Consider the following 70993-nt stretch of genomic DNA (forward strand, 5'->3'; position numbering starts at 1 on the left):
CGTGATAAAAGTTTTTTTTTTAAGCACAGACAAATGCATAGGTCTATGAAAGGAAATGTGATCAGCACGTCTGCAAACTCGTAAATACTCATAGGAGACAAACATGCAAACAAACAAACAAGCAATGCGTGTGGTAAAGCAGAAACGAAGTCATATTTGACAGGCGCTGCAGCTGCATCAAAATACAGCAGGACGTCTTGGTCAAAATCAAACCGGTCTTTCTGTGTCAGCCTTGTTTGGTAGCACCTGTGAAGCGAGCAAAACGGAAAAAAAATATTTTTAACTTTCACATGATGCACTACAATGTTATTGCTTATTTGAAGATATACCAAACAAATTAAAAATTGAATAGTGTTCATATTTCAGATAGTTAACTGTTTCATTGTCCTCTAATATTCTGTAACTTGCAGTATGACTGTGTCTCACCACATCACCCAATAATGTATCATTATTCATTAATTTAATAAATGTATATGGAGACCATTACAGAGTAGTGTATTTTAAAAATAGTAGGCCTACCATGTATTCATCCACACATGCAATGATAAGTATTCAAATAATTGTACTGTATAACATTTTTAGAAAAATGTTTACTCTGATGTTTTTTTTTAATTATTATTATTATTATTATTATTATTATTATTATGTAAAAAACATTGTTTACTCAAAAATGTATGAATATTGAATTGAATGAATATTATGTTGAATTTCCCATTGGGGATCAATAAAGTATCTATCTATCTAAATCCCAATGACTTTCCATCTAATGGGTCTCCTCACATGGCCTACCTATTAAACAAAACGACCGTGTCCAGGATGTAGCACTCCTTCTGCAGTCCTGGGTCTACGTGTAGAATACAGAACATTATTAATCCAACACGTGTATAAACACCCATTTTTAATTTCATGAGAAAGTCTCCAGTGGAAAAGACGATACTTACTGTCTCTTGTAATGATGGGGGCATCGTCTAGTGCGGATCTCTGTGCACAGAGAATACAAAGTATGATATGGTATGTGTGAGAGATACCTCAGCTATTACAGATGAGCTCAGAAAATATTACAGGGAAAGTTTTTTGTTTTTTTAAAAAAAAGCTGAAAACAAGGTTATGCGACATGTTGTTCTGATGACTTGCTACTCAGAAGCCAGCTACCACTAATTTCTCTTTGTTTATTTCACTTACTTCGCTGCATCCTGTATCATTACTGCTTCCGGTCAATCACAATATAGCAAGATGGTGTAATAATTATGATTATAAAAGGATTTGCAGGCCCATATGACAGCATTATGCTCTGCACATACAGTACACATGATTGGCCATGCATACACATACATTCAAATCAGTGAGCTTTCACCAAGTCTTAAAGAGACTATTACTAGCTGCATACAGTTTTACTGCGTCAGGACCTTTGATTTGATCAAAAGTATATCAACTGCAGCATAAAAAACAAAAAAACTGTTTGACAAAAAGAATCTGCCTAGTCTTGTTGTCATCATTTAGTCCTTATTTACCAGCGCTTTCCCTCCTGTCCTGTGTCTGACCTGTAGCTGTTTATTTCTCACTTCACGGTCATTATATAAATTATATTAATGTTCTGCATGGATGGAGGTTGTAGAAGACTCTTGGACAACAAACAGTGTTTGGGGGGAAAAGGTGATCTGACTTGGGTGGCGACTGGCGACACTCACTGTTGCAGTAGAGGGACACACCGATGAGGAGGACCAAGAGCAGGCCGCAGCCTCCAGCCAGTGGCGCCCAGATCACAAACTCGCAACTCTTCTCAGGGTCGCTCTTCACCCCTGACAGAGGAAAGACAGAAGGAAGCAAAAACGCTTGTGGATTCTGATGTCACCACCTTACAAAGGAAATGTGTTCATTTGTTTTTACATGTTTGTGAAGTAAACAGAAGAAATAATAATGCCAACCTCTTTGATTTGAGCACACACATGGTGTAGAAGGAAAAGTTGCAGCAGTAGTACAAGGAGTCGTCGTAACCTTCTTTGGTGCTTGTGTGGGGTCTAAGATTGTGTTTAAGTCGGAGAGTCAATGAACGCATAATACCACATCATGTTAAAATTAACTAACTAACTAACTAAATAAATAAATAAATTCACCTGGCACTCCTTCAAGAACTGTAGGTTTCCCAAATGTCAATTCATTGGAATTGTATTTAGCACAGTTGTAGCTGCCACTGTCCGTTTGCTTGTTGAAGGACTTGATTTTTAAGCTGTAGCCATCCAGTGTTTCCATGGATTCAGGCAAAACAACATTCCCCATACGTTTCTTATTTCTGTAAGATCCTAGGAATTCTATCCCATTCTTTTTTGTAACTCGAAGCCACATGAATGTAACACTCGGATCATTCTTCAGTGTACATTGAACTGTATGTGATTCTTTTTCTTTAACTTCTGTCTTCTGTGGGCTACAAACTGGAAAACATTTATTTTAATTGGTATGAAGATACATGGCTATTTGTTTCAAGTGATTCATATTTTAAGACAAGTTATGACATGATATACACTTTATCTTCCTATTCTTGGATGAAGATAATAAACACATTATCTCCTTTCAACACATGTGTTGTCACACTTTCACATATTTTTCACAATTGCATCTGATAGTACATCAGAGAGGATAAGCCAACACTCAATAATTTGATTGCTTTTGGATAGAAACAGCAGGCTGAATCATGCTAAATTCACACTGCTTCATTAATCTGGAGATTTAAACAGCATTAAAGTTTAATATGTTTACGTAAACTAGTGAATTCTATGTGAAATTACTAGTTTTCTCACTTTCAAAACATTTCACATAAATGACAAGTCAAGCATGGCATGGCATTCTTTTTGGTGGATTTAATAAAGAACTGTCTTAAAAAAGTACAAATTTAATTTACCACACAAATGGGATAAAATCTCTCACCATGAAAAATGCACACAAGGAAGAATATTTCAGTCCATTTTAGCTGCATTTTGACACGTCTCATGACAATGAGTTCCCCTCTTGACTGAGCGTCTAATCTTGTGACGCAGTCACAGAGGAAGAGAGTTCCACCCCAAACGCACTCTCTGCACTCCTTTTCTCTTCATCTTCCCTTTTCTACCTTTCTTTTATTACTGCTGTAACTCCAAAATGGAAGACATTTGACTGTCACTTGCGGAAGGAAGTAAAAGCAGTTACATACATTACAGGTTAACCAGAGCAGATACTTTGTTCTGAAATAGTGTCTTGTTTAATTGTGAAAAGATAGAGATTGGGGATACTAAATATGGCACTTAAAAGAAGACTAAATGTGGATGTGTATGCGAATGCATATGTGTGTGTGTGTGTGTGTGTGTGTGTGTGTGTGTGTGTGTGTGTGTGTGTGTGCGTGTGTGTGTCTGTGTTTGTGTGTCTGTGTTTGTGTGTGTGTTGTGTGTGTGTGTGTGTGTGTGCGCGCGCGCGCGCGTGTGTGTGTGTGTGTGTGTGTGTGTGTGTGTGTCTGTGTTTGTGTGTGTGTGTGTGTGTGTGTGTGTGTGCGCGCGCGTGTGTATCAGGTCACTGATCATCTTATTTTTAAAAGTTTGAGAAACAAAGTCACACAGCAGCTCAGAAAAGCAAGAGCAAACTTCTTCCTTGATATTATCAGAGATGACAAATTGCTTGGAAAGGAAACACACAGCTCCAAGTCAATGGTGTAATTAAAAATTATAGCTTTGTTGTTGCAGCACATTTTAATGACTAATTCCTAAAGTCTTTGCAAAAACTGAGTTTGAGTTTTCCAAAAACCCACCTCCCTTCCACACTGGTTAGTGGCGATTCTGCCCTAAATAGACCCAACTCCCTCCAACCTGCTACTGGTGATTCTGCCCTAAATAAAACCCACCTCCCTTCCACAATGGTAAGTGGTGATTCTGTCCTAAATATGACACCTACAAATGAGGCAATGGTTGGAAAAATACTCTCAATCCTGTCTAACAACAAAGCAAAAGATATGGTCTTGCATGTCTGTCTGCATTTTTAAAACAGCATAGACAATTTATTACCTCTCCTTTTTACCTCTCCTTAATAAACAAGTCGATAAATGAGAGCATCTTCCCCAGGGGTCATACAGGAGGTCAGCAACTATCTCTATCAGCATCCTCCCAGCCATCTTGAAAAAGTAGGAAAAATTAATTGCTCAACTGGAATCTAAGGCTTTTCTACATCCTATGCAATTTGGTTTCAGGGGGGTAGCTTTAGATGGGGTGGGATAGGGGGACAATAATGCCTGTAAAAGTGTTTATAACTTTGTGAATATGTACTGTATACTATAAATAAATTGTCTGTTTTTTTATTGCTCCATCTCTCAGCCCCCCATGCCCCATGCTCAGGGACTACAGCGGAAACTAGCAATTTGCTACGACCTGGCACAAGACATCTAAAAATGTTTTTTGAGCACTGTCCCCGCTGAAATAAATAAATTACAATTACAAAAATATGAGGAGTGTACACTGAAGTCTGACATGTACATTGACTGGACATTGCAATGTTGTCACTCAGCTATAAGAAATATTGAAAATGTTTTTTTTTTTTTTGGAAAAACACATTCACTCGCAAATGCCACACGATTTAAGACCATGCATCTATAACAGTGAATACTGTTCTTTTTAAACGGAAGTGATCGCAATACACTCGATATAAAAATGTGCGTTGAGTTCAAGGAGGCCTAAGGTGTTTTCAGGGCATCTTGCAGTGCATGAATGCTTGCAGCAGACAGCTTTTCTTTCTCCGGTGGTCTGCACGAGCCCACCAATCAGCACATCGCAGCACTAACCCCGGGATCGTGCGTCAACCACAGCTCATCCGCGCTACAGCGCCTTTTTGCGCAAGAAAAAGTGAGTGCGGTGTGCGCAGATGCCAGTAAGAAGCTTCAAAGTGAACGCATAAGCCCAGACACCAAATACAACTTATATTCAGAATCCGTATTTGTCAATGAGTTGTTCAGAACTAGCCTATGCATGCGCATGTCCCAATAAGTCTGTGTTACATAATGGTGAAATGGTGAAGTGGATAGGCTCCATTGCTATAACGATATATAGGCAATGTAAGACTCAATCACTCTCACGTTCCGAATAAACAGAACTTCAAAGTATCATTTCAAAAGTAGAACGATGATAATCTATTGATTTTTTTTGCAAACGTCTTTAGATACATGGTTTCATGTGCATGGTTGCTCCATGACCACAATTTTTAAAACAAAGTAAATAGGCTAAAATGATTTTATTACATATTATTAGCATTGCAACTATTGCATGCTGATGTCAGCATACCCCACAATCCTAGCCTAATCCTTATACTACTATCAAGCTGAAGTATATTTCCATTGAGATTGTGGTATATCTTTGCATACATTAGCCTATGATTATGAAAATTAAAAGTTGTGACGGCTCAACATTTTCAGAAAAAGTTTGCTTCATATGCAAATGTGCCAGCGCACGACGCTGTGCTCCTTATCTGCTTTGGCCTATGTAGGCCTATTTATTTGAGGATGTTGCCCCCTACTGGTAAATTAGGTTATCATAATAATAATAGGCCTCAAGGCCGTAGTCAAGGTTGGGGTGGGGACCTATGTGTTATTATATTATTCACGAACACATGGGGTGATATGATTAGGCCTATGTGTTCTCTTTTAATTCAATTCAATTACATTCAAAAAACTTTATTTATCCCCGAGGGGCAATTTTCTCTATGCAGGCATAGTGACACTTTCTGGGTAGGCCCTACGTCTTTGAGTGGCTATATTATCATGGTTCCATATGTCATCATGTAGGCCTATATTCAGAGCAGCCTAAAGAGAAAGGTGGTAGGGGGGGATGATGATGCCAGTTGGGCAGGGATAGAAGGTGGCATGGAAAGGAGCAAAGGAGCAAACCCTGAGTTATCTAGTTAAAAAGAATGACACAGTTATGACAGTTTAGTCTAGGGTGAATTGTTTTGGTTTAAATATTGTTTACATGATGACATAGCCTAGGTTAACAATAGGTTTCTGTAGGCCTAGTTAGTAGCCTAGTTAAGCACTAGCCTAGTTCAACTTCAACTGTTCAAATGCTATAGGAGATAGGGCGGAGAGAGAGTGCAGTGCACAGTTTCTCAGAAATGATATGTAGGCCTACATTCAATTGGTAGCCTATTTTATATGTCCATTGTAGTCAGTGTTTTCTCACCTTTTCCCCTTTCTCTGTCAGATATTTAACCATTTAGCATACCATGTTGTTATTGTTGAGTCATCACAAATAGGCTATAAGGCTACACCAGTAGCGAACAGCAGTGGCCTATATTGGGTAGGCATAGCCCACTGAACAAATAATTAAATGATTAATCAGGTTAACTAAAATAACGTTGCAATTTAGATTGTTTTGTTCGTCAAACTCAAGTTTAGCAATTGGTGAGGTTCAGAAGCACACAATGGAACCACTCGACGTCAGCATCTGTCACATTGATGACTTTTGACAACACAAGTCTTTGAACCCCGTTGGTTCATTTCGGCGGAAATGTGTTGGAAAGAATTTCATAAGGTGTGTGCCTGTGTCTTTACAGGACGCTGTAGTAAATGGGCTGTGGGCGTATGCTTTGGGCTATGAGCTTTATTGTGAAGAAAAAAACAACATCGCACCACTCTGACATAACGACCCTTCCTATGACTCTGCTGTTGCAGGTTGATATTAGGCTACAGCAGAACACACATATTTCGTCACGAACTTAACGCAGATCTATGTGAATGTATGTGAACCATTATTTCGGGAAATAATTGACACCCGTATCCGCAATGTTGGGTGTCAATCACTGAGCCTGTACAAAGACTTCCCTATCTTCTGTAGTCCACTTGTGTACAGAGAAGTTAGGCTACATGTTGCGTCAGTGTTAGTTTTTGAAGTATGTGTTTTTTACCTGCCTGTAATAACAGTGCAAGACAAAGTGGAAAATTGCCAAATAGGCTATAGATAGGCTACAAGCAGACGAGTAGCAGTGAAATATGTGACGTGAACTGCAGCAAAGAATTGTGAATACTGGAAAGCAAAATGTTGGCTAACTGCATGAACGATTTATCTGTTAGAACTTTTACATGATTGCTGTGGTTGTGCAGGCTGAAGAAAAAGAATTCATACACAAAGGTAATTCAATGTGCTTTACATAAACAAAAGCAAGCAGTAGGCCTAATAGCAAATAGCAGAGGAATAGTCAAAGACTATTTAAAAGGTAAAGATCATAATAAAAAAGAAAACATAAAATGCACAAGGTAAAATCAATAACAAAATAAAAGACACAAGGTAGACTAATTTTCAAAGCAGATTCAGAATTTGTAACTCAGTGCAGTTAGCAGAAAACATCTGAGAACAGTTTGGTCTTAAGTCTAGATTTAAAATGGGCTACAGTTGGGGCATTTTTGATGTCATCAGAAAGTTGGTTCCAGAGCCGCTAAAAGCTAAAAGCTGCTTCACCATGTTTAGTTCTAACAACAGGTTTTACTAACAGGTTTTTCTCCTGAGACCTGAGAGGATGAGAAGGTGTGTACCGCTGAAGCATGTCAGGTCCTGCTCCATTTACTGATTTATAAATAAGCAGTAGTGCTTTAAAGTCAATTCTGTGACCTACTGGAAGCCAGTGCAGGGACTTAAGAATTGGAGTAATGTGGTCAGTTCTTTTTGTTTTTGTGAGAACCCTATAGCTGCTGCATTTCGTATCACCTGAAGCTGTTTGATAGTCTTTTTAGGAAGGCCTGTGAAAAGCCCATTGCAGTAGTCAACCCTGCTGGAGATAAGTGCATGAATGAGTTTTTCTAAATCATGTTTTGACATCATCCCCCTAAGTTTGGCAATTTTTTTGAGGTGGTAAAAAGTTGATTTAGTTATCGCTTTCATGTGGCAGTTGAAATTTAGATCACTGTCAATTAATACACAAAGATCTTTAACAGTATCCTGTGCTTTCAACCCTTTCGTATCAAGGAAAGTGGCAACCTCCTTGTCTTTCCTTCTTTTTTTACCAAATATAATTACTTCAGTTTTTTCTTTGAATTTTGAGACATCCAGGTGTTGATTTGTTCCATACACTGAAGAGATTCAAGGGGACCATAGTCGTTTGGTGACAGAGCTACAGTAAGTAAATTTGTGTGTCATCTGCATAGCCATGAATAGACAAATCAAATACTAAGAACACACTCAGGCTAACCGCTTAGAGTCCACATCAACTGGGCCTAAGCATTTGTTAGCCTTAGCATTTGTTAGTAAAGCCTATACTACTGCAACAACTTGCTGCGTTAGCCTCAAAATGTATTATTGTTATTAGGACTGTCAATCGATTAAAAAAATTAATCTAATTAATTACATACTCTGTGATTAATTAATCTAAATTAATCGCATATATGATTTTTACTGTGAAAGTATTTTAGTGACATTAAAGTTCAAAAAATCTTTTATTATTATTTTAATAATGGCCATAATAATCTATGATATGACCTAACATGCTGAGGAAATAAATTCAAAAGTGCTTCGGGAAGAAGTTTTTTTTTTTATCACATACATTGCAGAGGACTTTATTTTAATCAACACTTTATTTTTATCAACACCATCAAGCCGTTTTTGAAAAGTAAATGTTCCAATCAATGATCTAGGCAGCACATTTTCTTCTCTCTCCTTCATTTTACAGACTACAACGGCTCGGGGTCAAAGGTCATACAGAATCGATTAATCTGCGTTATTTTTTTTAATCAGTTATTTTTTCTCAAATTAATTAATCGAAATTAATCAGTTAATTTGACAGCCCTAATTGTTATTAATATTTCCTTCTCTATTATGGTGAAGACAGTGAGGTTCCACAGGGTATGAAACAGGGTAGGCCTATAAACATATCACCTCGTGAGAGTGTGTCCTCATTGTACCTGAAAGAACACATGTGGTCAACAGCTTGCAAGCCATGGCCTACAAACAACTTCAATGGAAGGCTCGGCTGTTATGCAAAGCCACTGATGACCATTGTTTCCACTGTTATATTTGGCCTACTGACTATATTGGCCTACCTACTCTTTGCGCTCAGATCATGCAAGATGCAACACTATACCAAAACACTTTGTTGTTTTTTTGTGGCGTTGTTGTCTCTCACTTTCGTTTTTGTTTTCACTGGTACCTCTCTCCTCATCCAGCTCAGGGGCCTCATTTATAAAAGTGTTGCGTAGAAACCATCCTTCATTTGATCTTAGATCATTTCTGAAATGATCGTACGTGTGATTCAGAGAACACGAACTTACGCACAAAAAAACGTGCGTACGCCACCCTTCCAGGGGCCTCATTTATAAAAGTGTTGCGTAGACACCATCCTTCATTTGATCTTAGATCATTTCTGAAATGATCGTACGTGTGATTCAGAGAACACGAACGTACGCACAAAAAAACGTGCGTACGCCACCCTTCCAGATGTGCCCATTATAAATCACAAATGAACGTCAACTTGTGCGCAGCCGGATGGTTTTAGGTCTCCGCCTTGTAAACACCCCCTCATCAATATCATTAGCATATGTTTTAATGAAATCAATGGCCTAAAAGCTGTAGCCTATGTAACATTATATATTGAAAACATTGTATAGGCCTAGCCTATATGCCATCTGATGTTAACTATATGCGTCAGTTCGAATAGCTTAACTAATTATGTTTTTTCCAGCAAAGCTTTCTGGAAAGAGATCGTATGCATTCATGTCCATTGTCCTCTGCTCGCTTTCATTCCTTTTGCTTGCAGTAATGTGAATAATCAACATTTAGTAGCCTATGTTTAGGCCTACTTTGTAGAAAAAAAATTGGGTAGGCCTACCTTATGAAGGAAAGACCTAGGCCTACAGCATAATCCTGTACGTTATGGTACAGTAGGCTACTGTACGTTTCCAATATGACCCAGGGTAATATGCTGATTTAGTCTACAAAACAGAGGACTAAATTTAGCGTGATATGTCATGTAGGCTTAACGTTTCTTTTAGGATAGGCTATGTTTTTGCTGAAAAAGTAGCCTAGTTCGCCGGTCATTATTCATTCATTCTGCATATCTTTGCTATCGTTTTCTTTCAATAATGTCCAATGGCTTAAACATTGTCCTTTATTGTTTGCTTTAGGCCTACCTTTATATTTTAGCCTACATTATTCAACTCACGTACTGTTATCTGATCTTGGGCACTACCAGTCAAAAAAAGCAAACAGGTGCGCGCTCTGCACCTCTTTACGCAACTCCGACGCAACACTATGAAGATGCCTTGCTTTCAGTAGATAACTTCCGTCCCTTGGTTGTGTAGGCTATATATGATATAGAATATCTATAGCCTACATTGTATTGCTTACATTCAAATATTACCTTTCTGTTAAGAAGCTGGGAATAGGCCTATGAGCGCAAATTAGGATGTAGTGGAGGCTAAACGCGAGTAAGCGCAGTTTATCCACCTCTGAAATTTCAGAAATAGAGTTTAGGCCTAGCCACCTCTTATTAGAGTTTATCCACCTCTCAAAAGAGTTTATTCACTTTTAACATTCAAAACGGTATTATCCAATACTATCCTATATTCCCAATACTGTACAACCTCCACCATTATCAAACATGTTCTGAATGCCTTTAAAAAAACCCGATACCGCATGGCGCAGTCCACCTCACCGAGATTGCAGAATTCATAGTTCACCCACCTCTTATTTTACCACTACATCCCTGGCACAAATGTACTTTTCCTCTCCTAAACGAGGGCAATTGGACATTTTATGGTCAATATTAGATTGGTGAGAACACTAAATATACTAGATCACCTGTAAGAATGTTTCAATCATTAGGTCTTGGTGTTTTTTTTAGATATTATGAAATAAGTAAGCTATACGTTTTTTCACTTTCTTGGCTATAGTTCTCATTAGCAGTTTTATGCTAAACCATGAAACATTAAGCTGCGTCCAAAAACGTCTTTAAAAATCTTCTGATATTGATCATGCATATGGCAAAGAAATACATGAGATCGTTGGTCTTGGAATTTTGATCGCACCTCAGATTACTTGCAGTACCCCGGCATTACCACAAGGAAATGGTCGTACGTCAAGTTTGAACCTGACATGGAGATAAGCTCTTTTCCACGTCAAAGACGGTTTTTATAAATCTGAGCGTTGGCATGGATTTGAGCGTACGCACGGTCTAAGATCAAATCTGTGCGTAAGAACGCTTTATAAATGAGGCCCCAGATGTGCCCATTAGCTATAAATCACAAATGAACGTCAACTTGTGCGCAGCCGGATGGTTTTAGGTCTCCGCCTTGTAAACACCCCCTCATCAATATCATTAGCATATGTTTTAATGAAATCAATGGCCTAAAAGCTGTAGCCTATGTAAAATTATATATTGAAAACATTGTATAGGCCTAGCCTATGCCATCTGATGTTAACTAGCCATAAGCGTCAGTTCGAATAGCTTAACTAATTATGTTTTTTCCAGCAAAGCTTTCTGGAAAGAGATCGTATGCATTCATGTCCATTGTCCTCTGCTCACTTTCATTCCTTTTGCTTGCAGTAATGTGAATAATCAACATTTAGTAGCCTATGTTTAGGCCTACTTTGTAGAAAAAAAATTGGGTAGGCCTACCTTATGAAGGAAAGACCTAGGCCTACAGCATAATCCTGTACGTTATGGTACAGTAGGCTACTGTACGTTTCCAATATGACCCAGGGTAATATGCTGATTTAGTCTACAAAACAGAGGACTAAATTTAGCGTGATATGTCATGTAGGCTTAACGTTTCTTTTAGGATAGGCTATGTTTTTGCTGAAAAAGTAGCCTAGTTCGCCGGTCATTATTCATTCATTCTGCATATCTTTGCTATCGTTTTCTTTCAATAATGTCCAATGGCTTAAACATTGTCCTTTATTGTTTGCTTTAGGCCTACCTTTATATTTTAGCCTACATTATTCAACTCACGTACTGTTATCTGATCTTGGGCACTGCCAGTCAAAAAAAGCAAACAGGTGCGCGCTCTGCACCTCTTTACGCAACTCCGACGCAACACTATGAAGATGCCTTGCTTTCAGTAGATAACTTCCGTCCCTTGGTTGTGTAGGCTATATATTATATAGAAGATCTATAGCCTACATTGTATAGCTTACATTCAAATATTACCTTTCTGTTAAGAAGCTGGGAATAGGCCTATGAGCGCAAATTAGGATGTAGTGGAGGCTAAACGCGAGTAAGCGCAGTTTATCCACCTCTGAAATTTCAGAAATAGAGTTTAGGCCTAGCCACCTCTTATTAGAGTTTATCCACCTCTCAAAAGAGTTTATTCACTTTTAACATTCAAAACGGTATTATGCAATACTATCCTATATTCCCAATACTGTACAACCTCCACCATTATCAAACATGTTCTGAATGCCTTTTTAAAAAATCCGATACCGCGGCGCAGTCCACCTCACCGAGATTGCAGAATTCATAGTTCACCCACCTCTTTTTTACCACTACATCCCTGGCACAAATGTACTTTTCCTCTCCTAAACGAGGGCAATTGGACATTTTATGGTCAATATTAGATTGGTGAGAACACTAAATATACTAGATCACCTGTAAGAATGTTTCAATCATTAGGTCTTGGTGTTTTTTTTAGATATTATGAAATAAGTAAGCTATACGTTTTTTCACTTTCTTAAGTAGGCTATAGTTCTCATTAGCAGTTTTATGCTAAACCATGAAACATTAAGCTGCGTCCAAAAACGTCTTTAAAAATCTTCTGATATTGATCATGCATATGGCAAAGAAATGCATGAGATCGTTGGTCTTGGAATTTTGATCGCACCTCAGATTACTTGCAGTACCCCGGCATTACCACAAGGAAATGGTCGTACGTCAAGTTTGAACCTGACATGGAGATAAGCTCTTTTCCACGTCAAAGACGGTTTTTATAAATCTGAGCGTTGGCATGGATTTGAGCGTACGCACGGTCTAAGATCAAATCTGTGCGTAAGAACGCTTTATAAATGAGGCCCCAGATGTGCCCATTAGCTATAAATCACAAATGAACGTCAACTTGTGCGCAGCCGGATGGTTTTAGGTCTCCGCCTTGTAAACACCCCCTCATCAATATCATTAGCATATGTTTTAATGAAATCAATGGCCTAAAAGCTGTAGCCTATGTAAAATTATATATTGAAAACATTGTATAGGCCTAGCCTATGCCATCTGATGTTAACTAGCCATAAGCGTCAGTTCGAATAGCTTAACTAATTATGTTTTTTCCAGCAAAGCTTTCTGGAAAGAGATCGTATGCATTCATGTCCATTGTCCTCTGCTCACTTTCATTCCTTTTGCTTGCAGTAATGTGAATAATCAACATTTAGTAGCCTATGTTTAGGCCTACTTTGTAGAAAAAAAATTGGGTAGGCCTACCTTATGAAGGAAAGACCTAGGCCTACAGCATAATCCTGTACGTTATGGTACAGTAGGCTACTGTACGTTTCCAATATGACCCAGGGTAATATGCTGATTTAGTCTACAAAACAGAGGACTAAATTTAGCGTGATATGTCATGTAGGCTTAACGTTTCTTTTAGGATAGGCTATGTTTTTGCTGAAAAAGTAGCCTAGTTCGCCGGTCATTATTCATTCATTCTGCATATCTTTGCTATCGTTTTCTTTCAATAATGTCCAATGGCTTAAACATTGTCCTTTATTGTTTGCTTTAGGCCTACCTTTATATTTTAGCCTACATTATTCAACTCACGTACTGTTATCTGATCTTGGGCACTGCCAGTCAAAAAAAGCAAACAGGTGCGCGCTCTGCACCTCTTTACGCAACTCCGACGCAACACTATGAAGATGCCTTGCTTTCAGTAGATAACTTCCGTCCCTTGGTTGTGTAGGCTATATATTATATAGAAGATCTATAGCCTACATTGTATAGCTTACATTCAAATATTACCTTTCTGTTAAGAAGCTGGGAATAGGCCTATGAGCGCAAATTAGGATGTAGTGGAGGCTAAACGCGAGTAAGCGCAGTTTATCCACCTCTGAAATTTCAGAAATAGAGTTTAGGCCTAGCCACCTCTTATTAGAGTTTATCCACCTCTCAAAAGAGTTTATTCACTTTTAACATTCAAAACGGTATTATGCAATACTATCCTATATTCCCAATACTGTACAACCTCCACCATTATCAAACATGTTCTGAATGCCTTTTTAAAAAATCCGATACCGCGGCGCAGTCCACCTCACCGAGATTGCAGAATTCATAGTTCACCCACCTCTTTTTTACCACTACATCCCTGGCACAAATGTACTTTTCCTCTCCTAAACGAGGGCAATTGGACATTTTATGATCAATATTAGATTGGTGAGAACACTAAATATACTAGATCACCTGTAAGAATGTTTCAATCATTAGGTCTTGGTGTTTTTTTTAGATATTATGAAATAAGTAAGCTATACGTTTTTTCACTTTCTTAAGTAGGCTATAGTTCTCATTAGCAGTTTTATGCTAAACCATGAAACATTAAGCTGCGTCCAAAAACGTCTTTAAAAATCTTCTGATATTGATCATGCATATGGCAAAGAAATGCATGAGATCGTTGGTCTTGGAATTTTGATCGCACCTCAGATTACTTGCAGTACCCCGGCATTACCACAAGGAAATGGTCGTACGTCAAGTTTGAACCTGACGTGGCTCTTTTCCACGTCAAAGACGGTTTTTATAAATCTGAGCGTTGGCATGGATTTGAGCGTACGCACGGTCTAAGATCAAATCTGTGCGTAAGAACGCTTTATAAATGAGGCCCCAGATGTCTATTTAGTTTCTCTTCTGTCCACATTGTCAAGGCCAAGGTGGCACAGACTGGACACAGCTGAGAATATGAATGAACTTACTCACCAAATAGCCTACCGCTACACGGAACAAATAATGCAGTATTTCTATTTACCTTGCCATAATTTACTAATTGTCATGATATTTATAGTGGATTACTAATACATTTTGATTTGCATGGCCCATAAAGACTTTAACATAGGTTTACATGCATCTGTGTTGGTAGTGCTACAAAACCATCTTGAGTGTTAACGAGTTGGGCGTCTACATTTTCTGTCTGGGACAATTTCCAACAAACCCTCCATGTATTGAAAGTATTTACCAATGGGGAAAAAATGAAGACTCAAAATATAATGAAGATAATACAAAGGGCAACCCACGTTATGGTGTTCTGCTCATAAACTGGCTTTCCGGTAAGTGTTAGTGTGAGGGTGTGTGTGTGTGTGTGTGTTTTCCTGTGTGAGGGGATTCTGTTGTTCTTGGAGCTATACAGGTGGGGGCAGCGGAAAAGAGACAGTCAGACAGAGACAGGAGTTATGACTGACAGGTCCCCCTCACTTTCCATCCCCTAAGTCTCTCTCTCTCTCTCTCTCTCTCTCTCTCTCTCTCTCGTTCTTTCTCTTTCTCCATCTCTCAATATCTTACCTGGGGACCCCTATCTGAGTCACAAACAACCCTCTCAAGGCTGAGACTTTCAGAGTGAAATCTCACTGTGTGTGTATCGGTCTTTCTATGTATGGGCCTGGGGATGACCTGGGGATACCCATAGTTATGAGGAGCCTACCTGACATTCACCACCACATGAGAGGACCTATGAGAGAGTGACTAAGTGCACATCCTACAGAAGGAGGCAAGGGCATTCCTCTCTCCCACTCATTCTCTTTCTCTCTCTCTCTCCCACCACTGTCTTTCTCTTATGTTTTTCAGTCCAGTGAACACAAGCAGCAAAGCCAATCTAGTCGGACGTGTCCAGAGCCCAGGAGGGACGATATAGAGAGAGAACGGCCGGGTAGAGTGCAGTCGGCCTGGTTGACAGGAAATGGAGGCAAGCTACTTCCTGGAGACAGAAGAAGAGAGAGAGGAAGCTGCAGGTCAACGGCATGTGAGTACCTGTTGTTTCCATTTCATTAATCATTCAGGACTTGTCCAGAATGACAGTGACAGTGATCTAAAGTCCAGGGAGATGTTTCGTTTAGTGAGGGCCTGAAACAATGCCTCCTCTGGAGTTAGCACAATTTATATGAAGAGTGAAGTAATGCAGTCTTTATGACCACTATCACATGCGTGTTAATACAATCTCAGAGAGTAGAATTGACTGTCACCCATACATGGAATACTGCACTGCCGTGCTGAATACTGTGAGCATCTACTCAAATCCCTCATTCAATCTAGGAAGCTGTGGACGCTCACACATACTCAAATGCTGACAAATGGAATAACTGTGGTTAGTTTTACTGATGTGAGAGCAGACATATTAATCCACAAGATTTGTGTTGATTGTCTTATTTTTACAGGCACACACACACACACACACACACACACTCAGGATGATTGAAATAATGCAGAATTAAGTGTTTGAGAACAAACTCTATTTCTTTTTCCCTATTCTATTTTATTTGTTATTGTGTAATTCTATTGATATTACACTAAATCTGATCTGTCATAATGCAATTTACTTGAAAAAAACAACATATCTGTAGTGTCAATTGTGTGTTGCTTTCATCATATAAAAGCAACTAGCCTAGTCACAAAAGTTAGTCCAAAATTATGTCCAAAATTAACCGTCAAATATATCGTCTCTGATGGTCAGAACCCATTTTTATTCCTTTATGTAAGACGGCATAGTGATGAAGCTCTACTATCTCTTTCCCTATATTTATTTGTCAAATGAAGATAGCCTTGAGAATAAAGAGAACACATCTCTGAAGAAATCTTTGAGAAATCTTGAGATTAAATGTTATATTTGTTAGAAATATACAGTATTTGCACATTAAACTTTATTTATTGTATGATGTCATGACATTGGAACTGTGTAGTTTCTAGAGACATTGTTTTGAGCAGTGACAATACCATCAATCACCTAGTTCACCTAGGGCAGTGACTCACTTCATTTTCTTACTTAATATTTTCTGAAAATCAGTGAAAATCAGTTGACCACACATTTGAGTGACCACAGGTTAAGTCATAGATGTTAAAAATACAAGGCGATGTTTCTCTTATGTCCAGAGGCACCAAAAGAACAGCATGTTCCACATAACTACTGTATGCTTAGAAACACACACACACACACACACACACACACACACACACACACACGTTCATGCACACGCATAATCTACTATTTTATCTTGATCTTATTGAATTTCTTATGTTGATTCTCTTTTATCAGTTGTATATTCATATTAATAACCTCAATCTCAAATGAATTAAACAGCCACCCACATATCCTTTCACCTTTGCATAGCATGGAATAGATTTAGTATTACAATGTTTAAAACCTAAATACAGCTGGCCAAGTGTCACATGAATCTGACGATACAAACATTTGTTACAGATAATATCATGTTTTTATATAGTTACTTCAACTAATGAAACACAAACTGAAGCTAGATCCTTAAGGTGATTTATTCAGTAAAACAACTATATGTGGGCATTCAAGACTCAAGTGTATCTAGACAACTATTATTGTAAAATCTGTATAAAGGACAGATAAGCATACATTTCTTCCACTTCTATTGTTGGCATCTGAAATCCTTGAAAAAATTGCAAAAAAAGCTGTAACAGCATTGTGTTGCCAACTTTGTCGCCAAATGAAACTGGTTAGCAAGCTTCATCAGTGAGCACTTCTTCTTTATCCTGTATATCCTGATCGCTTCCTGTTTTTATCAGTGATCACTTCTTATTCTTGTCCTCTGTGTTTGCACACCTTTCAGAGTTAGCTGACTAGCTTTACACCGCCTTACTGCTGCTATCAATTTCTGAACATGTCTGTTTCTATAGTTTTGTATTGTAATGTGTCTCTATCCCCCTCACAGCTAATTGGGTACATACCAGTATAATTGGGTACATACCAGTATACAAGACAATATATATATACAATGGGGAGAATAAGTATTTGAACCCATGCTAAAGTTGACTAAAAAGAAAAATATACAAACATCTGTTAGAAATTGATCTTAATGCCTTAATTAAAACAAATAGTAAAAATCCAACCTTTAAGGACACCAATTTTCTTAGTGAATGAAGAATGTATCATAAATAAATAAATGTTCTTCCTTAAATTACAGGGGCAATAAGTATTTGACCCCTGTTAATTTCCCATAGAGGCAGGCAGATTTTTTATTTTTAAAGGCCACTTATTTCATGGATCCAGAATACTATGCATCCTGATAAAGTTCCCTTGGCCTTTGGAATTAAAATATCCCCACATCATCACATACCCTTCACCATACCTAGAAATTGGCATGGTGTGTTTTTCAGTTAGCCTATTAGCTGGTTTGATTTGCATTGAACCCAATGAGCATTTTAGTCAACTTTAGCATGGGTTCAAATACTTATTCTCCCCACTATATATATATATATATATATATATATATATATATATAAAAAAATGTAAATATAATAAGATATCCAGTTTTGTTTTAAAAAAAAAAAAAGATCCTGCAATTTGTCAGTGTGCACCGAAGGCCTCTTTCAGATATGATGCACATCTTCAGAACTGCTGTATACTTATCGTCCAGTCATAATTTCTTGTATGAATTGTAACTCTAAATTGTAACTAAAATATTCTAGATTGTTTCATATTGATTTAATTTTTTTCAATATAGTATATGTATACTGTATGTACATGTACAACAAATTCAGAACAAATAAAATGTAAGCTAGTGTCTTCTCTTATTATTGTTACTCAAAAGGGAGTGATCACGATTTCATACTGTTGACTGCTCATAAACACACTGTGCTGCGCTGTGTAGGACATTAGACATTTTACATGTTCGATTTCATCAGTGAAAAAGAATGAAGTGAAACAATCCCATCTAGCTCAGCACTGTTCCTGTTCTCATTCGTTCTCTCTCTCTCTCGCTCTCTGGCGGGCACACTCTCTCGCCCTCTCGCTCTGCCTGTGGCATGATGTGTGGTCTAGCTGCGGTCTGTTTGTTTCTGCGCAGAGACGTCGAGCTCAAAGCTGAGTGAGTGATGAAAGAGGGCGAGATAACGTCTCTGTAGAAGGTGCTTTTTCTCACCCTCCTCTTCTCTCTCAACCATTTGTTCATTCTCTTTCTCTCTCTCCCTCTCTCCTTTATACAGGGAGAAGGCCTGAGCATGCCTGAACACTGAAGATGGCCACTTAACCCAGCTGGGAAAGCTGGCGTTCTGGATCTTATCTCCACTTAACCTGCACTAGTTCATGAGTTCTTGAACTTGACCTGCTTCTATGTTTGTGTGAGCGTAACTTCCATGCATGCAGTATGATTGTGTATTATCACTGAATAAACTAAATAAATGTGTTTTAATCTGTGTTTAGTAGATGTAATGGGCTGCAAAGATGTATATGTGTGTCTGTATGTGTTAGTGTTTGTCTGTGTGTGTGTGTGTGTGTGTGATTGTGTGTGTGTGTGATTGTGTGTGTGTGTGTGTGTATGTGTGTGTGTGTTTGCGTGTGTGTGCGTGTGTGTTTGCGTGTGTGCGTGTGTGTGTGTGTGTGTGTGAGTGTGTGTGTGTTTGGGTGTGTGTGTGTGAATGTGTGAATGTGTGTGTGTGTGTGTGTGTGTGTGTGTGTGTGTGCACGAGTGTCCACGCACGGTATGTGCCTGTGTGGATGTGACAAAAGGTAAAACTCATTTAGAGAAAAACAACTTATTTTCTACATTGATAGTTTTATTAAGCAAAAGCCAATATTTATATAAAAACATAAAACTGAACTGTACATAGACTGTAGACTGAGTAAAGAGATGCACTGTGATGTTTGTAATACACACAAAAGGTAGATTTATAACATTTAATCAGACTATTGGATAGAAGGTTCCAATACATGTAACCGTGCACTCAGCCAGTGCAGGGGAAATGTGGCATTAGAATCTGCAAAACAAACAATAACAGATTATTCCACAATTATCTTGTAAAGTTTTACGTGCTGTAGTACAGGTGTGTTTCAGTGTAGGGGACTTGTATGGAGTGTGAGTGTTAGTAGGTAGGTGTTACTTTTTGACAGGGTGGTGAATGAGAGCGAGAGAGAGAGAGAGAGAGAGAGAGAGTGTGTGTGGTTGCTTGTGTATGTGTAAGTGTGTGTGTATGAAAGAGAGAGAGAGAGAGAGAGATGTGTGTAATACAGTAGGAAAAAACACTAACCTGATTGACACTTCAGTCCACTTATCTCAGCTGCTGTCCCCTGAGGACGAGGACACACACACACACACACACACACTTCATTAGTTGTACTGAAGAGGATAAAGAACAAGAGGATAAAGAGGGGGATGCAGAAACCCAAATAAACCAATCAAATAGAGTTCGCTAATGACAAAAAGAATGTATCGCATCCAGACATTCAAAAAGATGATAGGCTAAATCATTGAATATATTTTGAATCCATGCAATGGAACCAACTTGGCACATTGCAGTGTTATTTGATGTATGCCTTATGAGATAGATATCATTGTCACGATGAGCTAGAACAGAAGGCTTTGATTTGTATCACAGAGAAAAAGACAGAAGAAGAAGTAGATTAAGTGAATATACTCACACACACTCACACAAACACAAACAGAAACACACACACACACACACACACACACACACACACACACACACACAGAGACGCACACACACACACACACACACAAACACAGACAGACACATACACACGCACACACACACAAGGTAGATATACTTTCAACTTACTTCACAAACCGGTGTCTGCATTTCTTGGGTAGTCCTGTATATATAACACAACACAATTCACGTGCATAAAAAGGCACTCTGATATAAATTAATTATTAAATGGCTGACCTCTTCGAAGAGAACCTACTGTATCTGTGAGAAGTGAGATACTCACGGCTGAAATAACACAAGACAGCAACCAGAAATACGGCCAGAACAACGAGACATCCAGAGAGTGGCCAGAGAACCCATTTCCCACAACCTGGAACACACACAGTACACCGATTACACACACATTACATACATACAATTCTACACTACATACACACATACATATATTACTTCCATATGTAAGTATAACATGTATAATCTGCCATTTATTCTTGAGAAATAAATCCCAATAGGTAGTGCGGAGCCTGTGCACCTTGATAAAGTATACTGCATGGTGCAGCTATTTTGCAAGGATACCTTCAAAGTAACAGAAAAAAGAAAAGCGCAAAAGCGATTTTCTTTCTTTTGTCATACTACTGTGTTAATTTTGTAACACTGGCTTTGGCAACACTGTACTAAAATGGTCATGTTAATAAAGCACCTTTGAATTTGAATAGCGCAACGCTGCTCACTCCACGGTACAGCCGGTTCATTGATAAACTGACGTTTCGGTCACCAAAAAGATGAAGGTCTGACTGATGAAGGTCTGACTGACCGAAACGTCAGTTTATCAATAAACCGGCTGTATGATGGAGTAAGCAGTGTTGCACTTTTCTCTTTTCTGTTTGCAAAATTAAATCCCAATGGTATGAACTGTTACTGAACATGCTGTTGGGGTCTTGTATAAATAAGTCAAGGAAATCATTTTTCAAATATGAGAGGAGCATTACTGTATACATTACCCTGCTAATTTATATAGTTATTGACCAAAAAACCAAAAGACATTTTTCCAAACATATTGCCGCTTCATTCTCTTTCACTGAGGAACAAATAGTCCTTGATGCAACTGTAGTTGCATGTGCTGCATAGCAATGTCTTGCCTGCTCACTTTGAATTATCATTCTGCAACACTTCTAAGAGCCACATATTATACATATATACATTACATACATAGGACATACAGTACACAGACACATTTATATACTGTAACTGTCACAATGATAACATACAACATTTACAATTCACACAATCTGTCTCAACAGTGCTCTTTCAAATCTTACCGGACACTGGATTCTTTTCCTACCAAAATCAATCCCTACACTAGCAGATCAGATCCATACAGACACACGCTCACACACACACGTTCTCTCTCTCTCTCTCTCTCACACACACACACACACACACACACACACACACACACACACACACACACACACACACACAGACACACACACACACACACACACACACACACACAGGCTCAGACGTTGTGTTTAATATGACCTTGAATACCTGGAATACCTTGAATATCTGGAGGACGCTTGCTGGAACAGCAACTTTTTGATTTGGGTTTCTTGGTGGTCTTCTTGGGCTTGGGAGGCTGTGACGGTGTGGGGGCCACCTCTAACGGAGCAAAGAGAAGAAGAAAACAGCACTGCTTTACAATAGAATAAGTATGTCAAGACACAGGTATCCTGGGTTAGGGTAGAAAAAGCCAAACAAAGGTCTTGTAGATAAGCTCATACTCAACTACTCACCTAACCCACTAACACAATTATGCCATAAATGCTGCACAAGTGTAGATGTCAAAATCATAATAGACGGTTTTCCTCTACCTGTCAGTAGTGTCAATGATGATGAGCATATGTATGCACAAGTACTGGGCTGATATTTAGACTGTGCAGGTGCCTATAATCATCTGAATAGATTAAAAATGTTTGCATTTTAAAAATAATATGCACATAAACTCATATCTGGCCGACAAAGTGTTTCAGGCAGTGAAGAGTCAAACCCTGAAATATGCCTCCAAGTATAAATTCATAATGTAGTCTATCCATATCAACTGTAAGGCCAAGAATTATCATGGTGTTGCACTCATCAGCTGGGGAACGCAATCCTCCTGATATCTCACCGTGATATCTTGAGTGTGGAGCACAGCCAAAGCAAAAACAGGACAGAGAAACATAGCAAGACACAGAGAGATAAAGAGAAAGAGAGGATCTGTGTAAGAGAGTGTGGGGTGAAGTCGGTAGAGATGGAAAAACGTGGAAGAATAGCAGAAACCAAGTGAGAGAGAGAGAGAGAGAGAGAAAGAGAGAGAGAAAGAGAGAGAGAGAGGATTCCCTTACCCCCCACTCGCAGCCAATAACTGTTGAACTCTGTTTGTGTCTTGGACGGGAAGTAACAGGAGTACCAACCAGCATCCTCCACTTGCAGGCCTTTGACTGTGAGGGTGTAGGTCTTGCCCGACTTCTGACTCTGAAGTCGGCCAAGGAGCTTTGTGCTTTTGGAAACATTATGAATGTCAGCAGCATTGTGAAATGATATGTATTCGTAGACGTCGTCACTCTGGCGGGTCCGGTACCAGTAGATTTTTTGAACTGTCGTATCCGAACATTCACAGGTCAGGGCCACAGAGTCATTTGGGCGTATGTACGACTCCTTTACTGCAGCCAATACTGAGAGAGAAAGAAAAAGAGAGAGGAGATATAAAAATAGAAGGATCATGATAAAGACAATAGGAGGGGAGAGCAATAGAGCCAGCTGTTCTGAAAACTGCTCCTGAAAATCCAAGCACAAGAGAGGTCAGTGTATTAATAATGCTCTTGACTGGGTTAAACGGGTGTGTTCTGTGTAACTAGAAGGGCTGTTAGATATGGAGTGTAGGGACAAATCTAAAACATGCAGAGTAGGACGGCTCTGTTAGTGCGCTACGAGAACCTACTGACCAAAGGTCACAAATATTTAAAAACAAATCTCATGCTGTTTTTTTTATGTTACATTTTTGGGCATTTTTTTCTTTTAAAGACAGGACAATGAAGAGTGGGCAGAAAATGAAAGTTTTGGGAAGTGACCTCAGGTCGGACTCGAACCTGGGTCCCCATAGGTGCTGCATCCATGTGTAGTGCAGGACGCTGCTCTGCGCTACGGAACCCTGACCGTCTACTTCTACAGTAGTACGACAGAAATTCTTTGGGAATGTTAGGACCATCACTATGCCAACAGCCCAACAATCCCCCCCCCCCAACCCCATCACGGGTCCATCAAAAATAATATGGTCGAAGTCTGGAGCACAGCAACGGGCCATTCAAGCGGTCTATTACTATTTAACAATCATATTTCCATGTTAGTTATGGTTAGTTTCCCATTTCCCAGATTCTTACAGCAATGGACACACTTGTAGAATTCCTGGAGAATAATTAACCAAATTCCCCGCAGCATTTATTTTAATAGAGTGCATATGAGATTTTGCTTGGAGCTGCATATCAAAAGCCACATATTAGAAGACAAAAACAAATATTGTGACATTTTAGTTATTCGATGAACCTAATGTTCATTGTTAAACTGCATTGCAAGAAACACTATTCCAATCTGGCGAGAAGACCTACCGCTAGGATATCGCATGATGTAGCAGACAATGGACACCTTTTATGCATTACTCTAGGTGTATATCTCCGGAAATTAATTCCAATTCTTTGTCTTACCACTCAAACTATACAAATCTTCATAATATAAAAACCATTGAAAAAGAACGAAAGAGAACACATGGATGGCAAAATTCTATAGACCAACCTGTGCTTTAAGTAGGTCTGCCACTTTCTTTCAAAATGACACAAATGGAGAATGATAACTTAATAATTAATGCACAAATGGAGAATGATAACAGAATAATGAATACAGCAATTACACACTGTAAAGACATATAACAGTAATTCTATGTTGCATGGATGCATAGTATGACATAGGTTTGTTCAATTTTGATTGGGTTCCTCTCACGATTTACGCTCAATATTTTTTTGCTCTTATAGGTCTTACATAAGCATAAATTTCAGACATTACTTGTATACTTTAAACTGAAGCAATCGCAATACTTGCGATTGCGGACTTCATACAAACAAGCATCAGAAATGACAAGATGCCAGGAGCGTCACTAAAGCCAAACACAAACACAGCGAATCGGTAGTCCCACTGTGGGCCAATCTAGTCTGTCTTTCTTTAGTGATTGTGCAGTGTTTTGTAAGAGTGGAAAGTCGCCTCGCTTCCCAGGGGCTGACAGAATGGAGACATTGCAGCATCAGGTAGGCCTGTGAGGCAACACCCTGTAGTAGGCTGGCTGACAACCCCTCAGTACTGAGTGACAAAAGAGCAAACACAAACGCCAGGTACATATCCTTTATGAGTGCACACCCAAATGAACATTAGCTTTCTGCTTGAGGCAGCGCAAGTCGCAAGTTCGTTTGCACAAGTTATTTGTTTTCTGATTTTAAAAGTGTTTGTCGTCGAACAGCTGCTGATTACAAGTCTGAGGCCCAACTCCGCGGCCCTAAAGGGAAAACCTTGTAATGGAGGGAGACCACTAAAAGAAAGCTTCGGCCCTGGGCTTTGTGTACAATCAATGCCGGAGAAAATCATCTATGTGATGAAATAATCCAACAATCAGTGCCTTTCGATGACACACAATATGATCAATATGATCAAGCGGCTATGTAACTATCAATACAGAATGTGTAAATTTGCTGTTCAACTGATGAAACACCATCAAAATTATAATCTGTATAATTATATATAGGTATTATAAACTCATATACACATTCAATTTATTTGAACCTAAAATTAAGACTACAGTGGAAAAAAATGTCAATAAAACATTTACAATGAATTACAGTATTATCTTTAATAGTGAAATTACAGTCTTTGGTACTGGATGGTTTGTATTAAAAGTGCCGGAATAATTGAAAATACGTACCTTCATGGCAGTACTCCATTGTCAAATGATGCGTAACATGATAATAGACACTAAACCTACCAACAACATCTAAAAGTCTACATATCTTCACTTTGTGTACAACTCTGTGTATGATGAATGACAGTTTAAAAAATAAAACAATCTAAAAATTCTTAAATTTGAGACATCTTAACGGGGCCTGTTAGGACTTACCCTTCATAGAAACCTTCAGTGCACACACGCGCGCAGACTACAAGTCCAGTACAGGGCATTTTATTACACATGTATCAATAGATTTCACCTGCAAGTGTACAGAATGTATATGGCATAGAAAATACAGTACTGCTGGATTTGAAAGCACAGTGTTCGTTATTACGTTGGTGATGGAGCTAGCAGCTGACTTAAGTTAGCTTCAAACTTGTCCTAGACAGCTGCTAACGATTAGGCCCCTCTTATCATGTGTTTGAATGCGAGGTGTTTAAGGGTTCTTACCTACAGTCGACAGGGTCAGTGTAACCCATGCAGTGGTCAGGCTCATGTTTGATGGCCGTGGTTAATGCTCTGCAGTGGTGTAGACTTGAGTCTTGGTGTTTGTCTGTCCGTCTCTCCTTCCTGCCAAGTGTCTGCGCTCTCATCTATCAGGAACTGTTGTGTGTGTGTGCTCCACAACACAGCCTCCTCTTACCATCAGCCTATCAGGACGTGAGTCAGAGACAACACACACACACACACACACACACACACAACACTACACACACACACAACACTACACACTCAGTTACACACAGACACAAACACATATACACAGAGCAAAAAAACTGTAGTCCCCCTGAAATAATGTTGGTAATGTTTTGACAATTATTAAGAAAAAGGAACAAAAAGCAGAATCTCCCCAAATATTTATCAAAAAACCTCTTGAACATCTACCCACCATCTATTGTCTGCTTAAACCAAAACATGTATGAAAACAACACATTTAATTGTATATTCAGATACTTTCTTTGCTACCACCTGAGACATAGATACGTGGTGACCCTGTATCCCAGCTATCATATTCAGTCAGGATTAGTACAATTCCGTATGTCTACTACTGAAAACGTACATGACTTTTTGAAACGCAGACCAACGCAACATACTTTAATTCACTCAGCTTTTCTCATGAGCCTGTAAGAACAGGATGTTGGCTATTCTGCATTGCTGTTTCTGCGAATTGATTATCCGTACATTAAATAAAGATGGGTGCACTAGTTGTTGGAACACATGAAGTGCAATCTTTCATCCATTGAGCTGACGCATTAATTACATTTGTCTATGAGGGCGAATCTCTCATCAGGCAATTTTCAAAAAGAACATTAATTCATATTCTTCTTTCCCACCAAAGTATATATGAAGTTAAGCTCACATCATAGAGATGTTAACACAACAGAGATCATCTGCTCCACTTAGAACTCTCTCATGTTCTGTGTTTGATTGTGCTGAGAGGAGATGTGCGTGTGTGTCTCCTGGCCCTGCATAGCCCCCCAGCCCAGGTGTGTGACCTGATATCCAGCTGCACTACATACTGAAGTGCAGGGGTTTTATATCACACACACACACAGAGAGATAGAGAGGTTGTTTTATAAAATAAACACACAAAAGTCTGCTTCACCTTTGTCTGTATAACTGGCAGTTAACGAGACATGCCTGAAACACAGATACATCCAGCGGAGCTTACACCATTTTACCTCCACCATCTTAAATACATTAAACTGCTGAATGCAGTGTGTGTATGGGTTGTGCTAGAGACAGCATCTCAGGACACGCATGCACACACAGGCACACTGACATCTGCAACAAGCTACATTTCAAGAAAAAGTTTTACATCTTTAAGGACAAAAATAGAACTAACATTTTGTTTATGTATGTGTCATGTTTGACCTATGAGACTGCAACATTTCTGACATTCTACTGTTATCATATAAAGTAAAAGCCTCATCTAATAATAAATAAAACGTTTAATGGATGGTTTTACAGATCAGCTTGTCATTATATGCATCATAATTTGTAATTGATGACTACATAGATAAATGCTTACAATAGTGCAACCTATAGAAATAATTTAATCCGAAAGATTTCTCTCGAAAAGTCTCTCTTCACACAACCAAGAGATCATGTGGGAGGGCATTGTGTGCATTAGAAGTGAAATTCATGGTGCTTTGAGCCCTAAATCAACACCGTAAAACCATATTTTAACCGCATAAAACCATAACCAACCGCATAGAGCCCTCATTTAAATTACAGACAAAGTGCAAAGTCAGTCACTGAGCAAAGCGTCTCGCGTATAAACTAAAGCCAAAGTGTGGCGTGTGGGAGACTTAACCTGACCCACCCATGTTTGTGCTTAGGATCTTGCTCAGGGTATTACATCAACACAGATGTTGCCCTGTTTTTAAAGTAACTTTAGTCAGACTTCAGAATTTGCAATTTGCCCATCATTTAAGGGCCAATAGTCTTCCTAGACAATATGATTATAATAAAATGCATGAAATTGCTACCGTATACACTATTATGCAAACACACCTGAATCAGACCTTGTAAATAACAGCACCTGAATCAGAACTTGTAAATAACAACACACCTGAATCAGAACTTGTAAATAACAACACACCTGAATCAGACCTTGTAAATAACAACACACCTGAATCAGAAGTTGTCTATGCATGCTCTCATCTTCACCAGCCACTCAACTATAGATCTGGGGACATGCAGAAATGACTCCCTACAATAAGAGACACATAAGACTTATGTACGCTAAAACTGAACAGAAATATGTGTTCCCTCTCAGGTTTTATTTTTGATGAAACAAGGGATTTCACTGAAATGCAACAGATGCTGCTGGTCAGATCAAACATGTAAAGCATTATGGTAGTGATGGCTCCTTTGGTGGTTGCTCTAGTATTATACCCCAAAAACTGACATGCTTTACATATATTCTCTTTTGGTAAAAGCACAATTGTTTTGCAACAACTTGTATATGAGTGTGTGCACCCTCCAAAACTTCCGACACGGTTAACTTTAATATTTTTTTGCCTGCTCACTCAATAAACACACCATGATGTGCTAACATTTATGTATTAAATTTAAGGGTAAAAGAGTAACACGTAAGCCTTATGCGGGGGCTTGAAGTTCAAGGCGTCGGAGCTGGTATGAGTGGGTTTGGGCTGAAGGCTTGCGACAAAGCTTTGGGTTCCTCTACGGAGACCTGTGCCTTTGAGAGCGACAATGAGGGTCGTACTAAGAGGAGAGGATGTGGGCTTTACACACATGTGCACGTAGAGACACGCGCCCTCAAACACACACACACACTCACAGTGCTCCGGGGGTCGAGGGTTCGGCTACGAGAGGAGCAGAGGGAGAGCGACCGCAGAATTCTTTGAATACAGAGCTCACAGGGCCCCCCTGTGCTGAGCCTTCTCCATGAGTCGTTCAAACACTTCACACACACACACTTATGCCCACACCAACTTAAAGCACACAGGCAGAGAACAACAAAACGCCTACACACACCTACATACACTCTGAGGGAGAAAATTATAGAGAAGAAAACTTGACTAGGAGCATTGTTATTCTTATGAATCCGTAACGTTTTGCCATTGCGTCATTAAAGGTGTGTGTGTATGTACCTCTTACAGTCCAGCCGTGTCTTTGGGCCCACTCACACCCCACAGACGCTGATAGAGAGGGAAGCCCGTGAGTCGCCCCATGGCCACATGAGTCAGACAGGTCAGACAGGGATTCCCCACCCCCACAACACCTGTGCTGTGATGGAGACTTGCCTGACTGACACACACACACACAGTTTCAATTACAAAAGCAAGACACTCACACATCCATAATCATCAGTCTTTTCACAGGCCCACGATGCATACGCAAAAATACTGAATACCTTCACGGCTGAGATCAACGGTGTATTCTTTGTGGCAGCCATAAAAGCTACTTCTCAAAGAGAAATATGATAAACAATACTCCTGGATTGGACTGAACAGAATATGTGAGACATGGAGGAGCTTTGGCGGTATGTGTGTGTATGTGGTGTTAACAACACAGACTTTCTTTATGCAATGTGGTTGACATGGTAACGCAGCGTCCTCATTTACACCAAACGATGCACCTGCCAGAGCAGCGTTGTACACATCTGCATGCATGAGTAAACACAAGCACTGCCGTACACGCACATTAAGTATAACAATAAGCATGACTGTTTTATTGATTTACATCTGTCATTGATCCAACATCTGTTTGTAAATTATGACTGAACAGTGTGTGTAGAAATCCAAAAATACTGCAACCACGAAGGAGCTGATTCATTTCCTGGATTCATTTGCGTGTCATAAATGAGGAATCAAATACAATTCAGTCATTACAGAGTCAATTCTCTGTCAAGGTAATATGACAGAGCTTTTGTGTATTTCCCGGAATAGGTGAATTGGAGCTGGTCTGCTGCCAAATACATAAACAGCTCAACAGCACTCCCTGGGGGTAGGCTGGTTGCCTAAGTGATTCTGGCTGTGTGAACATTCCCACTGCTTGTGTGTAAATGCCAGACTAGGCTCTGGCGTGTATATTAGTCTAAAGCAACAAAAATGTAAACATTATTACAATCTCAGGTCACACAAAATTCAGGATGATCTTGCACTGCTTAGAATAGCCAACAGTCGACATTCCACAGGGCTAAACAAAATAGTTTATCTTGAGGGAAAAGACAATAAATTAACATATTAAGACAATTAAATGAGCCTCGGGTTGTAGGGCAAACATACTGCAAATTAATAAACAAGTGTCTGTCTATCTATCTATCTATCCATCCATTCTCCATGCACGTCATTCATATCATTTGGTAGACATTCACATTCGATCATTGACTGGATAGCTTTCCCATAACACAGAAGGACTCCCCGGAAGAGAGCAGGCTGTGCTAGACACTTGTGTAGTGATATGGGACAGAGCCCGTGACCCCCTGACCTTTCAGAAGATCCCCAGTATAGTCTCATCCCACAGTTTCTCCTCCTCTGTCCTAGTGTCCACCTCCTCAGTGCGTTCTTTCCTCTTCTTCTCCTTCTTGTGTCTGTGTGTCTTGTGTTTCTCCCTGCGGTCAGTCCGCTCTGCCGAGATGCTCTCTGCCGCCGGAACGCCGGCTTGTCCATTTGTTTCGTCCTGTCCTTCTGCGTCCATTTTCCCGCTCGTGTCGTTGGCCACGCTCTCTCGCTCGCCCCCCGGCGGTCCCTCCTTTGATTCTCGTCTTCTTTTCGCTCCTTCCTCATCCTCCTCTTCTTCGTGAGGTCTCTTCCGTTGCCTCTCTCCCTTTCGTCTCTTCGCCTCCCTCTCCTCGTCAGACAACTCCTTTCGGTGCCTCCTCTCTCTCTTCCTCGGCCTTCTGCTTCTCTTCCTCTCCAGATCGTCCTCTCTCTCCCCCTCTCCGTCCTTTCTCTCTCTCCTCCGGGCTCGTTTCTCAGCCCGCTCTTGTCCCTCTCCTCTTTCCTCCTCTTCCGGTCCCCTCCTCCTTCCTCTCCTCTCTTTCTCCCGGTCTCTCCTTCCTCTCTCCTTGTCTTTTCTTCGCCGTTTTCGCCTCCTCTCTCTGGAGTGGTCTGAGTCACTGCTGCTGCTGCTGCTACTGCTGCTGCTACTACTACTGCTGCTACTATTGGAAGAGGAATCGGACCAGGAAGAGGACGAACTCGACCAATCGGGACTCCTCCCTCTGGCCGGTCGCCGCCCCGCTGGACCCTTGGGGCGGGTCAAGGGCAGCATGTTCGGGCGTGGCCCGTTGTAGCCCGGCTCCCAGAATGGAGCCCGCGGGGCGCCCCTGCCCCACGCTGCAAATCGATTGGCCGGCGACTGGAAAGGAGGCTGGGCCAAGCGCGGCGGAGGTGTGGGAAAACGAATAGAAAAGAGAGAGGGAGGATGAAGAGACGGGGGAGGAGGAGGAAGAGGAGAAGGAGGAACAGTCTTCTCTGCGTCCGCATTCGGTTCCTGCTCTCTCTCTTTGTCTGCTACACCAGCTTTGGGCTGCAGGCCCCGGGCCTTCTGGACAGCGATGTAGTCGGCCAGCTCATCCTGGTAGGAGTCGTAAACTTTCTTCTGAGACTTGCACAAGTCCGCTACCTTCTTCTCCCTGCCCAGAAACACACACTCATCAAGCCACGCAGCAAAAGACAACACCTTTTTTGCACAGAATGATGGATGAATGAGAGACTTCTTACTTGATCTGGTGCTTGTTGCCTTGCATGTGTGCCTGGTACATCTCCACAGAGCTCAAGGTTAGGCTGCATATGGGACATGTTAGAGATCTCGCTGTTCGAAGGAAAGAAAGGAAAACGAGGAAAAGAAAGATTTAAGTGTGAGAGTCCAAATAAAATCACTAACTATCTACACAATTAGGCACCCACGATGCACTGTTTAAAATGAAGTCATCTGCAAATTCCAGAAATTCTGTCTTGAAGTTTTTCAAGATCTAACCCTAGGTTAACATCAATTTCGAGAAAAATCATTTGAGGAACTGTCTCAGATCTGTTACAATTCTGCTTTAACTTCAACCGTGAGTGATTTGAGTCAGTGATGGTGGATTAAAGGCTACAGAGAACACTGGGGCTAGTTCTGACGGGCTTCGGCTGCTCTGTGCTACACGGGCGGCCTGTGTCTTTGTGGTGGCGAGATGGCCGCGTGGACGACCAGCGGTCACCTGTGTCTCCGTCCTCGGCCAGCTGCTGCAGCACCTGCTGGCGGCTCTGGTTGCGCTGGTGCTTGCGGCCGCTGTAGTGCTGCTGCGCCATCTGCGGGTTGTTGAAGGAGGCGGCGCACAGGCGACAGTGCCTGGCCGGGTCGGTCAAGTCCACCTCCTGGGTGGCGGCGGCCGTGCCAGGGCTGACCTTTGAGCCCAGCGTGGCCCTGTCGTCCTCTACATCCTCTGGCTTGTCTGGGACTTGGGGAGGGGCAGGCTCAGCGACGTCCACTGAGAGAGAAGGTATGGATAACAGTATTGAACTGGACATGTAATGCAGTGTGTGGTATCTGGTGTAGCTTCTCTAGTATGAAGCTGAACTGCGTGTATTATTCTGAGGGTATGCATCTCATCAGACAATGTGTTGATGCATTATGCCAGTCATACCTTTCTGCTTGGCATCGAAAGGCCGGAATCTACGCAGGTTCTTGGCATGGATCTTGCCCTCATAGTGAGACTTGGCCACCACTGCTGAGCTGAACACCATGTTGCACAGCTCACAGAACTTCTGTTTATCCATCGAGGCTCCAGCCTGTCTCACACACACACACACACACACACATTAGTCATGCTCAAGTGTACAGACATATACACATACACATGTACGTGTACACACACGCACGCACGCACACACACGCACACACACGCACACACACACACGCACACACGCACGCACACGCAGAGTACAGACATACAAATATGTGCATTTATAGAAAGCACACATCCTTTTAAAACACACAAGCACATTACTTGCAATTACCTGCAGGACTGTTGTTTCTTTTTCAGGGTCCTGAGCTTTCTTGGACTGGAGGTACAGGCGGACTTTCTGTGCATGTTTCTTTCCCTGTAACACACAAAGCATTATGGAACCTCAATAGGAGCTGACCACAGTAATATGTCCAGTCTGTCTGCAGGGTGAAAAACACTCCGACATGCACTGATGCGCACACACACAGACACACACACACACCTCATAATGGGAGGTCCTCTGGGACTCGAACAGCAGCACAGCTTCACAGATGTGGCAATACTCATCAGTCAGCAGGTCCTTCAAGGCATCATTGCCTAATACACACACATACACACCAGAACAAAACCACACAATTAATGTTGCAAGATCGCAGTATATTCTTTAATCAACACCAACCAAATATATCCTGCAATATCTAACTCAGGTGACTCTGTTGTCACACCTTCTCCATAATAATTAGGATAAGAACTTGTTCTTAAAAGGCTGAAGATGGCAACATGCCATAACTAGATCAGTCAGGCTTGACTGACACTAAAGTCGCTTGTGATTGGTTTATTGTTATCTCAGGAAAGGGCAACAGAGGACATTGCATCATAGTGACATTTTTATAACAACACAGTTAAAAGTGTCATGCCATTTGCAGAAAAGTTAGTGGTTAGTGAAAACAAACCAAATTACATTTGAAACCAAGTTCCAAGCACTACACACAAAATAAAAAAAATAATAAAAGAAAAAATATATTGTGCGTACGAGCTTTATACCAATCTGACATGGTGATAGAGAGCTGCTAATTAACAATGACCAAGAACATGATAATGAATGAAATGGGTTTATCCGTTTTCAAAGGTCTCAGGCCTTTCAGGCCATTTTCAGTTCATGGACGCCATTCAAACAATCATAGACAAGTTACAATTGATAGGCTACCTTAACAAAGTGAAACAGAGCCTGTTTTAGGCAATACATCCAATTTGTCATCAGGCTCACCAGACCTGTTTTGCTCCAAGGTGTGATGTTGGAGCCCAAAGTACTAAGCCTGCCACATATGAAATCTAAACCTTGCTATCTAGACATGAAGTTTCATTCTGGTAGCTACAGAATATGTGTGAGCACTCCAGTAAAAAAAAACAAAAAAACATTCCAACAACACTAGTAGTATGGGAGTAATCATAACTGTTCACAAAGAATGATGTGTGTTGGTTTGGCCCCTGCTGCACTGAGGAATTATTTTTTTTCTTTTAATCACAACATTATGGGCAGGTCTGTAGTCTGTATCTTGTGTTTTTATCCGGTGTTTTTACTCTGCCTGAAGAAGGTCATCTGACCGAAAGCTTGCACAGACTTGAGTTTGCGGATTTTTCTTTACTTTTTACTGTAGTCTGTATCTAAAATCATTATAGATAGATAATTACTTAGATGTTCAGAAGGCAAGCCAACAAACCAGTGGAAAGGTTACATTAACTTTACACCAACACATCTCAAAAAGTATGAGAAAAAAATCTTCTGAGCTCAATTCTATTATCTAGTGTTCTCTGGTATTTTATAAGCCTGTGCTGATAATTGGTTGATTTAGATACAATACAGCAACTCCTACTTTTAATAGGGTTTTTCAATATTTTTAAAAATGTGTTTCACATTTAGCAAACTGAGTATTAACACTTAATTGGCTACATTAGAAAGCATATTTAAACCGACTTTGCACTTTTTCTCCCTTAATACATTAACTAATACCAATTATTTTTTTCCATTAATAAAAGGCAAACCTACTTCTGTGTGTCATTCAAAATATAGGGGTGGAGTTGCAATGATTGTTAAAAAAATGTTATTCTCTGCCCAGGTTAATCCACATGATAAATACAGTAGAGTTCAGGAGAAAGCCCTCTGTTATAGTGTTTAACCTCTGTTATATTGTTTAATCTAGAAATACACTTCTGTTGTCATGCCTGCCAACCATACTCATTTGCTGCCACCCTGTGTTCCCAACCTTGATGTGGAGTGTTTTAGCATCTAAAATTGCACACTTTTCAAGCTGGATACTCACCAGAAGAAGGGGGACACAAAAGTTTAAGAAACTGAAATGAACAAACCCATCATTCCTACAGAGGTGGTGATACCTGATGAACTTTGCCCAAAAGCCTGTCAGTAAACTCTATCAACGTTTTTTTGTTTATAAATTCACTGAGGGACAAACATGTCCAACACCGCATTCGCACAGCATTCTTTATACATTTACTATTACTACATTATAGAGTACTAACAGCAACCACAACACTGGGGATATTAAAAAGTCCTCAGAGATATGGATGCCCTTAATTCAGTACTTAAGCCTAATGTCTGCTTGTTTTTTCTTTTAAATCAAACTTACATGAGTACAACTGTGGGTATGTTACAGCATGAATTTATGCGTCCAGGCCAGAGTAGGCCAGGGTGGTCAGTAAATAATTATTTTTGGCCTGTTATTAAACTCTTACTGAAGGGGCACGGTTACCTGATTTTAACCTGTATTACATTTTTTGGTTTGAAGTAGTCGTGTTCGAACTGAATTCCTAAAATGTACTGGACAGTCCAGTCTCACGATCACATGCTTACTTTCAATAGCAATCTTTTTACGGTATAAAGCTAGGGCCCTCTCATTCTCTTTAACAGGCTCTCTACTGCATTGCAGCTCGGGGTTCTGTATTAGCTCAATGGCTAGCTAGCTATATAACGTCAGCTGGCATTCGAGACTCACGCGTCAAAAGAAATCAACTGATTAATTACTTATTCCGAGGACATCATCATTAGGCCGTTATTGATACTACGCAGTTATTGATACTATAGTATCCAACCGGTGTTCGATATGGATAGCGATTTACTCTAGGCTGTCAGCTAGCTAGCTAAGATGATTAGCCAAAGTTAGCTAACAACCTAGCAGGTTTGGGAAAACGTTTGGTTACCATCCATATCGAACATCGCAGAGGATATTTATATCGGATAGCGTTGTTCTTGCTTATATCGAAAGTAGCGTTTGTCAGTAGTTGGAGCAACGTTAAAGTCTTAACTTTTGATGAACTCACCTTCAACCTGCGAACTAGTGTTGTGAGTGTTTATTACTGTCTCGGCCTCTACTACAGTTGCCGAGTCTTGGTTAACGTTAAGAGTAACATCACTTTCAATATCACTTTCCGCATTCTGCGGAAAACAGACACTATTACTGATCTGTGACATCGTCTTGAGAAAGCCAATTCGGTGGATTCAGTTTCTTAACATCTCCTAAGGCCTACTTCGCCATAATTAGCATTAACAGCTGCTAGCTCACTCTAATATGGCTGTCCGTGAACAACAAGCACAAAAAGCCAACAGAGTTGTTCAGAGAGTCGACTCTCAAGAACAATTTTTCTTCTGCTAAACAAATTCCATCTCACAATGTTAGAGCCTAGGTGCTACAACCAAGTGCGCCATCTACTGTTGTGGCAGCATCAATTTAATGAAACTTCCAAGTTCATATTCCTTTATTTATGGCATAATGTGTTGTGGTTTTTTCCATTGATTATTTGCCCATTGATGCCACAGTATTCGTAATCAGTTGCCAGGAGGGGGGATAGGAAAAAATAATTAAGACTAAACCAGCACACATTGACGTATTTATCTGAGCTCCACCCCCAAATGCAACGCGGACAAGCCCTGGGAATCTCCAGCCTGCACTTGTAGACGGGCGTAAATAAAGGATTTTGGGCAGGCCAACAACACTGAGCCCACCCAACGCCACTTCGAATACAGCGGACGATTTTGTGGGCTAGAGTTTGCTGTACTCTGACTGTTTTACATCGCACAGGGAAGGCGACAGCATATAACCAAGTGGACTTTCTCTGATGGTAGAACACAAAACCAAGAATTTATTTTAGCTAACGTTAGCTGTCACATACTATCATAGCAGGCTAGTATCTGCTAGCCTGCTAGATAAAGACATCAGTTCAGATCAAATCTACACGTAACTAAGTTATTACTAACTGACAGACTGAAATCGTCTATGTGTAAAACTGCATTGAAATCCTAATCAGTGGCTGTCATTATGCATGACTAATTTCTCACATTCTGCTGTATTTATTCTACATAGCTAGGGGGACAATCTCCTTTATGGTATTGCTAAGTCGACTTGAACAAATGTGAATCGTCGTCTGCTACTACGGGTACACAAAGAAAATAGGCAGGTTTGTTATTTTGTCTTTGTTGGCCTTTTGTAAGACATATCAAGCATCATATACCATAAAGTGGTGTCGATAGTGGTGGATACTAAGCAAGCTGTAAGTTAAACGAGACGGCTTGAGCCTAAATTATTCAAAGGAACGAAATGAACTCCGAAGAAGCTGCCGCTCCAGCCAAAATCGTCACGGATGATGACGGCATGTCATGGTGGTACAGATGGCTCTGCAAAATCGCTGGAGTCTTAGGAGGAATATGTAAGTATTGTTACTTAAGCACTATCTGCTAGCCTAGTTAGGTTTGTACAATAGGTTAATACAATGCAGCATATCAGCATATCGCCAAATAATCCCACAAAACGCGCTGTCAGTTTCCAGTGACACTGTCAGGCTAATGTCAAATGCTATGAAGTGATCTTTGACAGCTAAAGACCTTTTGCCACGCCTGTGTGACTGTGCGTCAATCATAACTGCGCTGTCATCATGGCAAACTCTTGTTTGGTGTCAAGCCAACCGTTTCCATGCAAATAGCATTATTGACTGATGAAATACATGCCCTTGTTGTAACTGTGGTCAAAGTAAGATATCAAAAAATAATCCTGGCATGATTTGACTGGACCACCTGTCTAATACTTCATTCATACTGAGCAACACAGCTGTCGGCTAAAAAAAAATCAGAAGCTGTAATATGTCAGGAGGTGCTCTGAACAGTTGGTGTGTTGTTCGAAAGTCCTAGACAGTCACTGGCTCTTTCAGCTCATTTCAGCCAGTGGCCTAGAAGGTTCACACGAGGTAAGTAGACGTAAAGGAGTTAACAGATGCGCAGAGCTGACATAACCTCTCATTATCTCAGGATCAGAACACTAGATTCATTCCACAGGCCCATTGTTCATTTTATCCCTCATCCCAAACTCGTTCACCTTCCTGTGGGTGTGTAGTTGTAGGCTGTCATAAGTTATTTCTTTTAGTGTGAAAGAGTGTAGATGATGACACAAGCACTTGCACACATACACGTCTGCAGTGTAACGTCAGATCATGAATACCACGCAGAGTGGTGTGTAAACTGGCATGCACATATACACTTTTTTGGAAGTCAGTGACATTTGGTTGTTACGTTTGGTTGTTACTGGTGAGAGTATGGATCAGTGACTTGGCAGAATCAGGAGAGGAGCAATTGTATAGGAGGGTAAGACGGATAGGGCAAACAGTAAGTTAGTGTTCCTTAAATTTCTAGACTATACCTTTCTCTCTCTATCTCTATCTCTCCCTCCCTCCCTCCCTCCCCTCCAATCACTGTTTGTTGTGAATGCATGTACCACTGCCATGGGCACAGAAGGACCAAAGAGTCTCAAGCTCACATGCTGCTCCCACATACTACTAACACTGCAAAGTGTTCCCTCTGTCTCACCACTCCCCCACACACACACACACATGCACACACACACACAGTTATTATGCCCTGACCCTCCTACACACACACATGCACACATACATGTTGCCACCGATGTTACTGGAGGAGTGTGTGTGTGTGTGTGTGCAGTCTATGTATACTCAATATGTTGTGTATTATTCAGGAGGAGTTTCAGAACTTGGCACGCAAGCTTGAGCACAAACTAGAGTCCTGCTGTGCTGGAACTCAGCAGCATGTGTGTAGGACGCATGGGCTTGCTACAGTGTTTCATATTTGCATTCACTGAGTCTAGTTGTATTTACTCAAAGCACAAAATACCCTGCAGAGCAAACACATTTATGTATTTTTGATGGGTGTGTGTGTGCAGACGTCGGTCTTTTTCGCTCCTCCTGGCCACAGATGACAGATATATTGAGTGAAATATCTGATTCAAGTATATATATATAAATATTCAATAATGACAATAACAAGGTTGCAGTTTCTCTTAATATTCACTTGTGTTAGAGGCAACATGAAGGGGTTTAGCCTGCGCGTTGCAATGTGTTTCTTAGATTGCAGTAGGATACAAGTAGTTAAAGTCAAGTAGTTGGCAAACTTGGCAACTTACATTTTTCATTTTGGAATTTAGTTTGTTTGATGCTTCTGCAGTAATTTTCCATTTTCCAAGTGCATGTATGTTAACTGTGATGTTTTTCTCCATCTAGCCTGTGCGATAGCAGGTGTGTGGAACTGTGTGACGGTGAATCCCCTTAACATTGCAGCCGGAGTCTGGATGGTGTAAGTAGAGGCACTCTTGTGTGAGTGCATTTCTGTTTTGCCTCTCTTTTTTTCTCTGTTTTTGCATATTAGATGCATTTGTGTTGTGCTTGTCTATTATTTGTGTGTGTGTGTGTGTGGACTTCTGTATATACTGTATCTGCAAGTGCATGTGCGTGAGTGTGTGTGTGTGTGTGTGTGTGTGTCACTGACTCTTCCTGTGTTTGGAAGTTGGGCATGTTTGTTTGTGCGGTTTAGATTGCGTGCTTAACCCTCCCTCCCGAGGTCATTGCATGCTGATTATGAGAATGACTCTCTTTCTAATAATTATTTAATGTTGTCACAGGTTGAATGCGTTTGTGCTGTTCCTGTGTGAGGTGCCGTTCTGCTGTCAGTTCATAGAGTTTGCCAATGCCGTGGCGGCACGCGCCGATAAGCTCAAGCCCTGGCAGAAAGCTCTCTTCTACTGCGGGTGAGCGATGCCAGCACACTACCCTCACCTATTCCACACCCCACACATATACCATACACCATAACCATAAGTCACCCGATCTCAATCACTCAAGCAGACAGTCTGAATAAGCTCTGACGTGAGATACTGTGTTGGCAGGATGGCCTTATTCCCAGTGGTGCTGAAGATCTCCTTCACCACTGTGTGCGGCAATGCCATCGCCTTTGCCACAGGGGTCCTCTACGGCCTTGCATCACTCGGCAAGAAGTAAGTGTAGTTCTTTCTCTCTCTATCTCCCTCCCTCTCTCTATCTGTCTCTCTCCTTCTGTCTCACTCCCTCTTTTTCCATTTAGTCAGTAATCTACATAATTTACAGCACAACATTCATAGAGATGCCCCCCCTTTGTTTTCTGTCTCAGGGGAGACGCAGTGAGCTATGCTCGTCTGCAGCACCAGAAGCAGGGGGATGAGGAGAAGCAGGCGGGGTTGGCGGATGATGGAACACAGTGACCACCTCTCAGCCTCCTGACCCATCATTCCAGCTCCCTTCCCACTCTTCTCATCCCTTCTTTCCCCCTCTCCTCTCCTCCCCCCCCTGTCTCTCTTTTGTGTTCTTGGTTTTATTTATTGACTATTGAAGACTGCTGCACCTTTGTTATCTTGTCCTAGAGTCTGGGCAAAGGTTTGATTTGTGTTGATGTTTGTAGCACTAGATCCAAGTCTCTACTAGACTAGAACTGTGACTTTATTTTGTTTTTACTTTCTGAACTGGATTTAAGCTCTCTTATTTTAAGAAATGTTTGTTTTATGTCATTATCCTTAAGAGATCCCTGGCATCCATTGTTGACCAGTGTATTTGATGTTAGATGCCATTGTCAGGCCTTTGTTGGTTTGTTTCGCGAGATGTGTGGAATCGCAAAACACTCCTCCTACCTAACCTCAGCCTTCCCCTGCTAGATTAGTGCTAACACAAATTAGACATTAGATCCCTCTAGAAACCTAACAGTAAGTGGTCAATAGTAATCTAGCAAAGGTGCAGTCCTTGATTATGATTCATTACCGTACATTGAAAATTCATCAGATTCAGCACAGTTCTCCAGCGGTCCTTCCAGTGTGTGCACAGACAAGACTCCAGTGCGTGAGCTCAGGAACACTGTGCCCAGTCCTAGCTCTGTAAATGGGAAACAAATCAACAAGAGGTGCTCGTACGCCAGTGTTTCTTCGGTAGCACGGAAGGGAGAGGTGCGCTATCAACAAACCTTTCACCAAGGTCGAGGACTGCATTTTTAAGTTAAATCAGTGCTCCTAAATATCTAGTTAATCAGGGCTTAATCAATGCTTATGCAGCCAATCAGTGTAGCTAGGTCTGGATGCATTCTTTTGCATCCACGGCGACAACAAGCTTAGCCACTGCAGGTACTGGGAACTTTGGCCATCGGGAGCTTTTTGTGTTCTCCCACAGTTCTCTATTCGGCACACCCAAAGATGGCAGGAGCTTTATATTGTTACTCTCTGTTTATCGTTCTCTCAGTGTTGAATTTTTTTGATGACTATTTATTCTACCGATTTTACCGTTATAAAGTGAAAATGTGTTTCGATCAAGAGGCATGGCACGTATGGTCCTGTGACAAGTCAGTGGATGTCCATGGCTTACGTCCTGGCAAGTTGCTAGAGCAACCTAAGGTGGCCCTGAAAGACAAAAGTCATATTCAAGTGATTAAACATGGGGATCTTATAGAGCTGAAGTCAGCTGAGACTGAGAGGAGAGAGGAAATAGGTGGAATGTAAGCGAATGTGTTTTAATGCCTTTTTTTCTCTCTCGGTCTTATTCTCTACATGGCTCTTACCTTCCTTCTCTCCGTACGGTGTTGAAACTGAAACGGTTGACATCTCCAGAAATGACAACATTGATAGTCACCAAAATGTTACCAAGGGAAAGAGCAAACACCTGGATAAGACTCTGTGATCCGGCCATCAGATCCTGCCTACTTTGGGTTAAAAACTCCATGGATTCTGTTAAACTCGATAAATCGTTGAACTTTATGAACTGGAATGTTTTGTGTGTCTGTTACATGGTTGTAGCTTGTAGCTTGACGGGTGGAAAATGTGACCTTGAGGATTTTTTTGCAGTTCTCGCACCTCTTTCAGGGATTTTGCGCGTTTGTGTGTGACTTTTGTGTGGGGAAAAATGGGAGATTACCCATACAGCCTTCCTTTTGTCGAAGCAGAGGTCCTCAGCTGCAGTTAAGAAGGGCTTTATAGTGAACTGAGTGAGAGAGCAGAGTAGCAGGGGACTACTTAATCTCATGATTTCTCATGTGAACTTGAGGTACTTCATGTTGTCGTTTATTCGTGGAAAATATGAGCCAGTTGTCTTGCATGCAGTGCTTTTAAGTCATGTGAGGGAACATAGGGAAACAAGGTTCCATCCTTTACCTGTGTTCTCTTGCTCTTTGTCTTGGTTCTTGGTCTCTCGCCCCCAGACAACCAGCACCGTAGATACCAGCAGTGCAGAGATTCAGCTTTCAGGAGCCACTTTCCTGACGAGTTCTATCTACAGTACACTCACACAACAGGGTTTCTGCATAACAGTTTAAACTGTCAGGTATGACAAAAAACCTTAAGCCTGTCGTATAACAAAAATCACTAATAAGTTCAAAACTCTGCCTCGTATTGAGGGTAGACCACTGTTTCGGTTTTTACACTACAGTGAAGGCTTTACCTCTTCAGGTTCTCTTTGTTAGTTTTTTCCCCTTTTGGATTTATACATAGTGGGCATTGTGGAGCAGTGGTAATGTCATTGGCAACTGGTCGACCTGGGTTTGATTCCTGATCCTACCGTTGTGGATCTATGTTGCTTTGGATAAAAGCATCTGCTAAATACCAGTAGACTTTAACTTTAATCAAGGCAATTGGTTATTCTTTTCTTTGTTTTTGAGGTGAACAGAGTCACATTAAGGAATATATAGCCCAGCATTTGCCTTGATGCATGTGTGTACCAAATTATACTGTGAATGTTATGGTCTGATGCACCAAACAGTTTTGAGCTTTGTTGTCAGCTTAACTTGTTCATCAACTCTATTTAAGGTTTAGTCTTGAACTCGACACCAGTCCTATAAAACTTCCGTTTCCAGAACCACACAAATCTGCACTACATTTTTAATGTCAACTTAAGACAACCTGCCTCAATGTTCTGTACAGAATCTTCACTGGGAAAGGACATTTGAATATTCAGTTTTTAATCTGATGTCTTTGTATCTATTTAATTGGCTTTATTGGCATCTTGTACCTTACAATCTGAAAAATGGGAATATCTCACACTTAGATGAGGGAACTAGAGGCAATAGTTTGCTTAAGCAGACTATGGATGTGTATGGAGAGGCATAATCTATTCCAATCGTAATCATGCAACAGTGGTAAAGTTGAAACTACTTATTCAATTTATAATAGGTCATTGTGAATACTCTGAAAAGTACTTTCTAGCTCCTCAAATAGTTAGTAGGTTACTGTACTTTTCATCCTGGTTTTCAGGCACCGTCAGATGCAGGAGCTAGATTGGAGCAGATACTTAACAAGTATCTTGGGTCAGACAATGTCAGAAGAAAGGCCTAGAATTTTCTATCTCAGCTTCCGATACTTGATTGACACACTTTCCAGGCTAACCTCAAACCATCTTGCACTCTACTCTCCGCCACCTCTATATTTGCTGCAAGGTGTGTGTGTGTGTGTGTGTGCGCATGCGCTTGTAGGTGTAGCTGTTAACTCAGAAATGGAGTGGTTTTGTGTTCGGTTTGTTTCTAAATTGATGTGAAATGCTTGATTGTACAAAAATTCTCACTTCTGTTTGTCTTTGTTTGCCCTGAATGACTGAAAAAAATAAACCATCCTGCCTTTTTAAGACCTATATTCTGTCAGTCTTAATTCTCTAGTAGTCTACTCTACACTCAGGCAGCTGAACTGATGTGCAAAAAGTGACGCTTGGTTTAAGAACATCAGAACATCTTTTTTATTATTATTTTGTATATTCACTATACTGCACCATCTAGACTGTCAACTAAATATTCACTAATTCTTCTATACATCTCTAAAATGATCATGTTCTTCAGATTGGTTGACGACCAATATCAAACACCTCTCGCCACGACGACAACAACAAATGTTCACAACTGCTCTCATTTCTATGAGTCCACTTTAATTCATGATGCAAGATTCCAATGCAACCCTTTAAGGCACTGTTTCTCCCTTGAACACAACTGTATATATCTGTAGAATCACTGAACCAACATGTTCAAATACATTTTGGTAAAATAAACATTGTAGTAAAATACTTAATTTTGACCACACGAATGAAAACACGGTCCTGTGTGGGCTCCTAGGGAGACCCTGGGCCCCCACATTCGGCCCAGTCTCTCTCCCAATAAAGCCCTGCTCACAGAGAGAGCTATGGAGTTCCACAAGTATGGTGCATCCATCAGGACGTCCAAGGAGCCTCGTCACTGCCATTTTCTCATTGACTAGAGGGCAATTACAGTGTTGGGCTGGGCTGCAGTCTTCTTTTTCTTTGGGGTTCTGGGCTTGCGAAGAATCTTCTCTGCAACGCCATGGAGTTTGCCCTCTTTGACGGCCTTCTCCCAGTCCTTTTTCACCATGGTGTAGAGACGCATAGTAGCCTGGGCATCCTGGACCTGTGAGACACACACACACACACATACACACGTCAAATACTGTGCGAGATGGAGTTTTCATGTACACATGTAAAAACAAATGCTACGCAACATTAATCCTTTCCTAAACATTATATGGTATTTGGCCAACATTAAATGTTGAAGTATTTCTTATGGATAAGAATTGCTTAAAACACTGACAATTCTCTGCCCAAAGCTTTGGTATAAGTAATACAGCAGAACTTCGAGTTAATGGCTAAATTAACATGATGTACATATGGCTGGCTCCAAGGGTGCTTCCAGGCAAACTGCTAGAGCTACACTACAAATAAGTTAACACTCCAGAGTAAATGTGTTAGGACTATGGGGGAAATGCTGCGGTTTGTGGAAGAGGGGTTACTGCTTACAGATGAGTGTTCTCCCTGCTGAACTCTGACGTTGAGGATCTCACGTGACAGGACCTTCAGAGCTGGTCGACCACTCTGGAAGAGGAGGGAGGAGATTTGTGTGAGTATTAAAAGGACTTGATGGTATGTCATGTATATGTCATGATATATCACAAATAAAATAAAATAATCATTTTGGCATTGTGTGTGATGTTTGTGTGTGTAAAAGAGACAATGTTTATAAGCACACAGCCAGAGAACGTGGCAACATTGCAAACAGTATGTGTGAAAAATGTAGCTTAGCTCCCTCACTCTGACTAGTTTCCTGAATGGCTTGTACTTCTGAGTGTCGCGGATCTTTTTCTTGGGATGGTCTAACAGCAGTACCTACAAAAAACAGGAGAATCAAGGCGAGCTAATCATTACAAATGCAACCAGTCCTTATTAAACAAATGTACGTGCAGTATTACAGTATTATGGGTGTTATTGTAGAAACATCTCCATCGTCTTGAGTCTCATACCCTCAGGTCGTTGTGTATGGCATGTCCCACCAGAATTCTTCCCTCTAAAATGTTGGCAACCTCCTTCTGGACCTGTTTGAAGTTCTCCCCTGAATGACATACACACCAATAACTAAATTCAGAATTAATGACACTCAAGCATTTTTTGGATACTTTAACACATATGATTTACGTGTTGACTGATTACTTTAAAGCCCTACACAACTACCATCAACTATTAGAGAGAGGAGGGAAAACTGCTATTGGGATGATATAGATGGCATCGACCATAACACACACAGGACGAACAGAGTTCAGTGTTCACTTCAGGGCCGGCAGTGGCTCAGATAGAGGAGATGTTTGGTAACCAGAAGGATGCCGATTTGATCTTGGCTCCTCCTGACCCTGTTGAAGTGTCCTTGAGCAAGACACTGAACCACAAAACTGCACCCAATGTGCACATTGGTGCCTTGCATGGCAGCAACCACCATCTGTGTGTGTGTGTGAGAATGGGTGAGTTTGAGATATGACAATGTAAAAGCACTTTGAGTCCTCGGTGGAGTAGAAAAGCACTATCTAAATGCACTATTTTACTAATTAGGTTAAAAAAAATAGACAAAGAAAGCAAATAGAGAATCAGCTTCTACATTCGTGCACTGACCTTCGCTGATGTCCTCTGGACGGATGCCACTGACCGCTGTCCTGTAGTCAGTCACTTTCTCAGTAGGACGCACAAACTTGTCATAGATGCACTTGCCAAACTGGTTAACGAGGGAGCAGCGCGCCAGGATGTTCTCCTCGCCATCGGGACCCACCCCCACCATCTCACAGTCCATGGCCACGGCTCGCGTCACTCTTATAGGTTACCATGGCGAGGGAGAGAAGACGAGGAGAGAGCAGTTAGGCATCTGCCACCCTTATCTGTCTGACCCCAATAATAACTAGTTACTCTAAACCTCTACTGAGAAGCTTTATTGTTCCCCATTTCTCTAGGCTAGCCCAGTGTGTCCTCTTCTTTTCATTTAAGTGTATCAGTGACATTTGTGAATGGAGCTTTGGCTTATGAAAGGCTACCTGGCTGGAGGACACTTAACCAGAACCCCAAAAGTAAATGTTCCAAAGTCTTTTGGGGGTTGCATAATTGAGGCACCAGACAGCCAACATGGATTGGCCAAAAATTCAAACTCGAAGCAGTCTTTTTCAGCAAAGATGCATACAGTGTTCAAAGTGTTCCAACCTGTCAGCATTCCCTACCAGTGCCAAGCCAGCTCTGTTTGAAACCTTTCACAGCAGCTGAATGCCATTCATTATCCCTTCAAATAAACCCACAACTAGCCCCAGACACCAACAGCAACTTACAAATAACACACAATGTAACACAATTAAGACTAATTATGGTTATGGTATGGTATGGTGATATTGAATTTTAGCCGATATCCGATATGCCAATATTTACAAGCTCATTCTGGCCGATTGCCGATGTCGATACACCTTTCAAATATGGCACATTTATTAAGTAGCCTAACATTTTCACATAAACATGTAAATGTCATTCTTGAACAGTAGCCTACAAGACAGTTCCCTAAGAACTGTGTTGTTGACAATATGAAACATTGTTCTCAAATGAAAAGAAATGCAGCTGTAACCCTGTAAACTTAAAATGTCAGTCTGTAGAGTAAAATGAATGAGACCTACAACACGTAGGCTAGTAACTTTACAGCTAGCTTTCATTCTGGACTCATGCTAGCTTTCTAACATTAGCTAACGTTACACACTTTAGAAAATGATTGCTGATTGTAAACAAAAGCTTAGCAATGCCTCTTCACAGTTTTAGCTTGTACCGTTTTTTCTGGCTTAGTGCTTTGTAGAGTTCAGGATGCTTAAGATGTGTAATTAAACTGGTAACGTTAAAGAGTATCATTTTACCCCTCCTCGCATCACTTGTAGGCTACTTTACAAGCACTGCAAAAAACAATTTTGTTATCAGTTTCCGGAATTTTGAAATACTGCCACACAGCCAACATCTTAAAGTATGTTGTTGGCGCTCATAGTAACATAAACATTTGCTTCGCGGGCGCATAATTAACAGGTCACCTTATCGGCCAGGCACATCGGCAGAAATGTCCATATCGGCCGATGCCGATAATCAAGTTATGAAGCTTTTATCTGCAGATACCGATGTCGGGCCGATATCATTGTGCATCCCTATATGGTAATGAGTCATACTGTTACTGAGTCATTACTGATACCACGTCTTGACTACAGGAGATACAGCTCTCTCACTAGGATCCTATAGTTTACATATTTGGTCATGTTTGGTGAAGTTTTGTAAACGTTAGGATTTGTAGCTAGTGCTTCGAAGTCTGCTCAGCCTGAGGTTACCAGGAGTGAACAACATATTTCGGGTCACACATTATTTTTACTTCACATTTTTTTTTACATAATGCTTTTGAGCCTTGCTGACTTTCTCAAAGCTACAATGAATTACATTTCCAGACGTTTTCCAAGACATTCACACAAATGTCCAAACTTTTCAAGGTCTGGAAGCAATTCAAAATTCTGTGCTTTCCCGACCTGTGCAAACACCCTGCCATTGCATCACTAAGAATAATCTATGTCTGTGACAAGTAGTAGTGGGAACAGAAGCATATCTGTCCAAAATCAATTTGCAAATTCATGAGTTCTGTAAGTCTGCATGTTCTCATGCCCACATGCTTGGATGAATGATATGTGCCTGTAAGGGTAGACTTGAGACCTCAAACCTTACTCACCCCTCAAAACTGTGTTCCTTCACAAGTGCGCTCTCTGTGCTCTGAGCGTCGGTAGTCCTCACACCCTTCCTCCTCCTGACGATGTCCGCCGCCTCCTGCCCTACTGCAGTCTCAATGTCATCAGGGTCTACATCGTCAAACCAGAGATCTGCCCTAAAACCCACCGAACATTAGGAGCGAGTTAGGTGCGTGTTAAATGTACATGCATGAAGGATATTCTTCTCCTGAGTTTACTGCAGCAGTATGGTTCTGTAGCATGGTTAGTACAGTTTCCCTGAATTTCCCCATCAGAGTTGTGCTTTTCTTTTGGCGCTTCTGTTTATTTCATTTTATTTTATTAACCACAAGTGTGTAGGGAGCAGGGGATGTGGTGTAGGTGTGGTATAGGGTTTATGATGGCAAAAGTGGACTTTAACTGGGGATGTCTCCCCTATCCCTGTCTCTTTCTGGGACTGTGCGTCAGGAGAAAGTCCAAGTGTGTGAGAGAAAGCAAATTCAGTGAGACCCAGTTTTCTCGTCACATTGATTAATCTCTTTTAAAACAAAATAATTCAGAGTACATAAAAAGAGGGAGCAAAACACTCCTGTTACAGTCAGCCATTCTATACAGGACTGTCTGTTTCAAACAGGTGTGTACTGTGCGTGTGGAATGGACTTACTCGGTAGGTTTCTTCTCAGCTGGCTCTTCAACCCTCTTTTTAGTAGCTGGTTTGCTGTTCTCAGGCAGGCCATTAACTTTCCTTTTCTTGGCTTTGTGTTCGGTTTTTGAGGGTCCTCCAACTTTCTTATTTTCAAGGGCATCGGTTTTCCCATGGTTTTGTGGGATCTTGGGTTCAGGGATTAGCCCTGGCTTTGAAATGGCTTTTCCTGCCTTTTTCTGAAAGTTCTCTTTTTTAACCTTTGAGTTTGTTTTCTCTGGGCCCATCTGCTTAGATTTAACATCAGGGGTTGACTTCATTATCTATAACATAGGGGATGATGGGAAAGAAGAGTCTTAGTTGCATAGCTGACCATATCCAAGTAATTGTAGAATTAATGCAATGTGATTAGATAGGACTTGTCATTACAAATTACATCACTATTTAGAGTATTGCAGGGAAGACCATTATTTCGACAACACACACACACACATCTCGTCCACTTAACAACTGTTAACAGGTACACCAAGAGGCTATACGTATAATACAATGAAACTATTACGGTTAGAGAAATCAATCCAATTACCTCAAGCAGAGTTTTCCAGTTGGAGGAGAACTGTTGAGCGTCTTGAGGAGGACCCCAGTTCAACTTCTCCGTCCCCTCCGTTTTTTTCTTCTGGGCTTTCATGAACTTCTTTCTTTTTTCTTTACTCGTTTTCTTCTTACTAGGTGGCTGAGATGGTGCTGACTTCACAGCCGACTCAGACTTTTTAGACGTGGATTCAGCCATTCTTGCGGATCGTGTCAATAATGTAACGTCAACCTCAACGACGCTATCTGTCCAGCTAATGACAGTCCAGACCGGTAGAATTTTTTAAAATCCTATTTGATATGGATATGTGACCCTTCCACTACCAAGGCTCAAACTGTTTTATACAGTACAATACATTAAGTCTCTTGACAAAAACTAACTACAATGTTACACGTAGTTGTAACTACAAAGTTAGCTTGGACAGCTAGCGATATCTCGCTAACTAAACATCACATGTCAAAACAGTGATACACAACAACGTAACATACAACTGCATTAACCAAACATATAATGGCCTTGCTAGATGGGACTAGTAAAATACTTCAATTTAGCAAACCAATGACCTAACCATCTGTTTATAATGCGTAGTCCCACTGATCAAGCCATGCTGCAACAAGAAGCACACGCTGAGTTGTGTGTAACGCTACAAACTGCAGTAAGGAAACAACTCATATGAATACATAGTTCCGAGACACAGCACATTCGTTCCGCTAACCAGAATGAATTGACATGTAACAAATAGATTAGATGATCAGATTCAACTTTATTGTCATTGTGCAGAGTACAAGTACAAAGACAACGAAATGCAGTGTGCGTCTAACCAGAAGTGCAAAAAAAGCAGACAAGTGTAATGTGATATACAGTAGTATAGACAGGTGGTGCATAGACAGGTCAAGAAATATAGTGCAGTGTGGACAGTAGTATACAGTAGTACAGTGTAGACAGTAGTATACAGTTGATTCACAGAAGGTGGTTTAGAGTAATATAAATTGAATATAAATATGTGCAGTGTATTAGCAGTTACCTTATAGGAGCAGAATAAATATGGCTATGTAATATGAACAATGTATGATGTACAGATAGATATGTGCAATGTGGTAGCAGTAACATTATAATAGTAGTAAGAATAATATAGGTATATGCAGTGTATTAACATAAGAAAACAGAATAAATATGGATATTCAGTATGAAAAATATAGACAGACAGATATACTAAATGTACAGCTATGTGCAGTGTGGTAACAGTACCATTGTAGTGCAGAAACAGTAACACAAGAGTAGTAAGAATGTGTGTGCAGGATGAATGAACAGTAGAATATGGCTAAGTGTAATTACAGTATGTACATTTGTAAATAAATAGAACACTATGGGTGGGATAGGGTAGTGCAGATGTCGGTGTGTGTGTGTGTGTGGGGGGGGGGGGGTCCACCTCCTTGTTGTCCCTGTCAAGGTTGCCATGGTGGTGGACACATCAACAGGCACAGGCAAGGAGGGGGGCGGTGTGAACAGTCTGTGGTTGGGGTGAGAACAGTCTTTGATGATGCTGTGCGCCTTACGTGAGGATGCTCTCGATGGTGCAGCGGTAGAAGTTCACCAGGATCTGAGGAGACAGGTGGACCTTCTTTAGTGTCCTCAGAAAGAAGAGACACTGGTGAACCTTCTTGATCAGAGTAGAGGTGTTGAGGGTCCAACAGAGGTCCTCAGAGATGTGGACACCCAGGAACTTGAAGCTGGTGACATGCTCTACCTCAGTCCCATTTATGAGAATAGGGGTTTGTGTGCTAGCTTTAGACTTCCAGAAGTCCACAATGAGCTTTTTGGTCTTCTTGGTGTTGAGCCAGGTTGTTGTCAGTGCACCATGATGTTAAGTGCTGGACCTCCTCCCTGTAGGCCGTCTCATCGTTGTTGCTGATGAGACCAATCACTGTAGTGTCATCTGCAAACTTGACAATGGTGTTAGAGCCATGTAGCCTACAGGTGTGCTGTCGTAGGTGAAGAGGAAGTAGAGGAGAGGGCTCAGCACACATCCTATATGGTACGCCGGTGTTCAGGGTGATGGTTGAGGAGGTGTGATTAACAGACTGAGGTCTGTTGGTTAGGAAGTCCAGAAACCAGTTACAGAGGGAGGTATTGATGCCCAGTTCACTTAGTTTGGTGATCTGTTTGGACGGGATGATGGTGTTGAATGCTGAACTAAAGTCAATAAACAGCATTCTCACATACAGTAGGTGTTGCTATTGACAAGGTGGAACAGGACAGATGTGCCATAGAGATGGCATCCTCTGTGCTCCTGTTCTGACGGTAGGTAAATTGGAAGGGGTCCAGTGAGGGTGGTAAGCAGGTTTTGAGATGGGCCAGGACCAAGCACTTCATGATGATAGGGGTGAGTGCAACTGGACGGTAAGTAATGTAAATTAGGTTAAATTCCACATGTCTTTGCACGTGTACAACTCATTCAACTTTCAACTTCATGCAGCGCTGGTCAGATTTCAGAATAAAAAAGAATAATTTTGAACTTGACCTTAGCCAGTGTTAGGGTTTAGGTATGACGTACATATTAATACATCACTTAAAAAAAATCTAAACCTTGATTCAGGCTAATTTTATATAGGCTAACACTCAACATATTTCCCATCACATATCAAAACAATAAACAATTTTAATGAACAAACTATGTAATGCAGTCTCTGAAAACATTGTGTATTGACCTATAACCTATAACTGGCATGGGCTCAAGCCCGCACAAACTCACAGGACTCTGTGCTCGCAGGAGGCTAAAACCCAGGATGCTATGTCTGTTGCCATTAATAAACTAAGTGAGAAAAAAAACCCCAAAGCTATCACAGGAATGGAGAGCACTGAGCAACTCATTCCACCAATAAGGAACCACTGAGGAAAAGAGTCTTGAATTTGACCTAGCGTTTATGGCTAGTTGACACAGACGCTCATCAGAAGACCGCAGTGGGCGGTTGGGGATATATATCTTGATCATTGAATTAAGATCCAGTCAGTGTCCTATATAGCCTGGAGATTCCAGACCCTGGTAATCTAGAAAGATTAAGGGTCTGGCCACGAATAACGTAATGGCCCAACTCATGGGGCGGCACCAAGCATGCATTTGAAAATCTCACTGCACACAATTGGATAAGAATATACGACCAATGTTTACTGACTGATTCCGGACTTCAACGCAATTAGATAACACTACGACTGTCATCTGTTTAGCTCGCCTTTGGCCCGCCTATATCAGATACACCGATGTGATTGGCTCCCCATGATACAATTGGCAAAGGTAACGTGCATCATTACTCATTACCAGAGTGTCTTGCAATTGACATTATGACATTAAAGTAGCGTAATTCAGTAGTGTTTGAAATGATGGCTGACCAAATATTCCTATTACCATTTCAGTAGCCTGCTTGCCCCTGAGGGGAAAAAAGGCCTGCATCCAGAAATGGCAGGATATGATTCTGGGATGGACACCAGTCGTCCAGGAAAACATGGAGAAGTGTAAGTGAACTTGAGAAAAAGAGTAAAAATAGAATAAACGATCACGTGGAATGCTTAAGTGTAAATTCAGCAATTATTTTTCTGATCTTTTCTACAGGCTGTGCACCCCTGTCAGGCAAAAAGGCCTGCAGCCAGAGATGGCAGAACATGGTCCTGCAGGCCAGGGGACACCAGCCATCCAGGACAAAACGGGGACACGTAAGTGAAAAAGTGGACTAGAATCAACACATTTGTATTTCAGAATGGTTAGGTTAATATTTGAGCTGAGACACTTATTGTAAATGACTGAACCTCAATAATGAAGCATGTTTTATATTAGAGTCCTGCCTGTGATGGTGAGGAGGAACCTGTGGAGGGAAGGGAGCAGGAGATGAGTCTGGCTGAGCAAACGGAACTTCATGTCCCTGTGGAAATGAGTGAGTTGAGAACACTAAAAAAAAGGATCTGAAATAGAATTGGAATTGGAAACCAAGCTGTACCATGTAACTGATATGTATTTGGAATGAATGAATTTTGACTCTGTCTGAACTGGACAATGATGACTTGGAGGACAAAGTGCGAATTGAGAACACAGAGGAGGGAGATGTCAAACAAGCAGAAATTCAAGGGAAAAACTTTGTAAGAGTCAAACAGAAATATTACAAATGAACAAAAAGAGGTTAACGTTCTCTGGATTTAGAAATGAATAGCTATTAGGATGCCCCATAACCCAGGGTACAGCACAGTTGAATTAATACCTGTCTCCATTTGTAAGACTGGATGGCAACAATGAGGCATCAGAAGACTACACCTGTGTCCATTATTATTACTACTGTTTGATTAGTTATTTTATTATTTTATTTTGGATTATTATTTCCCTTTATTTCCCTCACTGATAAATCAAATAAAGTATTTTGGCCAATAAAGATATTGCTGAATTGCACTCTTTATTCACTCAAACAAAATAATCCAAGTCCAGTATTTTCTGTAATTTAGGACTTTTATATAACCATTTTGTAAAGCCCATGAAAAACAACTGAGAAATATTATTTTATACATTAAATATGAATCGGAAATAATGCCCGTCCCTGTGTGTGTGTGTGTGTGTGTGTGTGTGTGTGTGTGTGTGTGTGTGTGTGTGTGTGTGTGTGTGTGTGCATGTGCGCGCTTGTGTGTGCGTGTGCATGTCTAAGGATGGGGAAAAAAACCCATTTGATACAAAATACTCTAAAATACAAATTAGAGTTCTGAGTAATTAAAGCAACACCAAAGCACTTTTCCTCTGTCGCTCGCACGCACGCTATTTGTTTATCCAGCACTGGCTTTGCAAATAACATGTCCACAGACAAGGTAGAGTATGTTGCATGATTTTATGAAAGTATGATGTATTGCGACATCAGAAGCACGTCAAATTTGTAGTTTCTTATGTCATTCCATCGAACTACAGATCCGCTACCCGATCTGGCAAACTTACATAGTGCAGTTATAGCCGATAGAGGGCCACAAAGCGAATGCAGAAGTGCCGTTCACCCTGTTATGAGTTGATGAACCACTGATGGAGATGGAGATGGAGATGGAAAGATGGAAACATTATTTTAAGGTACAAAAAACTCTTTGGTGTTGCTTTAAGTTATTTCATAACAATCCAAAAAATGCATTTTCAAGGTGAAATGACTTGCAAATGATAAAGAATGTGGCAGCACATTTGGGCATTGAGCCAACATACATTCTCTGGCTTCCAAGCTGCTAAAATTAAATTTAAATCTGTCAGTCTTCTCTGTACAGCCACTGCTTAATCATCATCACCAGGCTTTCTCGTCCAACATCAGTGTGTGACCTCATGAATGAGCCTTTATCCTATTTGGGAGCAAGTGGGTGCAGACCCAGCAATAACTCTGTATGCAAGCATTAGTGACTTGAATTTGGAGCTCAATGTGCGATCCATCAGGACCAAAACCTCACAGTACAAACTCCAAGTCAGTTTCTTCCCAACTGCAGTTGGCCTCACCAACTATTTGCCTCACTACTACTGGGTGTACTCCACAAGTGTTCAGTGTTTTAAGTGTTTCCTGCAGGAAACAAGAAAGTTGTGTTTATCTGGGGAGGTTGGGGCGGGGGGGGGGGGGGGGATATATCTATCCAAAATTATTCATATCAGTCTTATGTGTTGCTTTTGGTTTGAGCTTTCCTGTTGTTTTGAAGTGTCTGTCTGTCATGTTTATGTGATTTCATTGCCTAATTCTATGCCTAATAGCTATCCCAACTTAGTTATGGTGAAATGTGTTAAGGTGGCCTCGGGGCAGGGATGGATTACTAGGCCCAAGGGCTCAGGGGGCCCTGAAGCTCAAGCCTCTGCGTAAAGTCACTACTAAGTTCTCCACCCCTGATATCTGAATAGGGACCCTCAGTGAAATAACACAAGTTGTGTTATGTGATATGGGGGGCAGCCATGGTTAGCGCTTCGGACTTGTAACCAGAGGGTTGCCGGTTCGAACTCCGACTAGGCTCGGCTGAAGTGCCCTTGAGCAAGGCACCTAACCCCTCACTGCTCCCCGAGCGCCGCTGTTGTTGCAGGCAGCTCACTGCGCCGGGATTAGTGTGTACTTCACCTCACTGTGTGTTCACTGTTAGCTGAGTGTGTTTCACTAATTCACTGATTGGGATAAATGCAGAGACCAAATTTCCCTCACGGGATCAAAAGAGTATATACTTACTTACTGACTTACTTACTTACTTACATAGGGCCCCTCATATACTATGGGTTATGCTATTCACCCCTGATATCTGAATGGGGCCCTTCAGTCAAATAAATGGCTCATAATCGGTCCACACCAACAATAAATGAATTGTACGTTATAAAGAAACTTTTCCATACATAGATTTTTTTTGCTGTGCCCGCACTCTATGATTTTACAAAATCTCACTTCAATGAAGATGATTGAATGAAGAATTTTTCGATATCTGTGGGTGCCTGCATCAAGGGCTTGTGGTTTGTCTGGCTATGTTGCTGATCGATTATAAACGGCCAAAGTAGCAAATTTGTTGGTATTTGTTGGTAGAGAACCATCATGAGTGTGGAGGGGGATGGGTCTGGGATGTCAGACACCACTGTTGAGCCTTCTGGAGGTGTTGTGGATCTTATTCAACGAAACTCCGATGAAAAAAGGTACCTGCTCGATAACCCCAGTGAAATGCGCGCAAAGACTACTCTTTCAGTGATTTTATTAGGAAGTGTCAGTGTTGGTGAGACTCCGTGCCTGTGTACATTCCTCTCTTTGAGAGTTGGTCTGTGAATATGAATGAAATGTAATTGTATGACTATTAGTAACTGTGCAGGCCTGTATGCAAGTGTGTATGTGTGTGTGTGTGTGTGTGTGTGTGTGTCTGCTTGATAACCCCAGTGAAATGCTCATGAAGGCTCTCTCTTTAGGTGATTTTATTCGGAAATATAATTTATTTCTTTGTGTATAGGTGGCAGCATCATGTGCCATGTGTGATGTGAAACAATGAATTCAAGTCAGAAATAACTTAATAATAAAATAATTGAATTTTATTAACTTATAGAATTATAAAAATGAATTGATGACAATATACTTTTTATTTAATAAAACAAAAATAAGAATTCTTCTTTTGTTTCAGTCGAGCATCAAACACTCATCAAACTTCCCCCCTTCGTCCAGTCCGGTCTCCCACCAGGTGTCCTCCCTCGGCCACGGCTCATGTGGCAGGTGCTTACGGTCGGCCAGCACACTGCAGTCCTTGCCACTGCGTGTGATCTTGGCGGCCTTGTCCCTCTTCCGCTTGGCCTCGCGCTTCATGACCTCTCTCTCGGTGCGGTTCTCGGTGGTGATGGTCTCGGAGAACTCCCGGCAGTGGAAGCGCAGGGGTGCCCCGGGGGGTGGCCGGTTGATGAGGGCGACGGGGAACATGCCAGGGTACTCGGGCTTCAGGTAGACAATCTTCTCTCCTGCCATGGGCGTGGTTCTTGAAGAAGTGGGGCACCTTGTAGGGGTGTAGTTGCCGGGCAGGTGTTGGTGGTCTCTGGGCCCTTCTCTCTGGTACGGGTGCGGAAGGCCTGCTTTGACCGGGAGCTGGGTGGTGTCGCTGGTCAGCGTTAGAGCGTGCAGGTGCATGATCTGGCACGTTGCTTGGTTTTGCCCAGTCCTGAGACTTTTTGGCAGCCTCCTTTGGAGTTGGTTTTAGGTGCTTGAGTTTCTGAAGCTCGTCTCTGAGCCTAGAGAAGACTTGTGCACAGTGCATCAACTGCTCTCCAAGATTGCTTTTGGGTTGCAGACCATTGGGCATCTCGTCGGCCTTCTTGCTCGTGGACTTTTTGGAGGAGTCCTTGTGCTGACCCTTTGCCTCATCTTCAGGCACCTTTGAGCTGCCTGCTTTCCTGTCGGTGTCTGGCCCCTCCTTCTCTCCATCACCAGACTTGGTTGTTTTCTCGGTCGGGCTTGTCGCCTTCTTGTGCCGTTTCTCCTTCCTCTCTTTCTCACCCTTGCCATGCTTGCGTTTTCTCTTCTTGTCTTTGCACCTGTCAGCATTCTCTAGGAGGCTGTTGTTCGGTTTCTTGGGCAGTTTGGCTTCTGCCTTGCCCACCTCAACCGGAGCAGTCTTCAGTGCCTGTTGGAAGGCATTTGTGTCTGCAGGATTGGCCTCAGCGTCCTCCATGGCACCATGCAGCTGCTGTATCTTGGTGTCACCCTGACTTTTGGGCTTGACCACCAGGCTGTCCTTTGAACCACTGGTGCCTGATTGCTGGGGCTCAATCTTGACATTTGGCTGGCCAGCCAGTGCCTGCTTGGCCTCTGCAACTGCTGTGGATGAGCTTGCCTCTGGCTTTAGTGACTCAGTAGTCACACCGCTTGGGACACACACGGTCACTTCAGCGTGAGCCTGGGTCTGCTGCTGGCTCTCCTGGGCTGGAAGCTTTGCCATTGGGGCTGGTCTCATCAGTCCAGTGGTGCTCAGTCCAGCAGCCAGCTCCTCAATTGATGGCAACTGTGGCATGCTGATGAGCTGAGCAAGTTCGCTTGGTGCTGGCACTGGATTGAAGGGCACAGTGGTGCCATGCACTAAGCCAGTGGAATCCATCGGCATCAAGGGTGTTTGTAGATATGGATCAGAGGGCATAGAGGTGCCATGAGGTAGGCCTCCGTTGTCCACCAACATGAAGGGTGCCTGCAACTGTGGGTCGAAAGGCACAGCAGTACCACGCTGCTGCCTGTTGGCATTCACATACATGATGGGGGCTTGGATGTGTGTACCATAGGGCACAGGGACACTATACTGTGGGCCTGCACCACCCATAGCCACAATGGGCGCTTGCAGCTGTGGATGGAAGGTCACAGAAGTGCCACGCTGTTGACCACTAGGATCCACAAACATCACAGGGCCTTGTGGCAAGGGATCGAATGCTACAGATCCATCCTGGAGGGTTATCCCTTGGTATCCCTGAGAAGGGTTAGGGTAGAAGACTGGGATCAGAGCAGTGGGGTTGCCGAACAGCCCATGGTTTTGCTGGGGCTGATATCCATACTCTGGCCAAATCACTGGCTGATTGATGACTCCAGAGCCAGGAGTAGGGGCTATTAGGGGACAAATGGTACATGTGATGAGGATTCAAAATTATATTCAATAAACTATTGTGGTGAACAAAAATAATGTCAACATTATTTAGATCTTTTTTATGTAGAAAAAAAGAACCAACACTTACCCACACCTTGGAAATAGATGCCTCCTGCCTGATTGGTAAGGATGTGCTGCACACCTAAAAGAAGGAAAAAATAGATTAATTCATTGACTGAATCACATGGTATTTCACCAAAAAATGAAATAATTTAAGACCTAAAATACCTTGATCTTGGTGAAAGCCATCTTGAGTATAGTTGGAGTATTTATATTGAAAATTCATGGTAATCTCACATTACAAATCACAGTGTATCTCTCAGCAAGTGACATCTGTGTTAAAGATTGCCTTGTGAATGAATGAGAGAATTTTTCAAACATGAACATTCTACTTTGCATAGAATTTAGAATTTAGAATTCACAATGTTCAGAGCTTGAAAGAGGCCTAGCTGTTGCCATAGTTACGGGCTGTGGCTATCCCCTTTTTGATGTTGAAAAACCAACTGAAAACTTTAAAACAGGCCCTAAACTCCACTGTATATGGTCAGTTTTTGTATTGTATTTGAATAGAACATGCAGGCTAGTATATCAAGCATATAATAATAACAATAATAATAATAATAATAATAATAATAATAATAATAATAATAATAATAGGCCTAATAATAGGCGTCATTGCACACTAGATACTGCACCCAAACTGATTTAATGTTTTCTTGGCTGTGTCTGAGGAAGGGCTTGGGCCAGAGACATCACATGTGCTGGTAAAAACTCATGATGTGATGATCAAGACTCTTTCCTCATTGGTGTAGGCTAATGAGTTACTTAGTGTTCTGCAGGGTTGTGATAGTTTTGGGACTTTCAAGAAGTGTTAAAATACTCATCTGTTCATCTTGGATGTCATTATTTAATTATCTTGCGAGTTAGGGGAGCGCGGGGCACAAAGTAACACTTTTTGGTTATGGCTAAATAATTCTAAAATCATTTGAGTGATTAACTGACCAATAGCATGCCTCGATCAACCCCCTGCAACTAGGGAAAAAGTCTGTGTTACATTTAACCCCGCGTTACTTTGTGCCCCGCGCTCCCCTATGGTTTATATATCTATGGTTTTGCATAGGCTAGCCTACCTAAACCAGTGGAAAGTCTCATATTAGGAGGTGGGCCCAAATACAATCAAAAAACTATTTTGTTACAAACTACAAATACTGGTTGATGAAATGTAACAAAAAAAATACTGATGTGAAAAATATATTTCATTAAAAATCAAGCAATTAGTAGCCTAAATTGAAAATACAAAAATACCCACACTATAACCAACCATTAAAAGAAACTACAAGGCATATTGAAAACGTATCCACAAGAGACAAGAACATTTCTATTTTCTGATTGGCTGGCAGGGGGCTGTTCATTATGTACATTGGGGCTCCTATGAAGTAGATCTGGTAAAAAAATTTAATCACCGTAATCAATCAATGTAAACAATGATTGAACTGACAACAAGCAGGCTTCGCAACAGTGGAATCAACTGCAACTCTAACCAGAAGTGCAAAAAAGCAGAAAAGTGCAATGTGATAAAGTATACACAGGTGGTGCTTACAGGACAAGATATATAGTGCAGTGTAGACAGTATATACAGTTAGAAGGTGGTTTACAGTAATATAAATCAAATATAAATATATGCAGTGTAGTAGCAGTAACATTATAAGAGTGGTAAGAATAATATAGATATATGCAGTGTATTAACGGGCCGGGGGGGGGGTGTGTTGACAGCCGCAGGGAAGAAGCTTGAACCTGCCCGGGCACGGAGGGACCTGTAACGCCTCCCGGAGGGTGCGGTCTGTGGTTGGGGTGAGAACAGTCTTTGATGAACCTGTGCGCCTTACACAGGCATGCACCGCTTGCCCTGAATAGCCTTGATGGAGGGGAGTGAGGAACTGGTGATGCATTAGGTAGTTTTCATCACCCTCTGCAGTACAGTCAGAGGCAGAGCAGTTGCCACACCATGTGACATAGTTTGTGAGGTCTCGATGGTGCAGTGGTAGAAGTTTACCAGGATCTGAGGAGACAGGTGGACCTTCTTTAGTCTCCTCAGGGAGAAGAGATGCTGGTGAGCCTTCTTGATCAGGGTATGGGTCCAAGAGAGGTCCTCAGATATATGGACACCCAGAAACTTGAAGCTGCAGGCTCTGCATCAGTCCCGTTGATGTGCTAGCTTTCGACTTCCTGAAGTCCACAATGAGCTCTTTGGTCTTCTTGGTGTTGAGAGCCAGGCTGGTGTCAGTGCACCACGATGTTAGGTGCGGGACCTCCTCCCTGTAGGCCATCTTATCGTTGTTGCGTGTCGTCTGCAAACTTCACAATGGTGTTAGGGCACGTCCAGATGTGCAGTTGTAAGTGAAGAGGGATCCCTGTGATACGCCGGTGTTCAGGGTGATGGTTGAGGAGGTGTGGTTATCTAACCTAACAGACTGAGGTCTGTTGGTTAGGAAGTCCAGAATCCAGTTACAGAGGGAGGTATTGATGCCCAGTTCACTGAGTTTGGTGATCAGTTTGGAGGGGATGATGGTGTTGAATGCTGAACTAAAAACAGCATTCTCAGTGTTTCTATTGTCAAGGTGGGACAGGGCAGAGTGATGTGCTGTAGAGATGGCATCCTCTGTGCTCCTGTTCTGATGGTAGCCAAATTGGAAGGGGTCCAGTGAGGGTGTTAAGCAAGTTTTGAGGTTGGCCAGGACCAGCCTTTCGAAGCCCTTCACGATGATGGGGGTGAGTGCAACTGGACGGAAGTCATTGAGGCTTGTTGCATGGTGTGTTGGTACTGGCACGATGGAGGTGATTTTAAAGCACGCGGGGACAACTGCCTGGGCTAATGACAGATTAAATATGTCAGTCCAAACCTCAGTCAGCTGCACTGCACAGGTCCTGAGGATGCGTCCGGGGCTACCATCAGGACCAGCAGCCTTACGTGCATTAGTCCTGCTCAGTGCCGTACATACATCGGTGGTGGAGTATTGGGTCCATGGTGGCAAATAGTTGAAAAAGTGATAAAGTTTGACCTGTCTTTACATTACAGCTCTTTCAAAGCACTTAAATCATAACTGAGGTCAGCGCTATTGGATAAACTCATAACTGGTGTGGGATGGTAGAAGTCCACATTGTATTCATTGAAAAAAGAATGTAATAATTATTTTCCCCACTAGATGGAAGTGTTTATTTGTGTTAAATTGAAGCGGCAACAGGTTATTTACATAGGTGTTATTCTGCTGCTTATAATACAGGTGCGTGTGTGTGAGTGTGTGTGTGTGGTGGTGGTGGTGGTGTGTGTGTGTGTGGGGGGGGGGTGTCATAATTTGCAGGCTAGACAGATGCAAATCGACAGCATGTTAGACGAACCATGCAGTGAAAAACATAAAAAGTCAGCTGGCACATTATTTCCATCAATGCCATGATTCCATCCAAATCAATACTATCTATCAGTCTCCCTATAACAGTCCATCTTCCTCCCTCCCTCCCTCGTACCATGGTGTGCTCGCTCCCGCCTGTGCAGCTGTCATCGTCGTAGACCGAGAGCGCGTCTGCGCGACACAACCGTGCACCCTGCAGCGTCCCGTGTGTGTGTTACAGACTTCAGCTATTCGTGTGTGTCTATGTGAAGGCAGAGCTTCGGCTTCTGCCCACTTTGCGGAAGATACAATGAGGTGGTGAAGTCGTGAAAACAGCCAGCGATTATTGCACTCCCATAGGCCATATAACGACGTACAGGAGGAAGAGACAGAACAAGAGAGAGGGGGAAAACGCGCTTGTTTTAGAGATACACACCCACTCGCATACCACACGGAGAGACTCGAGGGGAACAGAGAGATTTCCCGCTGCCGTGTTTAGCTGCTGGTTTGACAACGCTGTCTGAATCGTGGATTATCACGAGGGGTCCGTTCTGGAACCATGAGCTGGGGTACCGAGCTATGGGTAAGTGCCGTGTCGTTTTTCGTTATTCTCTGTGTTAGTGCTGTTTCTGTGGGCCAGCGCCGTGATGTGATTGCGCTCGGGCATCGCTCAACGGCCGCTGTGGGTTGCTTTGCAAAGAAGGGGTGGAAGAGGATTAACAGGCTACGACACCACCACCAGCTCTATCGGTTCCTGAATTAATTCCGCTATGCCTGGAGTGCATGCGGCACGTCGGACCTGCAGTTGTTTTCTCTCCATTTGGCACCTAACGTTCTTGTTGTAGCATATTACAGTTACACAAATATTGTTCCGCAGACCCACCTCAGATGATCTTCAACAATATTTAACGACCATAGCCTACTCCGTTAAGTTAGAACAGACTGCTTTGTTAATTAGGCTAACGTTACGTTACATTGCTGTAGCTACATCCATTATATCGCATGTGTTATAACGTAGCCTGCGCTACGGATACAGACCCTCCCTCAGTATGTCCTTTGAACAATTTAACAACGAATATCTTGTCCTTATGGCGTTCTCTGCGGAACATCTGTGTATTGTTTGCAAAATAGCGTCTGGTGGCTGCTATTGCATGAGTTCTTCTCCGAACAGTGAGCTGACACTAGCTACGAAACGCCTGCACGCTAATCCACCAGATCAATCGGATGCAATTTCGAGATTGCCTCGGAGCTAGAGCATATGCCGCAGGTTTCAGGCGTTCTAAGCTAAATGGAGACGGTGCCGATCATGAATAGGCCTACAGTGCCCATGTGTCAGGCATAACCTGAGGGTTGCACAAACACGGAATATATATGATAACCTGCTCTCTATTTCCTGCAACCCTGCGACATAGGACATTTCCTGCAACCCTGCGACTAGAGACATCCAGCGATAAACGGTAGGCTACAGATATTCAAGCAGGGCTTAAGGCAAATCACTGTGGAATCAAAGCATAATTGCTATCAGTTTCTGCAATTGTAGGGCACATGACATTGTGTTCCACCTTGACGTCTGTAACCCCAGCACAACACCAACAGTGTACAGCAAGTAGCCTACAGGGATGGTAGGGTGGGAGTTGCTTAAGAGAAGAGTTGCTGTGTGGAGGTAGATGGATTTCCTCAGGGGAATGATTCTGAGGTGCAGGGCGAGGGACTGGTATTGACTGTTGCCATTAGTAAATGTTTAGCTTTGATTGGCTGGTGGTGGATTGAGGAGGGTGCATGCTGGTCTGTGATTGGTCGGTATTGATGGTGGTTGTGTGTTTTCTGATCTAGGAGTGGTAGAACAGTAACCAGACACAGAAGGGACAGGCACATAACAAGCATACAAGTGCAAAACACACACACACACACACACACACACACACACACACACACACACACACACACACACATACAGAGTGTGGGATGGATATCCCGGTGTGTTTATTTTCAGGGTGAGAGGGGAAGCCTGTCCAATGCGTCACTTCCACCAGGCTCTCCATCTCGCAGCTAGACCAGCAGTGGCCACTGACCCAGCCCAGCCCAGCCCAGCCCTACCCGGCCCAATCGGCCTAGAGGCAACCACACAAGTGCATTATGATGACTTGTTACCAGAGCTGGAATAGAGAACAAAAGATGGAATAGAGAACAAGGAATAGAGAGAATATGCTAGAAAAAAAAAGAAGAGAATTGTAAGGGAAATGTGGTAAGAGAGGACAATGAAGTAAAGAAAATGAAACAGACTGGGAGAGGAATAAAGATAGAGAGACAGCAGTGAGGTGAAAGAAAAAGTAAAAAAATAAATAAATAAATGAGAAAAACGAATCCAGGTCGGAAGAGGAGATGAGGAGACGTTAGGGATAAGAAAGGAGAGGGAAAAAAAAGGTTTAGGGCATCAGACATTCCACAGCGCTGACGCCATATTTCACCCACACAACTATGTGAAAACAGCACAGTCACTGAACACACACACACACACACACACACACACACACACACACACACACACACACACACACACACACACACACACACACACACACACACACACACACACACATTTATGCAGACCTCCCCACATAATGCAAAGTAGCGCACTCCATCATGAAGATGCCATGTAGGACAGAGTTCTACAGTTCATGTCTACTTCCCTCCCTGTTTCAAGGCAGAATGAAAAAGGAGATATGTCGACCATTCCAACAATCAATTGGAAAACTTGTTTGAATGAAAATGTGTCATGCACTTGTGTGTGTTTATGTTAATGTGTGAATGAGTGTGTGTCTTTGAATGTTGGAGTAGTTCTGGGAATGTTTCTGTGTGTGTGTGTGTGTGTGTGATCAGGTGCTGTTCTCATGATGTTTTCTGTAAAAACATAGGATTTCAGGGGAGTAGGGTTTAAAAAAGTGATTATAAAAACATGATAAGGCTTTGTGTTGCTATGGTGATATCCTCCCTACCCTACCAGGTGTGTGTGTGTGTGTCTGTCTATTGTGTATTGTGTATCACAGTGGCCTTGGGATCATATTTTTATATTTCCTTTGCTGTCTTCAGTGGCTGTAAACATGGGCGGATTATGAACTTTCGGGCCCCTGGGCCCAGATGTATTAAGGGCCCCCCACTAATTGTCGCATATGTGGGAGGGGGGGTTTGGGGGTCCTCCCGCAGAATTTTTTACATTTGTTTGATGTGATTTCCTGTATTCTGGTGCATTTTGGGGATGGCCAATACTAAATTTAATCAGATTCATAGCCTACATCCTAATTTGTTGATATTGAGGCAATGATTCCATGCAAAACCTTGGGCTTCAGGGCCCCCTGACCCCATGGGCCCCTGGGCCTGGGCCCGGTAGGCCCGTGCAGTAATCCATCCCTGGCTGTAAACATCTTTTCAGAAATTCTATTACCTGTAATTTTGCTTGGTTTCTATGACCTTTCTCCTCATATAGATATTTCTTCCTTCCATAATGAATTTCTTAGATTTGTTTACTATTTTTATTTATATTTATGGGGGGGGGGGTGCTTTGTTTAATCAACTGGGACCTGACTACTAAATTCTGCTTCTGCATGAAAATGTAGAAATGCCATTAAAGCTTCTTGAATCTTGAATCTGGAATCATATTGTATGTCGTTTGTTTAAGATGGAAAATGGCTTCACACAATTTCTGCTCACAGAGGGTCGCTTTTACTTTCTACTAGGATGTTCCTCTGTCTAAATTGCGGAACTCTTTGTAATCCCGGAGGGTGCTTCAGTAGGTGGTAGTTGTGGTTACATTCAGAGCAGCTTACTGATGTTTTTCATGGTGACTGGAGTACTTTCCCTCTCATTGAGGTCAGTGTAGAGACTCATTATCATATATATGTATTTCCCCTTTGTTGTGTTGGGTTCTGGTGTATCTCACTTTGATCATACAGCTATAGGAGAAAATAGGACTTGCATATGTTTTTGTCTTGTGTCTAGTGTGTGTGTGTGTGTGTGTGTGTGTGTGTGTGTGTGTGTGTGTGGGTGTGTCTGTGTGTGTGTGTGTGTGTTATCATGAGAGTGTTAGTATGTTATTGTGGGTTGGATTACTGGTCTGGCAAAGGGACCTGTACAAAGGCTCAAACATTCTTGAGGTGTTATTCACTCAGCCAAAGAGGATATAGACACACACAACACACAGGACACACATGCACCCACTCACTCATTCATTCAGACCCCCAGTTTAAGTATGGTCCTTACTGTGTCACCATGCGCGTTGAAGTGTCCCTCTCTGACTCACATGCACGTGTGTGTGCTCTCTCTCTCTCTCTCTCTCGCTTTGTCTTTCTCTGACACACACAATTTAGCCACCTCTGGTTGGGAAAAAAGCAGATTGCAGCTCACAGAGCCAACTTTTATGACACTTTAATAAGCACCTGCTACAACACACACACACACACACACACACACACACACACACACACACACACACACACACACACACACACACACACTCTCCCCTCCGCCATTTTCAACAAGTGAATCACAGGGTGCATGTATCTGAGCGCCGCTTGAATCACAGCAGCTTAATCAGGTGGGGGGCTCTTGTCAGAACGCTGTGTTCCCGGCAGGAGTCATTCAGATGGATGGGCTCACCGCGGGAGTCGCTGCAGAGTGTTGAGTGAGTCACACTGCGAATCATCTGGACGTCTTGAGTCAGAGCTGGAGGCTGACAGGAAAGGCGTGACCCGAGCACTGCCGCCGACCACTGCCTCTGATCGCAGTTCTCCCACATCGTTACAGAGGCTCTAAACTGCGGGAATGGTCGGACTCTCTCTCTCTCTCTTCTCTCTTTCTCTGCTCTCTTTCTTTCTTTCCTTCTTCTTTCTTACTCTGTCTCTTTGCCCTTGTGTTCATCCTTTGCTGATCTGCACTGGGTGCCCTATATTCAACTCCCAGGAGGAGAAAAGAGATGATTGTGTGTGTGTGTGTGTGTGTGTGTGTGTGTGTGTGTGTGTGTGTGTGTGCAGTGTGTTTGTGTGTGTGTGTGTGCCTACATATGCACGTCAGCAGGTCTGGAGGTGGTTAAAACATTTTTTTTCTCTTTTCCTCCCAAAGAGTGTCTCGGTGGGGATATTATTCCTTTTCTGTCACAGATACGCACACACACACACGCACACACACACAGACAGACAGACACACACACACACACACACACACACACACACACACACACGCACGCACACACACACACACACACACACACACACACACACACACACACACACACACACACACACACACTCAGACACACACACACACACTTGAACCCCTGAGCCCTTCAGTGTCATTTTCTGCCTGGAACTGCTGAAGACTTGTAATCAGCTACTCAGGTACAGGGAGAGAGAGAGAGAGAGAGAGAGAGAGAGAGAGAGAGAGAGAGAGAGAGAGAGAGAGAGGGAAGGAGGAAGTGAGGGAAGGAGGGAGAGAGGGAGGCGAGAAGCAAACTGCCTTTTATGTCGGTCGACACATTCTGGGAATCAGAAGTTGTCTTCCTGCCAGACCTCGCCAGCCCACTCTGTCTCTGGGTGTCTGTGTGGGGCTGTGCATCTGCTTCCAACCTGCTCTTCACACGACTCAAACAACAGAGGGTTTCTCAAGTGTTTCTCTCTCTCTTTCTCTCTCTTTCTTTCTCTCTCTCTTTCTCTCTTTTTTTCTCTTGCTCTCTCTCTCTCTCTCTCTGTGTGTGTGTGTGTGTAAAGTACCTGTATTATCCATCAATGAACACTTTTACAATTGCACCCTGCACTCAGTTTCAACAAACAGATACACATGCACAGTGCACACACACATTCACACATATATGTACACGAATAGCAGGGGGAATAAACCATGCTTCCCTTTTTGGCCTTTTCATTGCAGTATCACTTTAAAGACCATCAAACAAGTTTTTAACCTTGTGAAAATGTGCGTATGATGTACCTGGGGGGCCGGGACAAGTCTTCATAAAAGACACAACTGATCTAGCTAACGTGTTAGCTTCAGCGGCTAGTAGCAGGTGGACCGTGTGTGGAGAGGGGGCGGGGCCAGATAGGTCTGAATTGACAGATCTGAATGTACACTTCTGAGGAACAGTGACGAAATGAAGGGGTGTAAGAAACTGCGGGAGTCTGTCTTAATAAAAGTATTAAAAAGTAATATTTCACCATTTCCAGCCAGCCGGCTCTGCCTTATCTGGCACCCCATGTATCAATGTCTGTCTCTTTAGCGTGCTCTTCCTATAAATGTTTCAGGAAGGAAGTAGCTCTATGGGAAGTGATGTCACCGTGGTTCTTTCTCTCTGAAGTGTCATTACATGGAACCTCTGCCACCTCTTCATATGTTCAGTATCTCTCCCTAGATGTAAAAATACACACACACGCACACACGTTTTGTTTTTCCCCAAGAGGCATCTTCTTCGTTTGCAAGTGTTTTGTAGCAATGACCTTGCGTGTTACCCTGTGATGATGAGGGTTAAACAAAAAAGTTGTTAAAGTTCCACACTAAGTTGAGTTGGGGTGGGTTTTGGAACTCCAGCATGTATGATTGAAAACACACACACACACACACACACACACACACACACACACACACACACACACACACACACACTCGTTGGGTCTCTCAATGTATCAACAGGGGCTGAGCTGTTCATTTTAAGTGTCTGTAGGCCAGGTGGAAGAGACAAGACATTTGAGGCGGACATGAAAGGATGCAGGATTAAATAAAGGTTTTATTTAATGTGCTACAAATTATCACAGACATCTTCAGTCTTATCGGTTTATTTATATCTTGCTTTTTGACAGGAAATGTGGTCAGTTCTTAGCGTGTGTGTTTCCGTGTGCTTGTATTTTTAAATATTAATACAAATGTGTGTGTGTGTCTAGAGTACTTGTGGTGTGCTCTGGAATGGAACCTCTTGGTTAAATTAATGGTTTGGGTTGTTTTTTAAGCAGGCATGTAAAGCATGCAAAGGTGGGGAATGTTGTTTGGGATGGAGAGAGAGAGAGAGATAGAGAGAGAGATAATCAGAGTGTTTTTTTTAATCACACACTGATGCACGTACACACACACACACACACACTGTTCTGGGATATGTGAGACTATTTATTGTAGCAGCACCCACATTACATACACTAGTTGAGATCTTACTGCAGTGTATATTAATATTGAATAGCAGTCTATGTTCTGGATTAGTACAGACAACCTGATAGCTAGACTCACTGAATGCAGCGGTCTATTTAACACACACACACAAACACACACACACACACACACACACACACACACACACACACACACACACACACACACACACACACACACACAGACAAACACACACAGAAATTATTGATCAGTCTGCATCAGAGAGCTGACTAAATCGATCTAACCTACATCTCTGTCCCAATGCTCACTTTCAAATGGACTCTAATAGAGCCATAGAATGACATCATAGTCGAAGTTAGTCCAACAACTCTGTTGTCTGCCCTAAAATAGTTTGGCAGTTACAAACAAGTTGTTACACCATGAACATTAGTTTATACCCTCACTTAAATGTGAATATGAGTATGTGCAATAGCCACTCAGAGTCACATCCTCGGTTGTGTTATATGTTGTAAGACCCTGTTCACTTACTTTCAGGTGAAGTCCTATCCACTGGTGACGTTATCCAGTTATATTAAAGCTACTGCCCCAGTGCTGTGCCTTCCTGGTGTTCAGTCTGTCTGTCCGTTTGTTTCTTTCTTTCTTGGTTGTATTGTTGTGAGCATGTGCGACTGTCAGCTGGATTTTCTGAGAAAGTACCAGGCTCTAAGGGTTATGTAACGGCAATGTAAAATATGCCAATTGTTCTTTAATTGCGTAAGTAAACAGTTTGGAAAACAATAAAAAAAAAAACAAGCAGCTTCTGTTTGTTAGTTTTGTCTAGAAGGCATGTTGTAATGATGGTATCTGCACATTAAGTTTTGTGGGTAGTGTGTATGTAGGTGTGTGTGTGTGTGTGTGCTTCAAGGCCCCCTCTCTCTCTGTCAATCTCCCCCACCCTCTCCCTCTCTCTCTCTCTCTCTCTCTCGCTCTCTCTCAGAGACTCTTTACACAAATGCTTCCATTCAAAGAGGAAGTCAAGTGTGGAGAAACATGTGATTGTTTCTCAGTGGGATGAGGGTCAGAGAGGGAGAGAGAGAAAGAGAAGAAAAAGAATGAAAGAGAGGGAAGAAAACAAGTGGGTTTGAGGGAAAGGAACAATAGAATCATTCGTAAGTGGCAGAAAAGAGAAAAAGAAAAGAGACAGAAAGAGAGCAAAAGAAAGAAAGAGAGCAAAGATTGACAGAGAAGGGCAGGAAGGGATAAAACTAGAGAGGAACGAGTGAGAGAGCATGCGTGGAAGAGGGAGTAGTAGGTGAGAAACAAAGGAAGAGAGGATGAGGGAGAATGAGAGAGAGGGAGAGATGGAGGGATGGACAGACAAAGCTAATGAAGCATGCTAAGAGGTTATTTGAGTGCTGTGAACTCTCACTGAGTAGGAGTGCATGAAGCCCCCGTGAGGCTCCTCTTTCCCATGTGCTCACCATGGCCACAGCATGGAGGAGGACTCAGGACAGGCAGTGGGGCAGCCAGAAGTGCTGCTGCCACCTCTGTGTGAGTGACCAGAGGGAATGGACACACCAGTGGGGTGTTTGAAGGGAGGGAGGTCACACTGGCATGTTTGGAACAAAGGGTACAATTAAGTGTAGATACATGGGAAGATATGGTGAGCTTATTTCTGTGATATCGCCTGTAGGCAGTTAATGATGAGTGGTAAGTAGTTGTAGGGCTTTTTACTACTCAAGATGTGTGTGTGTGTGTGTGTGTGTGTATGTGTGTGTGTGTGTGTGTGTGTGTGTGTGTGTGTGTGTGTGTGTTACACAAAAGAGAGTTTAGGAAAATGTGGCAATGAACTTCTGATATGTAGCATCCCTTTACGTAGCCAGGCACTGCTGTCCCAAAAGGAAATAAATAATGCCCCCATTCTATTTCAGTGGTGCTCTATTGTTGCT

General features: G+C 41.9%; 6 protein-coding genes and 1 long non-coding RNA gene across 8 annotated transcripts in view; 3 read left to right on the forward strand and 4 right to left on the reverse strand.

Annotated features, from left to right (window-relative positions):
• Positions 1-3083, reverse strand: part of cd8a (CD8a molecule) — a 3401-nt gene extending 318 nt beyond the window's left edge. Inside the window, exons 1-7 of the mRNA XM_076284716.1 lie at positions 2923-3083; positions 2115-2429; positions 1926-2018; positions 1689-1799; positions 942-981; positions 790-844; positions 1-246 (exon numbers count right to left, since the gene is read on the reverse strand). The exon at positions 1-246 is cut by the window's left edge and continues 318 nt beyond it. Coding sequence (XP_076140831.1) covers positions 793-844; positions 942-981; positions 1689-1799; positions 1926-2018; positions 2115-2429; positions 2923-2986 — 675 coding nt within the window. The 5' untranslated portion in view covers positions 2987-3083 and the 3' untranslated portion in view covers positions 1-246; positions 790-792. The remainder of the gene's footprint in view (positions 247-789; positions 845-941; positions 982-1688; positions 1800-1925; positions 2019-2114; positions 2430-2922) is intronic.
• Positions 3084-8039: 4956 nt separating this feature from the next.
• On the forward strand, positions 8040-19268 carry LOC143122555 (uncharacterized). The gene is made up of 3 exons (XR_012986719.1): positions 8040-8114; positions 15736-15910; positions 19117-19268. It is a non-coding gene; the product is annotated as an uncharacterized LOC143122555 (long non-coding RNA).
• A 397-nt stretch (positions 19269-19665) lies between these two features.
• On the reverse strand, positions 19666-26207 carry cd8b (cd8 beta). 2 transcript variants are annotated; one of them, XM_076284718.1, is made up of 7 exons: positions 26054-26207; positions 22965-23294; positions 22138-22239; positions 20861-20947; positions 20707-20740; positions 20158-20197; positions 19666-19887 (listed from the first exon to the last, which is right to left on the reverse strand). In XM_076284718.1, exons 1-6 carry the CDS (start codon positions 26097-26099, stop codon positions 20179-20181), a joined length of 618 nt encoding a protein of 205 aa, XP_076140833.1. In that variant the 5' UTR covers positions 26100-26207; the 3' UTR covers positions 19666-19887; positions 20158-20178. The 2 variants fall into 2 exon arrangements, with proteins under 2 accessions (XP_076140833.1, XP_076140832.1); XM_076284717.1 differs by having other exon boundaries at positions 22129-22239.
• Positions 26208-29776: 3569 nt separating this feature from the next.
• zmat1 (zinc finger matrin-type 1) lies at positions 29777-36384 on the reverse strand. Its single transcript, XM_076284719.1, has 7 exons — positions 36123-36384; positions 33289-33383; positions 33079-33162; positions 32706-32850; positions 32280-32549; positions 31801-31891; positions 29777-31712 (listed from the first exon to the last, which is right to left on the reverse strand). Exons 1-7 carry the CDS (start codon positions 36271-36273, stop codon positions 30566-30568), a joined length of 1983 nt encoding a protein of 660 aa, XP_076140834.1. The 5' UTR covers positions 36274-36384; the 3' UTR covers positions 29777-30565.
• A 355-nt stretch (positions 36385-36739) lies between these two features.
• On the forward strand, positions 36740-43762 carry cacfd1 (calcium channel flower domain containing 1). Its single transcript, XM_076284720.1, has 5 exons — positions 36740-37505; positions 39363-39435; positions 39761-39886; positions 40025-40132; positions 40285-43762. Exons 1-5 carry the CDS (start codon positions 37397-37399, stop codon positions 40373-40375), a joined length of 507 nt encoding a protein of 168 aa, XP_076140835.1. The 5' UTR covers positions 36740-37396; the 3' UTR covers positions 40376-43762.
• Positions 43763-44037: 275 nt separating this feature from the next.
• Positions 44038-50046, reverse strand: rexo4 (REX4 homolog, 3'-5' exonuclease). Its single transcript, XM_076284721.1, has 8 exons — positions 49411-50046; positions 48846-49147; positions 48187-48339; positions 46077-46270; positions 45437-45525; positions 45228-45302; positions 44937-45011; positions 44038-44550 (listed from the first exon to the last, which is right to left on the reverse strand). Exons 1-8 carry the CDS (start codon positions 49612-49614, stop codon positions 44380-44382), a joined length of 1263 nt encoding a protein of 420 aa, XP_076140836.1. The 5' UTR covers positions 49615-50046; the 3' UTR covers positions 44038-44379.
• Positions 50047-62162: 12116 nt separating this feature from the next.
• The window catches only part of fnbp1b (formin binding protein 1b), a 94200-nt gene continuing 85369 nt past the window's right edge, over positions 62163-70993 (forward strand). Inside the window, exon 1 of the mRNA XM_076284727.1 lies at positions 62163-62505. Coding sequence (XP_076140842.1) covers positions 62482-62505 — 24 coding nt within the window. The 5' untranslated portion in view covers positions 62163-62481. The remainder of the gene's footprint in view (positions 62506-70993) is intronic.

This window comes from Alosa pseudoharengus, unplaced genomic scaffold (assembly GCF_046254945.1).
Source record: "Alosa pseudoharengus isolate Yale_2024_CS ecotype anadromous, Long Island Sound unplaced genomic scaffold, YU_APseudo_1.1 YU_APseudo_1.1_scf_14, whole genome shotgun sequence".
NCBI lineage: Eukaryota > Metazoa > Chordata > Actinopteri > Clupeiformes > Clupeidae > Alosa > Alosa pseudoharengus.

Excerpts from the sequence above, each read along its gene's own strand:
- cd8b (XM_076284717.1), bottom strand. The coding sequence starts at position 26,099 with ATGAGCCTGACCACTGCATGGGTTACACTGACCCTGTCGACTGTAG. Across the intron at positions 22,240-22,964 it reads TTATTGGCTGCGAGTGGGGG|AGGTGGCCCCCACACCGTCA; the intron begins GTAAGGGAATCC and ends TTGCTCCGTTAG. Across the intron at positions 20,948-22,128 it reads AGATATTCAAGGTATTCCAG|GTTGTGGGAAATGGGTTCTC; the intron begins GTATTCAAGGTC and ends TGTGTGTTCCAG.
- zmat1 (XM_076284719.1), bottom strand. The coding sequence starts at position 36,273 with ATGTCACAGATCAGTAATAGTGTCTGTTTTCCGCAGAATGCGGAAAGT. Across the intron at positions 33,384-36,122 it reads CACTAGTTCGCAGGTTGAAG|GCAATGATGCCTTGAAGGAC; the intron begins GTGAGTTCATCA and ends TGTGTGTATTAG. Across the intron at positions 31,713-31,800 it reads GGCAACAAGCACCAGATCAA|GGAGAAGAAGGTAGCGGACT; the intron begins GTAAGAAGTCTC and ends GTTTCTGGGCAG.
- cacfd1 (XM_076284720.1), top strand. The coding sequence starts at position 37,397 with ATGAACTCCGAAGAAGCTGCCGCTCCAGCCAAAATCGTCACGGATGAT. Across the intron at positions 39,436-39,760 it reads GCAGCCGGAGTCTGGATGGT|GTTGAATGCGTTTGTGCTGT; the intron begins GTAAGTAGAGGC and ends ATGTTGTCACAG. Across the intron at positions 39,887-40,024 it reads AAAGCTCTCTTCTACTGCGG|GATGGCCTTATTCCCAGTGG; the intron begins GTGAGCGATGCC and ends CTGTGTTGGCAG.
- rexo4 (XM_076284721.1), bottom strand. The coding sequence starts at position 49,614 with ATGGCTGAATCCACGTCTAAAAAGTCTGAGTCGGCTGTGAAGTCAGCA. Across the intron at positions 48,340-48,845 it reads GCTGAGAAGAAACCTACCGA|GGCAGATCTCTGGTTTGACG; the intron begins GTAAGTCCATTC and ends GGTGGGTTTTAG. Across the intron at positions 44,551-44,936 it reads AGCAGGGAGAACACTCATCT|GTCCAGGATGCCCAGGCTAC; the intron begins GTAAGCAGTAAC and ends TGTGTCTCACAG.